At 36.2% G+C, this 63,765-nt stretch overlaps 4 protein-coding genes and 1 non-coding gene across 5 annotated transcripts; all 5 read right to left on the bottom strand.

Moving 5' to 3' along the window:
• Positions 1-6,708: 6,708 nt before the first annotated feature.
• On the bottom strand, positions 6,709-7,647 carry TAS2R7 (taste 2 receptor member 7). Its single transcript, XM_025455651.1, has one exon. It carries the CDS (start codon positions 7,645-7,647, stop codon positions 6,709-6,711), a length of 939 nt encoding a protein of 312 aa, XP_025311436.1.
• A 4,275-nt stretch (positions 7,648-11,922) lies between these two features.
• Positions 11,923-12,841, bottom strand: TAS2R8 (taste 2 receptor member 8). The gene is given in 2 exon segments (XM_025455361.1): positions 11,923-12,495; positions 12,497-12,841. Coding segments are annotated over 2 exon segments (918 nt in total).
• Positions 12,842-15,028: 2,187 nt separating this feature from the next.
• TAS2R9 (taste 2 receptor member 9) lies at positions 15,029-15,871 on the bottom strand. The gene has a single exon (XM_025455652.3). It carries the CDS (start codon positions 15,869-15,871, stop codon positions 15,029-15,031), a length of 843 nt encoding a protein of 280 aa, XP_025311437.3.
• Positions 15,872-29,571: 13,700 nt separating this feature from the next.
• TAS2R10 (taste 2 receptor member 10) lies at positions 29,572-30,540 on the bottom strand. Its single transcript, XM_025455653.3, has one exon. The coding sequence runs from the start codon at positions 30,538-30,540 to the stop codon at positions 29,572-29,574; it is 969 nt and encodes a 322-aa protein (XP_025311438.3).
• Positions 30,541-49,103: 18,563 nt separating this feature from the next.
• Positions 49,104-49,208, bottom strand: LOC112665696 (U6 spliceosomal RNA). Its single transcript, XR_003140527.1, has one exon. It is a non-coding gene; the product is annotated as a U6 spliceosomal RNA (small nuclear RNA).
• Between the last annotated feature and the right edge of the window lie 14,557 nt (positions 49,209-63,765).

The raw sequence follows: 63,765 nt of genomic DNA, 5'->3' as shown, positions 1-63,765 counted from the left end.
AGACCTGTTTCCCAGCCCACTGGAAGGAATTTCCTGTTTGCTCACATTAAAATCAAGTACTCCTTGGGAGTACTTCTGAAGGTACTCCTCCTCCTAAAATACAGCTTTATATTAAAAGTTATATCCCAGTCTGAAGTATTTGCAAAGAAATGATCGGGCTACTCCTACTCTCCAAAAATGTCTTTGTTGCCGATAGAATCGATCACAAATTCAGTTTGACATTCACAACATTCTTCACAATCTGGAACTAACCCACATCTGAGCTTTATCTTCTTATATTCTCTTCAATCTTACTGGATCATTCAGTGTTCCTAGACCATTGAAAATACTATACTACATACATAGGGTTAGCCATGCTTTTCACTTTGCCTTCTTCCACACTGCTCTCCAAAGGTACAGCTGCCACGGCATCTCCTTCCTGTATGAAACTTTCCTTTCTCCCCTGCTCTGAACTTTGAAAATTGCTTCTTTTGCCACTTTTCCAATAGTGATCATCATTATGTCAAAGCTAAATCTCCCATGAGATCTTGCATCCTCTAAGGACAGGAACAATGAATGTTTCATATACCTTCATGTCACCAGTACTATTTAAGGACAATGAAAAAGACAATGCAGAAGCTGTTGTTTTGCAGACTTTTGACCTTGGGGTCAAAATTATACGGTTTTGACCTTGGGGTCTTAATTATACGGTTCTAACTGAACAGAGAAATGCTCCCTAAAGACTAATTTCTACTGCCAGACTTAGAGTTCTAGGGAAAAAATTTCTAGCAATTTGAGGATAGTTTTTTTCTTTTTAGGCACACTTAAATGCCAGTCACAAAAAGGATTCTGCTAAGCAGTCATATTTTAAGGATAGGAGTGGGTATTTGCATGTAAATTTTAATTACATGTTTTAAATTTTACCATACCAACATTAAACGTCAAATTATCTTGTTTTTTTCTGGATACTTAGAAACTTAGAAATCCTGATTCAATTTGAGGAAGAATTTTCCCCACACTCAGTGATGATGGGCCTGAATGAGACTCACAGTTGGTTGTCTGCACGTGTTTTGTATTTTGAGAGGAAGTTATATGGTTGGTTCTAAAGCAGGCAGAGATTGCAGTCTTCGTTAGTGTCTGCCCTGGGAGTGATGAATAAGACTGACCCCAAACTTGACCATGCACACCTCACTATCCAGGAACTGCTTTTCGAAAAAGCCAAGTCTATGTGTAGTTCTACCTCTTTGGCACCCGATTAGTACTTGTCTTTGAAGGGCTGAAGACAAAAGCTTGCAGCTCTGTCTTCTCTGTATTTGGATCAGCTCTCCTACCCTTCATCCCCTGAAAATGTTGACCTGTGCAAAGTTCACCTGTACCTCCTTCTTGGTGAGGAGCGCCTCTCAGCTGTTGAGCGATCACTGCTGCCATGGTGCTAAAACCACCAGAGACACTGAGAGATGAGAGCCTCAGCAGCTTGGCAGATGCAGCTTCTGACCTCACTTATTCCCAGATGCAGCTTCTGAACCAGTGCCATTTCAAAGGATCTTGAGATAGCAGCCAAGTTCAGTAGCGCTAGGGCTGCCACTGTGGGGGTGGCTGGTTCTGGGGCTACAATAAGGGCTGTGTTAGGGAGCTTCATGACTGGTTATGCCAAGAACTTGTCTCTGAAGCAACAGCTCTTCTCCTACACTATTCTGGACTTTGCCATTTCAGAGGTAGGTGGTTCTCTTGCCTAATGGTGGCCTCTCACATCCTCTCCACCATGCAAAGGAGCCATCTCCACCTCCTATAATTCTTTCTCTCATGTCTCGTTCCTTTTCCTCTATCTCCCCAGTAAGCCTGGGGCAAGTGGTTGGCTTGGGATTTGACAGAGAGAAGACAAATAAACAGTGTATTAATAAGAAAAAAAGCTTGCTGATATTCACTAGATGAGACATTCTATCTACCCAAACCCTAGAAAGGTCAGTACTTCATTCGGACAGATGCTAAGCACATTTATCTGAATTTTATTCTTGAAAACAAGGTAGATAACCACAGGGTTGGGTATGTGGATCCACTGGAGCCGCTGAAGGATTTGTTCTGCCTAGACTTACATTCTACCTGGAAGATCATGATGCCATTTTGGTTGTTCTGGTATTACTGTCCAGTCATATCTGATATTTTAAAACTTTCAGAATATCTAATTACTTTCTTTCCCCAGTTCACAATTATTCTATCAAATGAGTGCAATTCCCTTTGGGGAGGATTGAAACTGTGAAAACTGTACCATGAAAACTTGGTAATGTCTTTCCTCAGTGGGACTCAGCCTCCTCTTTAGTCATTGAAATGAGTTGGAAGCTTGAGAAGAAATAGTGTTTTTCTATTACATTATTTCTTAGCATTCATTTTTTATTACATAATTCAAAAAGCACCTTACTTAACTATCTATCAGAATCCTAGGAATATCATTTTTCTTAGTACTGATCACAGATTCCAGCACTCTGACTGGCCTTGCTGATCAATATGCTAATGACAGTTTAGTGCTACAACAGACAATTCCAATGTACTCATAGATACGTGGAGCCCAGGTTTCTGGCAGCTTCTCCATCAGCCAATTCTAACCCACAGAGAACATCCCATCATGGAGTTCTCAGCAACGCGAATGTTCCCTCACCAGAGCATTCATTGTTGCCTCTGTGAAGAAAATATTTTTAAGGATCTCCTGGGGGAATATAGGTGATGGTTTCTTGGGTCTTTTGTAGTTAATCCTTTCTGACATTACCATCTCCCTGAACTTTCCAATTCTTTTGAATACTATGTCAAGGGAATTGCAGCAAGTCTACCTTATATATGAGGCCAGTATTGTGTCCAAATTTCATGGAGCTGTCCCAATGGGACATTAGGGCTGGATTTATTTGCCCTTGCCAGAATAAGAGCCCTAAGTCATTATTGAGGGGCCCCAGGTCGATAAATTCTCCATACTCAGACTGAATAAAGAGAACATTTTGATCCATCACCCTCAAAACCCATTTCCAGCATGTTCTATTATTTCTGCTATGTTAGCAATACGTGCTAGTATTAGCTTGAAGCCTTTTTTTTTTTTTTCTTTTAATGGAAATTGTACTTAGCTTATTGGGCTGTGTGGAAACTTTGTCCTGAAGTAATGAAGAATGGTAGGGGATATCTTGAAGAGAATAAATGTTACCTTCCCTCAAAATGAGTTAATTGAGCAATTTTCAGGAGTGGGGAGGCTCTCCTGACCTTGTAAGTGGTAAGGGTTTGCTCCTGGTGGCCCAGAAGGTTTCAGGGAATCTAGGGGTTTCATATTTTCAGATCCATCCACTTAAGTACCTCTATCTCAAGTATGAGGGTTCCACTTTCTAATGTCAGAAATAATGATTATCACATAGTTGTTTCAGCAATTACTACCCTTCTCCTACGTTATTATCCTCCTTTCTTTTATATTGTTTCAGTTTGCAGGTACTCACTGTATTATCCAACTTAAAAACAAAACCAATGAAAATGCTAAAATTTCGTCTTGCTTTCATGCTCCATTCTCTACTCTTAATAACAAAACTGACTAAAAAGATATACATTCACCATCTCTCTGTCTTATTTCATTCCCTCCTTAACCTTTTCCACTGAAACTGGTGTCTGCCCCTATACCTCACTAACATTGCTCTTATTGGCTCATCAATTACATCCATGTTGCTAGATCTATTGGTTATGTTGTTATATCAATTTTACTGTTTTTCTCAGCACCATTTGAAAGCTGATCTCTCCCTCTGCCTAACAGAATGACATCTCTCTTATTTCCATTTCACCAGGCAGTTCCTTGCTTTTTTCTTATCTTCCTAAGAGCTCTTGCTTGTTTTCTTTTGCTGGGCCTTTTGCTGTGATTTAACCCCTAAAGATTTGAATATCTTAGAGTACCCATCTGGTGTCACTTTTTTATAACTTTTTTAGGAAATCCTACTTATATGTTGATGACTTCCAAATGTTTATCTGTTTTTTCTATCCTTAAAGATTCACATAATCAGTTATCTATTTGAAATTTTCACTTGGTTATTTCATAGATCTCTCAACATACATGTTAAGAAAAGAATTTTTGAGTTTTGTTCTCTTGTCCCTCATAAATATTTGCCACTCAAACTTAGGGAAGAGTGTAGTTTCAATGGCTAAAGTAAAAACAATCTAAAAGTTTTAAAATCTTCTTTTTCTTCAATTCCTGTTCTTTAATCAAAGAATAAGACTATCAGCTTTATCTATATAATATATAGAATTCATCCGTTTAAAAATGTCCTAACTCTATGACCATGATCCAAACCTGAGCCACTATGATTTCTCATAAGGACCACTTACTACATTATAACTTATTGGCTGGTCCCCTTAATTGTACTCCTCCTCATTCCAACACATACTACATTCATTCTTATAACCAAAGTAAACTTAAATCTACATATAAATCAAATTATGTTACTTGTGGTTTCAATCCCTTCAATGTCTTCCCATTGCACTTAAATCTAAATTCCCTCTCATGGTCTATAACGCTTTCTCATGATCTTGCCAGTCACCCCTTGCTCACCATGCTCTTGTCACTCAGATCTTATTGCTCTTCTTCAAACACTTATTCCTCAGGGTACTGGCGTTTACAGTGTCATCTTTTTGGGATATTATTTTGTCCAGGATGGCACATGGCTGGATTATATTTGTGATTCAAGTTTTAATTTGAAATATCAGTTTCTCAGGTAGGTCTATCCTGACTACACTCTATAAAGCTATTTCTATTCCCCCATTATTCTCAACTGTATCAATCATGACCTTGTAATTCTGAGTTTGTTTACTTGATTACAATCTGTCTTCCATAATGTTTTCCACAACTGTGCATTACATGACAGCATGAACTTTGTCACATTTCATCTGTATTTATAGCATCCAGGATCGTGTATTAACAGTCAGATATTCAAAATGTGAGTGTATATGTACTTATTAAACAAGGAATAAAAACAAGAAGGAACTTGCCTGCATTCTCTGTAAACTATTTGCTACATTCTCTTAGAGTAAGCCTGAAAAACTATTCCACAAACTGGGAGTAAAAGAAATAGTACAAATCTTTCACCCTGAGTTATTATCATTTTTGCCTGATTTGTCAGAATTAATATGATCTCAGAAGATAAACCACTTGCCTTGGTTATATCACTTTCATCCTACATATGCCAGTAAGTAGAATTATGTACAGTAAGAGATTTCTAATATGGCTTCTGTTTCCACATTAGTATCCTTTGCCTGGCTACTGTTCACAGAGAAATTGAATGTAAGTGTTAATGTTTCTAATGTAAGTAGATGATCAAATTTCTTGGGTCCACAATATGAAGACATCACACAAGGAGTTTCCAAGGATTCCCTTAGCCCTCAGCTGTTTTTTTGTCCTATGCCCAATAAATCCAAATAAACTGGTTTCTGCATAGGTGGGTGGTGGGGACAGGTATTCCTTAAGACCATATTTTTTAAAATGTAAGTTTCAGGGTATGCATCTAATTTTCTGCTGTTTCTTTAACTTACAAAGTACTCAATATAAATCTTTTTAAATTTATCAATTTAATCAATGTGTATCTTGCACTGTTAGATTCAGAGAAGAAAAATTAAGATATGAAACTAACGAAGAATTAATTTTTATTTTTGCCAAATTTATTGATGAGAATGTTTACATTTTCTTTTCTACACACAAAGTTTATGGCTAATCTAGGCTGATTAATAACAGAGTCAGTCATTCCAAAATATCTTTTCTGCAACATAAATGATGTGCTTTTGTTGGAATTTCCCAAGGAGATATTTCATAGATAACATTTGTATAGTCCAAATAGTGATAATCTATATTGAATCAATGTTTCCTTTGACAGTTTTGACACTTTAACATCTCAACACATAAGTTTTTGATTGAATGTCTCATTTTATAAGGATATCTTGACAATCAGTGCCTGCTACACCCTAGTCTGCTAAAGGCAAACTTACATGTGTCTTTCGTAGAAAAATGTACTTCAATAAGCAATCAATAGTTCCTGTTTAAGCCAATTTTGTTTTACTTTCTTAATATAAACTCTCCTCTCACACTTACAGAGTATCTTTCTTTCATTGATCTATAGTCCTAAAATGATTTTTGAACTTGTGACAAGATTTATTTTAATCACCATTTATATATCTTAACTGTGATAATAAACAGTATTAATTTCTGCCACATTCACAGAATTGCATAACATTTTATTAAGAACTGTCACCATATTGAACTTTTTCCAAAGGTGGAGTCCATTGGATAATCTGAGAAAAGAATCTAAAACCATGGGATGAGTTAGCTGCTTTTCATATGGATGCAAATAACAACTAGATTATATTACAGTTGTTCTGAACCAGTTATACAATTTTGCATCTAGAGAAATGATTTAGAACTAACTATGAAAATATTCTCTCCTCTGACAGTTAATATTAAGATATTAACTTTTATAAGCTCCAAAACATTTTTTTTTAATTCTGAAGGGAGGGAGAGAGAGACAGAGAGAAAAAGACAAAATCAGCTTCACATGAGATCTTTCTAAGTTACAATTATAGATATACTAAATACATTTAAGAGTAATTAACCATATGAAACTAACAATGTAAGAACTGAAGACAACTAAGAAACATCTTGTCTTCCTTCATCCTAGTAGATGATAGGTTAACTATCTAACAGATCTACCTCCAGATCTGTTTATGGTGTTAGAAGTTTCTTCTTTTTAAGACATATTTTACTTTCCATAGTACCCTTAGAGATGCCTGTCTTAATTTATTGCTCCCCAGAATTAGGATAAACGAATGGCTCGAGGGATAGATTAGAGCTATCAACTCACCAATGATCACAGCTAATTCAGTCTCTGGCATAAAGTAGCTAGAGGTGGCTACAAGAAAGGCCAAATAGTAGGCGATGAAAAGGAGGAGAAAGGAGATGACAGCTTTCATGGCTCCCATGTGGGCTTCTATGCTGAAGTCTCTACACCCTGTGGCATTGAACTTCATCTGCCTGGTATGTCTCCAGAGGGAGAGGATCAAGAGGAGAAATGAGATCAGGGACACAGAAAAGGGGAATAGCGTTAACAGGTTGAGGCAAATCTTGATGGAAGAATATTTAGCTTTCTTTACTCTGCATCTCACAGTTAAGTTTGTTTTCTTCTTTGTCCTAACACAACATCTGAAATCATCATTCAAATTCTCAGTGACAACAAGGCTAATAAACACAGAAAGGGCCAAGCATCCCAGCAGGATCCTAGGAATCGCACTGTCAATTCTCCACTTCATCCAGAGGAAAAGGGGATGGAAGAAATTCGCAATCTTGAGGAAATAGAAAATGCTGAGACAGGTGGCAAACCAGACACTTAAATGGTTGGTTAGTGTCCAGAAGAAGTCAATTATTCTCATTTGTTTACCGGTAGCATAGACATCTGGATACAGCACCAATATAAAACAATCTAATAGTATTATACATAATAGACAAATTCTGGATATGGCCAGACTTGTGAGGATTAAATCAATGGAGGCAATCTTCCTCTTCTTGATCCAGCCTATGCAGTTTACCAATCCAATGAATGTATTCCCTAAAATCCCCATTGAAAATTCTCCAGCTGCTACGAGCATTAAGATGCTCTCCACTTTATCCGGCATGGTAAAATACAAAAATATCCAATTTGTTTCTAGTTGAACTGATGTAGTTTGATAGGCACACCTACTTTTTAGATTTTGCTATAATTTTCTTTGCCTTTTTTATTGTACTCTGTCTTGTGATGGAGACTGGAATGATAAATGAAGACTGTAGCTATCATCATTAAATCCTAATTAGTCTTGAGAAACAAATGTGGTTGGCAATCCCTGGCCTGGCCATTGCATGTATCACCTGTATGTAAAACCTGTATCAGCAGGTTTTACTTTTCCACATATGGTTAATTTAGTCTGAGCTACATTTTAGGATGCAAATTAGACCTGTTGCCTCTCATGGTCCTGCACTGTCAATGTTTTTGCAACGCTATGTTTTGCAAGTTTTGGATTCATTAATCTGCAACACATACAGTAACTTAAATAGGGCTGTTAGATTTTAAAAAACAAAACAAAACAGGACACCCAGTTAAACTTGAATTTCAAATAAACAATGAATGATCTGGGTTTTTTGTTGGTGGTGGTGGTGGTGGTGTTTTTTTTTTGTTTGTTTTTGTTTGTTTGTTTGTTTGTTTGTTTGTTTTTTGGTGTATATCCCAAATTGCACGAGATTAGTACTTCCAAGAAGTACTAAAATTCAATATTAATTGGGTGTCCCATATTTTATCTGGCAAATCTGCACTCCAAGGATTTTCTAGCAATTAGAAAACAGGTCAAAATTGAACTTTGTAGAGGAATCTTCATTTTGCTGATTGCCATCTTCATTTTGATGATAACACTGATTACCACTAATAATCCAAAGTTTGGGTTAACATTGAGAACTGTACATTTTCAGAGAATTTAAAAGGTTAACACTAAATATAGATTATTTGGGTCTAAAAAATATCTTAGCCCATTTATCTCCATGGTTCAGATGAACAGTTACATGCACAAGGTCTCTTAAAATAATACATTGTCTTATTATTCAAGTGACATTTAATGGTCATTCAGTTTGTGATGCTATATATAATAAGATGAAGGAGCAATAATGGAGTATTGATTACCTTTATATTTTCTTTTATGACTTATGACAGAAGAGATTAAAATCCTGTGTTTTGATCTACTCCCCACTCTCCACTGTGCCAAATTGCATCTGAGAATCTAGATCCTTAGCCCTTCTAGACTATCAGGTAAAAGACTGATAATTAAGTTTACCTCATTCTTACAGGTTACTCTTATTTTTAAGTAGCTTCTCTAATTTAGAGTTATTGAGAAACACTTTGCTACATAGTATTTCCATGGAATAATTCTGAGGTGCTGATACTTTCTTGGGGAACACATATCTTCCCATCATTCATTAAAGAACAAACCTTCATTCCTGAGATACAGCTCTGAATTTTTGGATAAACTATCTCATTCTATAACTATCACAAATGACTGTTTTCCTCTGATCTTAGAAATGATCCCTGACCCAAGAACATCATTTTCTTCTCCACAATGTCCTGGGAAGTAAAGGACCCTAGTAACTATGATAGTACCTTTACTCAAATAAATTTTAGAATATGTTTTTGGGGGGTTTGTGTGTTTTTTGGGTTTTTTTTTGTTTGTTTTTTGTTTTTTTGCAGGTCAGTATAGTTCTTATGCATATCTGTATTGTACAACATAGAGATAATGGTGCAGCTACTATGGAAATAGGATAGGTCCTCAAAAGTTTAAAAATACAACTACCAGATGATCCAGCATCCCCAAAATCTGGGTATTTATCTGAAGAATTGAAATCAGGATCTCAAAATGATATTGGCACTCATGTTTATAGTAGTGTTAATCACAATAGCTAAATGCAGAAGCACCCTAATTGCCCATTGACATATGAATGAATAAAGAAAATGTGTTACATACAGACAATGGATAGCATTCAGTCTTAAAAAGAAGAAAATTAGGCTCCTGGGTAGTTCAGTGGTTGTGTCTGCCTTTGGCTCAGGTTGTGATCCCTGGGTTCTGGGATTAAATCCCACATCGGGCTCCCCGTCTGCCTGTGCCTCTGCCTCTCTCTCACTCTCTGTCTCATGAATAAATAAAATCTTTAAAAAAAAAGAAAATTTTGCAAAATGCAAAGACATAGGTGGACCTAGAAGACATTATGCAAAGTGAAATAAGCTAGTTACAGAAGGACAAATATTGCCCGATTACACTTCTGTAGGTATCTAGAATAGTCAAATCATAAAAACAAAGAGTAAAACAGTGGTTGCCAGGGCCTGAGGGGAGATAAGAATGCAGAGTTGTTATTCAGTAAGTATCAAGTTTCAGTTATGCAAGATGATTAATTCCAGAGATATGCTAAATAATGTAGTGCTTATAGTTAATAACATTATACTGTACACTTAAAAATTTGTTAAAAGTATAGATCTCATATTAAATGCCTTACCACAATAAAAAAAATAGAAAACAAAACAAAAAATTTTGCAGAGAGTACTTTGTCCCCAGCTTACTACTCCAAACCCTTACTATTTTGAACTACTTTGAACTTTCATGGTCTGTGGAGGTATTTCAAATACGGGAGACACAGAAAACTAAATATGGAAGGAAGGACTTCACACTCGTGGAGGAAAATCTTCCTAGAAGTACTAATCTTTTTTTTTTTTTTTTAATTTATTCATGAGAGACACAGGCACAGGCAGAAGGAGAAGCAGACACCCTGCAGGGACCCTGACACGGGACTCGATCCTGGGACTCCAGGATCAGGCCCTGGGCTGAAGGCGGCGCTGAACCGCTGAGCCACCTGGGCTGCCTTAGAAGTACTAATCTTAACAAAACATTTATTTCATCTGAACCTGCAGAAGAATGTAAAGTTCAGTCTAGTGTAGGTTTAACGGGTATTTTGTAGATTATACTAATATACTCCATCAAAAGAATACCAATTCTCTGGTCTTGTACAAATAAATAACAACCTAATAGTTGGATATTGTAAATATATTTGATGAAGTTTATGTATGACTATAAAGATTGGGACTTTCCAGAGTGAATTTTACATCATCATATGCAGAAAAATCAATAATCTTCAGGTAATTAATATTTTAGTTAAAACAAATGAGTAGATTGAAATAAACCAGATTTTAACAAAACAAATGGTGGGACATAAAATGCACAACCATATCAGAACAGACATGAACTTAGACATGCCAGACCAAGTGTTTCAATGTTACTCTAGTGAGGAAGAATTTGATGTTCATAGTAGAACAACATTTTAGTAGTTATTTTTTATTATTTTTTTTGTAATTTACTCTGTATATAAGCATACATTGTGTTTTTTAGTGATAGCACGTAGTTATTCCATTATGTATGTTTATTACTTCCCAATTAATTGCTTTTCTAGTCCTGAGTGAAAAGAACCCCTGCAGGTCTTATTAAGAAAGGAACCTGAGTAAAGCAGTCTGATCAATATTAGTTGTGCCCTCCTTTTATCCAAATTGTGAGGAGCACTTAGGAATGTCCTTAGAGAGAAATACTTGAATGGGATCTATTCCCATCCTATTGCTGTCTAAACAGCAAGTTGTTTGTAAGGAAATTTAATTTCAAGGAAAATGAATAGGAGGTAACAAAATAAGGTCAACCATAAAATATTATCTAGGAGACCACCTAAAAGTATCACTACTTGGGAGGAGACAGATACATCACTGGGAAACTGAACCAGAGATGGGACAGGGAAGATCTGAATTCCTAGTTAATAAGCTAAATGGGAAAGGATGCCTGGGTGGCTCAGCAGTTGAGCCGCTGCCTTCAGCCCAGGGCGTGATCCTGGAGTTCCAGGATCAAGTCCCACATCAGGCTCCCTGCATGGAGCCTGCTTCTCCTTCTGCCTCTCTCTCTCTGTCTCTTATGAATAAATAAGTAAAATCTTAAAAAAAAAAAAAAAAAGCCAAGTGGGAGTGACCCAACAGAGCCATGAAGGAAACAAAATTAAGGCCAGCAATGAAAATGTATGATAGGGAAAAAAATGGAAAAAAAAAGTTACTGCAGTTCAGTACTCTTTACTATGGGCCAAAGTAGAATCTTAAAGGAACTTAACTAGGCAGCACATGCTGAGCATCTGCAGCAAGAAGGCAAAAAGAAACATGAGCTCTGAAATTCTTGGAGGAAAGGGCATGTGAAGATGAGAATCTGGGGTGTAAACAGACAAAAGGGATGTATACACTCATGTGCTAATAGGTCTCAAGACCACTTAAAGATGTGTATCCAAAATAAATAGGATAACTGGAAAAATGAGAATGTATTTTTTTATTAGCAAAGTCCACTTACAAAGCTAAAATTTTACATCATGCAGACTGTTCTTCCGTATCTCAGCATCCTGATAAATGCCTGCCTCAGCTTGTTATTTCCAATAACCAAAATAAGTGAATGACCAGAAGGATAGAGTGTTGCTATAATTTCTTCAAACATCACAGCTAACTTGCTTTCTTTCATAAGGTAGCTAAAAGTTACCAAAAGAGAAGCCCCATAGTACACAAAAAGGAGGAAAAGAAATGAAGTCACAGTTTTCATGGCTCCCGCCTCTGTGCTGAGGTCTCCACAGCCTATAACGTTGAGTTTCATTTGCTTGATATGTCTCCATAGGGACATAATTAAAAGGAAAAATGAGACCAATGACACAGTACATGGGACAATTGCCAACAAGTTAAAGAGAGTCAATGGCTTGAAGTATTGACTTTTACTTACAGAGAGCATTTCAGTTCAGTTTCCTTTATGTTTTGCAATGTTACAAAACTCACAATCATAATTTGGTGTCATTGCTAGTATAAGGCTGATTAAGGAAGAAAGAGCCAAACAACCCAGCAGAATCCAGTGAATCACTCTGTCAGTTCTCCTCTTTAGCCAGAGAAAAAGGTGGGTGGGAGAAATTGGCTATCTTGAGTAAATAGAAGACATTAAGGCAGGTGGTGAACCACATACTTAAGTAGTTGGTGAGTATCCAGAAGATATTAATGACTGCTTGTAGCTTATCCTTTTTATAAAAATCTGGGCAGAATACGATTTTGGTGCCATTTAGTATCATTATACAGAGCAAACCAATTTTGGCTAGACTGGTGAGGATATAGTCAATTGAGGAGATCTTTTTCTTCTTAATCCAGTCAATAGAGTTTACTAGTCCAATGCATGCATTCCCCAACATTCCTATTATGAATTCTCCAGTTATTACGATCATGAAGATGATGTCTTCCATACTGAGCATGTTGGTAGAGAGAACACCCCTGATCTCCAATATCACTGCAGATAGACTAATAGACTCTCAGTTGAAGCATGTTAAGTAAGTTCTTCAAATCACAGAATAATGTTTTTATTTCATCCACTATTTTAACTCTGATATAATTCCAGAAGTACCCAGCTCTCTTTTGAGATAAAATTGAGGACTAAACCAACTGGTTAATAGTTTGACTAGCTTTGAGCCTGGGCAAATTATAATCATCACTGTTTAGCTAGTGATAAGTGAAATCACTTGGTTGAAACTGCTCTCATACAAATTAAAAGAGATCGTATTTCATGAATTTGCAACCAGGCTTCTTACTGTTAAGTTCTATGCATTTTTACCTGTCAAGTTGAGTTTTGAACACAGAACTACAGAAAGCAAACAAAAACAATGTATTCCATAAAAATCACAATGTATAAATGAAAGTCCATTTTCTTCACTATAAATTATAAATTAATCCAAAGTCAGATTTCCTAGTGGAAATGAATTTTCATTTTGGAAATGATCAGAACAACCAGATTGCACAAAATTAAGAGGATGATAATTTTCATTTTCATATAAATGCTTAACTAGAGAAGGATATGATACAAATCTAATTATAAATAACATAGTATTATTAGGCAGGCACATGGCAATATTTACTAAAAATTTTTTCTCCATGAAACTTTTTAATAGAAGTGAAAGATGCTAGATGAGGATTTGCTATGCTTAGTTTTATTTAATATGGGAAATGCTATCCATGACAATTCACTTCCTGAAATGTTGTCTCTTGGTATTTTCATATATAATTAAGGAAATACACTTGAAATTGGAATAAGCTCCTTTTGTAAGATTTATAATCTCACATTCTACATTGTAATGTAGATGGGGCAATCATATTTTTAAAAAAGATTTACTAAATAATATTTCCAAGGAATAGGACTAATTCTACCATTAAATTGGTTTATTCTTTCTTGGAAAACCCAACCCATAATAAATTTAAGTCCAGGTAATACAAATCACATAAATTAGGGTTCTTCTTCTTATGTTTAAGTACTTTTATAATGTGAACAACATATATAGTATTTTTTCTATTTCTTATGTGTACCTAGTATGTAATAGGAAAGCATGAAATTAACAATTTAAGAAAACCTAGTTATCTGTAAGATGTTATCAGAAACAGAATAGAAAAGAGAATGATGCTAAGAGGGAAAAAAAAAGTGTCAAAGTTTGAGAACTGACTCCTAAAACTGGCATTACCAGCTAGGGTGGTTTGGGTATACATATTTCTAACTGTACATCCCCCAGCCCCTTTCCTGGTCAAACCTTTTCTTAAGATCATACTTCTTTTCTTACATTATATTTCACCCTAGTGAGGAACTCACCAGAGTGTTTTTTCTCCCTCTTATGAGGACAAACCATTCTAGAAATGGAGGGGACAGGGCAGAAAAGATAAGGACTGACCTCCAGCTTAGACAAAGTAGACAGTTTTTTACATGATTGATTTTATAGGAAAGGCTGATAGATTTTAAAATCTCTTCCCCACAGCCTGTTTACCTGAAATTTTTCTATGTTTTGAGTTCAAGGCCTCTACCAGAATATTATTTAAAGGCGTAGAACCTTTCTGCATTAGGAAAATATATAAAATGTTAGCATGGGATCTGGAGTCATTTTTCCTGCAAAGACAAAGAAATACATGAGGTTCAATGATAACATTTGATTTATTTTTCTTTTTTTAAGGTTTTTTATTTATTTACGACAGACACAGAGAGAGAGAGAGAGAGAGAGAGAGAGAGGTAGAGACACAGACAGAGAGAGAAGCAGGCTCCAATGCAGGGAGCCCAACATAGGACTCGATCCCTAGTCTCCAGGATTACAGCCCCAGGGCCGAAAGCGGCACTAAACCGCTGGGACAGAAGGGCTGCCCAATAAGATTTGATTTAAAGTTAAACAGAACAGAAAGGTGAAAGAAAAAAGGAAAATTTAGAATAATGCTAGATACTAATAATTGCTATTAGCATGGAGTAAAAACAATGAATGTAATCAATTGAGAGAAGGGAGAGTCTTTTGTTGATTTCTTTCTCCTTGTATTCAGGATTCTCTATGGAACAAAAGGTTTCCTTCTTTTGTGGAAACCCTTCACAATCCTAAGCACTTTTAGGAAAGCCCCCCTCAGCTTGCTGTTGCCCATTATCAGTATGAACGATGGCTCGATGGGAAAATGCCAACTACCACGCCACCAAACATAACCACTAATTTTCCGTGAGGAATCAGGAAGCTAGAGGTTACTACAAGAGAGACTGCATAGTAAATAATGAAGAGGAGCAGAAAGATCATCACTGCCTTTATGGCCCTCATGTGGGCCTCTGTGCTGGGGTCTCTGGACCCTGTGGCATAAAGTTTCATCTGCCTAGTGTGTCTAAATAGGGAGAAAAGTAACAAGAGAACTGAGATTAGGCAAAGAACAAAGGGAACTATAGCTCCCAGATTCAGGATAAACAGTTTGAAAGCACTTGGGATTTTACTCACTTTGGATTCCCAAGTTATGTTTTCCTTATGATTGACTTTGAAGGGATCCCAGAAGTCCTCATTCAATGAAACACTAATAATTATACAGGTAAGAAAAGACATCAGAAACATCCCCAGAATGACTCTGTTAATCTTTAGCTTCAGCCAGAGAAAAAACGGATGGGATATATTGGCTATCTTCAGTAAATAGAAAATACTGAGGCAAGAAGTAAAACAGATACTTGAATGATTGCTAAGTGTCCAGACAACATCCACAATATTCATTAGCTCGCTATTGGCATATATATCTGGAGAGAGCAGCAAAATAAAGCCATCTAAAGATACCACACACAGCAAACAGATTCTGGAGATGGCCAAGATCACCAGGATGATGTCAATCACGGAGATGTCTCTCCTTCTGAGCCACCTAGTGCAGTTAACCAGTGCAATAAATCCATTTCCCCAAATTCCTATAGTCATTTCTCCGGCAATCAAGAAGATGTATATTACCTCCATTGTACTTAGCATGGCAGCAGAGAGTTCTGATTTGGGATATCACTGATGATGAACTGGCTTTCAGCTGACCAGTGAAGAATGGTTTACATATCTGTCACTTAGGTTATGATGCATTTGTCTTTTTCTGTCCTCTTTGTCAGCTCTAATTCAGCTGAGCGGGATACTAACTCAGTTGAGTTCTGCTCTGCATGAGAACTGCCTAAAAGACCTCACTGTTGGACCAGTAATATCTTTCATGTACAGTGATGATTGAATGCCTCCAAGATGCAAATAGGAATGGATCTGATTTCTTGGATTTGCACAATCTTTCTCATCTTAAACTCTGTATATTTTGGAGTCATTGAATTTAAGCCATTGACCAAGGACTTCAAGAAAAAATTAATTACTTGGAAAATATGGATCCAAATTAAATTGGAGATGCGGCAGCATTACCATTGCTAATGACTTGCTAAGTACCCCCATATCGTGTTCCATTTTGTGCAAATGCATATTTTGGAGCTTAAAATTAATTTTGAATTTAAAATGTAGACAGTTAAGGGATGCCTGGGTGGTTCAGCAGTTGAGCCTCTGCCTTTGGCTCAGTCCTGATCCCGGGTGTGGGGATAGAGTCCTGCATCGGGCTTCCTGCGAGGAGCCCGCTTCTCCCTCAGCCTATGTCTCTGCTTCTTTCTCTGTCTCTCATGAATAAATAAATAAAATATTTTTAAATAAATAAATAAATAAAGTGTAGACAGTTAACATGAACAATTTTTGTCTTATAGCAATGTATTCATTTCATTAATTAGGATAACTCAAGTAGGGTTGCAGCAGTTTTCACTTTTCTTGTAAAGACAGTTATTTGACTTTCTAGCTTCCCTGCCCTGTAATGAGGAAGACTGAGTACTGAAGATGTTCCAGTTGTGCCTGTTATTACTCAGAATTTGACCTCAGAATCTGTATTTGTATGCAGCCTATGTTAAAATCTGAGTGTAATCTTCTTTACAATATTTTTATAGTAATGGACACCAATTTCAAAGACAAAACATATTGGGTCACATTTTTACTATTTGTATACTTTATTGATTGTTTCATGATTTAAAACACATAGCATCTAAATCCATAAAACAATAAATAAAGCTATATTAATGTTTTCCTGCACTGATTTTAATATTTCACCAACTTAACATGTAAGCTGGTGGCTTTAGGCTTTGCTGTAACTGCAGGAATTGCTCTGTCAGGGCAGCCCTGGTGGTGCAGCGGTTTGGTGCTGCCTGCGGCCTGAGGTGTGATCCTGGAGACCTGGGATCAAGTCCCGCATCGGGCTCCCTGCATGGAGCCTGCTTCTCCCTCTGCCTGTGTCTCTGCCTCTCTCTCTGTCTCTCATGAATAAATAAATAAAATCTTAAAAAAAAAAAAAAAAAGGAGTTGCTCTGTCAGAGGGAAAGGACTTGAGGTGATGATCTCAAATGCCCAACATCATTTGCACATGTGTTTTTAGGATATTGGTGACAACGGACACTGAGGATAAGGACTAGACACAAAGAATCCCATATATATATAAATAAAAGCCATTTGAATTTTTTGTGGACTGTTTGTTCATTTTTTATTTTTTTATGAATTTCTATGATGTTTATATATTAGAAAAATTAGCATTTTTTTCTATGTTATGTTTAAGTTCTTGTTAGAAAATTTCCTCATTGAAATTTTCCTCTATTACTTTTATGGTTTTTGTTTTCTTTTCTGCACAATAGAAAATTTTATTTTTATTTTTTAAAGATTTTATCTATTTATTCATGAGAGACACAGAGAGAGAGAGAGAGAGGCAGAGACACAGGCAGAGGGAGAAGCAGGCTCCACTCAGGGAGCCGGACGTGGGACTCCATCTCAGGACTCCAGGAACACCCTGGGCTGAAGGCAGGCACTAATCCACTGAGCCACCCGGGCTGCCCGCAAATAGAAAATTTTAAAAGTACTTTGGCCATATATATATATATATATATATATATATATATATATATATATTCTTTAGAATCTTACATTTTCTCTTGACATTTTCTCTTTAGTTATGCTACAGATTATTTATGGTCAACTCAGGCAAGTAACTATTCTTTCCACATGTATCAAGAATGGAATGTTGCCATACTGGTCCTATCTTCAGACATCTCATATTTTGAATTATTTGCTGATTTCATCTCCCTCCCACCCCAAATCCTTCACCATGTCCACTGCAATTCACAGTAAATCATCATCAAAAACCTTATGTTCTCATCCATTTTTCCGACAGTCTGCTTTATTTTCTTTGTTTGAACTCAGGGGGTCTTAAATTTTTTGTACCATAGACTACTGTGGCAGACTGGTGAAGACTAGGACATCCTCAGAAGAATGTTTTTTTAAAGTGAATATAATTAAAATACATGGAATCTTAGAGGAATCCAGATAAAGTATACATACATGGATATATATGTATATATTTAATATCTATAAAAACTTATGTAAGTAATCTGTACACTCAACATGGGGCTTGAATCCACAATCCTGAGATCAAGTCACATGCTCTTCCAACTGAGCCAGCTAGGTAGGCCCCATAATTAAAGCATATTTTAGATGAGATTTGGCAATCCCTGTGCTTCTCTTTTCACACAATAATAATATCTGGCAGAAAGAGCAGTGAGAAAGGTAAATGATAATTTGAGGTATCTGTAACAATAGTGATTTGTGATTTCCAGAAATGAAAAGTTACAGGCACTGCTGATGTTTCCTTGACTGTTACCTACCTTTATACCTACCTAGAAGGAATGCTAGGGTTGAGTTAAAGGTTAATAGGAAGAAAGACATAATTTGGTGGCCCTACAAGTTCATAAAGCCCTCAATTCTATCCATAGACCCCTTATTTTATGAACTCAAAACTAAATCCTGCCTCTTCTCTATGGACATTACTTCCCCTACAGCCTTTCAAGATGTAATCGTTTTCTCTCTCATATTCCATCATCTGGATTGAAGTGAAACTGGCAGAGTGGTTTCCCTTCTTTGTTATTTTCAGCTCATTCTCCCTACTTCCTCTCAAGACACCCAAACGGTAAAATCTCCTGTCACCTGTCTATATATTGTTGAAATGTAATGTTGCAGTCAATCAATCACCAGCCTTTCTTCTTTTATTTCAAGCTTCTATGTATGGTAAAATATATTAAATTTCACCACCATTCTTTTTGTTGAAGTTCCCTCAACCATCTCTTAACTAGATGAAGTCAACCTCTAATCTATTTTTCATGAATGGCTAGTAGATACAGCATTTCCTGAGTCCTCGTATATTAAAAACATCTTCCCTTCCCCAACAACCTTTGTACTTGAAATACAGTGTGGCTAGATAAAAAATTACTGGGTCACACTTTTTTCCTTGAGCTTAGTGTTAATTTTGCTCTTTTTCATGTTGTTGAGAAGTCTAACATCAGCTTTTTACTTTCTCTTCAAGTGACTTGTCTATTTGCCTTTTAATTCAGAGACATTTATCTTCACATTTAAAGTCTAATGTAATTAGTAGGATATGTCTTTGAGCTGACCTTTCTGGATCAGTTTTCCCATGTATGCTGTCATTCCAGCATACGACTTCAAGTAATGGATATTTTTTTTCAAGTAATTTATTTTGAAAAAACTTTCTTGAGTCCTCTTTTTAAGTATTAGTTCACTTCCTTACTTTGCTTTTTCTCATCAGAGACCAATTATTTATCACGGCCTGCTTTTTTATATTCATCTTTTTCTCTTTAATATTATTGTCTTCTGTGATTTCTGTGTTACTTTCTTCTTTCTCATTTCTTTCATCTCCTTTACTAGTAACTTTGTTTGATCTAAGTGCTTTTATGCACATTAAAATTTCTCTTCATTTCTTTTTCTTTAAGATTTTTTTTTATTATTATTATTCATGAGAGACACACAGAGAGAAAGAGAGAGGCAGAGACATAGACAGAGGGAAAAGCAGGCTCCATGCAGGGAGCCTGACATGGGACTCAATCCTGAGACTCCAGGATCATGCCCTGAGCCAAAGGCAGATGTTTAACCGCTGAGCCACCCACAGGTCCTTTTCTCTTCATTTCTAAGGAGATTTTTATCTCTTTAAATTTTTTTCTTGATTTCTATCAGCTTTTGTGTCATGTCTTTCCGTTTTTTGAACATATCTTGTTTGAGTGTTTCGTTTATGTTTCATTTTTTTCACTCGTTTAATTCTCTTTAATTCATCTTACCATGTTGTGTCGATTTTTCTCTGCTTCATGGTTGTTACTTTTCTAGTGTATATTTATATCCTGAGAATATGAAAAAGTTGGTTTTCCCTTTGTGTTGTGTGTGATGATTTTTTTGACAGTCAAGAGGCTAAGGTTGAAGCTCAGTGATTTTATTTCTCAGCTCTGGGATCTTCTTGAATTATACAGTTTGGACATTTTCTTTATGATATGTTATTTTCCAGTTTTATCTGTCTGTCTTTCTTGGTCTTGGCTTGTCTCTCAAGGAGTTACTGCTTCAGCCTTCTGTGTTTTCTCCTCTCTCCCTGCGAGTCACTGCCTTCCTAACTATAACCTCTTGCCCCAAGCATTTCTCAGGCTACTTCATTGCTACTCTTCTGTAGCTAAGTGCAGTTCACACACGGTGTAATTCATCTTTTTCTTATGTGTGGACCTTATGGTTGGCATCTGGCCACTACCACTTCTAGAGTCCTTCTAAATCCTCTACTTCTCTGAAACAAATCAGCTGGAATTCTGACATCAGTATGAGCTCTGTTGCTCACTCTATTCACTTCAGGTGCTCTCCATCCATTTACATTGAAATTGTAATGAGTAGGTCTTCTATGTATCATGGTTATGCTAAAGATTTAGGTTATGATTATTTTTATTTTCCTGGTCTTCTTCACGTTTTTAAAAAAGGAGCAGTGGTTTTTGTTTTGTTTTGTTTTGTTTTTTAAGATTTATTTACTTATTTGAGAGAGAGAGAGAGAGAAAGAGCAAGTAGGAGGAGGGGCAGATGGAGAGAGTGTGTCTTAAGCGGACTCTGCACTGAGCAGGAGCCCAGTGTAGGACTCTATCCCAGAACCCTGAGATCATGACCTATGCTGAAACCAAGAGTCAGATCTTAATTGACTGAGCCACCCAGTTTCCCTTAAAAAGAGGCTCTTAAAAGGAAGTATGAAGAGATTACATCTAAGCAGCCATCATTGTCTTAGAACTAGAACACTCACATCTCTCTTATAAACAGGTACCAAAATACAATAACAATTTAATATACACAATTGCCCAGTTAAAATATGTGAAGCTGCCATTTATGTCAGAAATTTTTCATAATTACTGTTTGTTTAAATGTTTATTTTCATTTTACTTCTCCCACAGAATTTATCCTATTGTTATTCTCGAAAGCCTTTTATTAATTATTCTATATTTCTATAATAAAAAAATATATAAATTGATTTTATTTTCAATTTCCTGTAACTAAGAGGCCCTAGTGTTTTTGTTCTGGATTGGTTATTGTTGCAATTTCTGTTAGTACAAAGTTTATCAAGACAGCTTTTTATAGTTATTTGCAACAAAAAGTAATATTTATATGTGGAGAATATTTGAAAATGTTGACTAATATGCAAGCACAAAATAAATACAAACATTGCTACAAAAGAATAAATTTGATTATAAAACACTACTTAAAATTACACAATTAATAGCTAAAGTGAAAAATGCCACATATAATTTTAGAAACATTCATTAAAAAAAAAAAAAAGAAAGAAACATTCATTTTATGAGTGTGCATGGAAGTTGTCATTACTATGTTTAGGATGACAGAAGCAAAGGAAATTCAAATTTCAAATAATATTATTAATAGAAACATTGATGACCTATGAGAAGACAGAAGGCTATTAAATAATATTTTTATTTCAGATCAGTACATACACAGATACTGAAAAAAGGGAGCTTTGTTGATAGCATTAATTGGAATCTGGAGGAGAAAAGCTTAGACAAATATATTTTTTTAATTCTCAAAAAACGTTATCAAATACAGGTAAAACAGTCAAAGTCTTTCAGAAGTATTTTAGGAAATATAAGATGTTATGAAAACACTGTAAATTTGTATACAGTGGCTGAACAGAGAGTAGATTTTACCAAAGATTTTACCCCAAGAATTTGGGGAAAGCTAAAATTAAATACTATAGCTTTTTATTTATTGAGAAACTCTTCTATAGAGAAGTTGAATGTATGTTCTAAGAATAGACCATAAACAGAACAGAATGGGAAAAAATCAAAAGGGACTCATTTGTTTCACTTTTATTCAAAATAGTTGTATCAGAAAATCATCTATGGTTGTTTCACAGTAAAAGGCATTGACTCTGGGGTGATTGGGTGATGGGCACTTAGGGGGGCACTTGGCGGGATGAGCACTGGGTGTTATGCTATATGTTGGCAAATTGAACTCCAATAAAAATTTTTTTTAAAAAGGGAAAAAAAATAAAAGGCATTGACTAGTCAAAGTTTTCCAAGAGTTTATGAACTAAAATAAAAGTTAAAATTAAAAAAATTGTGAATTATTGTCCTTTGCATACTTGTTAAAGGATAGTTATTAGTGCCAATAAATGGTTTCTATGACTAACTTTTTGAGCATAGTAGCTCAACTAGTACCAATTAGTTGATATCAAAATTTTGATGACATTTGTGTTTAACTTTTTTCATATGCAAAACATTGCTAAAAATACTACCTATTACATGGAATTGTTGTGATTAATGAAGTCTCACATTTGATACTATTATTGAATTTCCTGGCATCTAGCTCAAAAAAAAATCATGACACTTTTATCAAATTGTTTTGCTATAGAGCCTTTCTTGATGCATCTTAATTACAATTGCCTATGTTTGTATAAATTCCAAGGTTCATGATAGTTACATGAAATCATAAATTATGGTAATATAATAGTGATGGTTCAACAATGTATTTTTTATTATTTACTGAATATGTATAAACTAACAATGGAGTTAGTAGGTTTTATTCATATGTAGTTTTTTGTTTGTAATCATTCAATATTAATGCTAATTATATCTTCTGATATTGATACAACAGATAGCTCTTTTGTTTCTCTTCACAACAGCATAAATAAAATGATTCTTATAGTACATTGACTTAAATACAATGGAATGTTTATTTCTATTTGATGACATGTTTTTAAGATTTTATTTATTTATTTGAGAGAGAGAGAGAGTACAAGCAGGGGGAGAAGCAGACTTTCCACAGAGCAGGGAACATAATGTGGGGCTCAATCCCAGGGCTCTGAGAAGATGGCCTGAGCCAAAGGCAGACACCCAACCAGTTGAGTTACCTAGGCACCCCTTGATGACACATTTAAATATGCAAGTTAAACAAAAATATCCTAAAGGTATGTAGGTTTCAGAATGTTTACAACACATAGACCTTTATTCAAAGAAGTTTTTTGGAGGATCCATTAGCGAAAACTGAACAGAATAAGAAGAAACCTATATGACTTATATGGAATTAAGTTTAGTAAGGAACTTTATAAAGTTTATGATGTCAAGTTATATAAAGTTGTAGTGAGCATCAACATACTATGAAAATAAAACTTTAAAACTCCAATTGGAGGATATAAGATCAACACAAAAAATGTCTGTTTCTGCATACCACCAATAAACAATCTTAAAAGTAAATAAAGAAAGCAGTTCCATTTACAGTAGCATCCAAAAGAATAAAATGCCTAGAAATAAATTTAACCAAGGAGGCAAAAGACTTAAACACTAAAAACTATAAAGCATTGCTGAAAGAAATTAAAGAAGACACAAATAGGGGCATCTGGGTAGTCAGATAAGCATCTGCCTTCGATGCAGTCATGATCCCAAGGTCCTGGGATGGGCCCCATGATGGGCTCCCAGCTCAGTGAGAAATCTGCTTCTCCCCCTCTATCTGCCTTTCCTTCCCTTCATGTTTGCACTCACTCACTCTCTCTCTCCCTCTCAAATAAGTAAGATCTTAAAAAATTTTAAAAAGGAGAAGTCACAAATAGATATTCCATGTTCATGGATAAGAAGACTTAATATTGGTAAGATGACAGTCACTATGTCCCAAAGTTATATATAGATTCAATGAAATCCCTATCAGATATTCCCAGAGGCTTTTTTTTTTCTTTTTCAGAAACAGAAAAACTGATTCTCAAGTTCATATGGAATTACAAAGATAGTGAACATCAAAACAATCTTAAAAAAGAAGAACAAAGTTGGAGGACTCACACTTACTGATCTTAAGACTTACTACAAAGCTACGGTAGTTAAGATTCTATGGTACTGTCATAAGGATAGATACAAGGACCATTAGAACAGAATTGAGGGTCTTGAAGTAAACCTATATGCATATGGTGAAATGATTTTCAACAAAGATGTTAAAACAACTCATTAGGAGAAGGGTCTTTTTAAGACTGTACAGCACTGTGAATGTAGGTAAATACACAGAATATAGACTTAAAACCACTAAAATGATATATTTTTTGTCGTAATTTACCATAATAAAAAGACATTTTAAATGAAAACATAAATTTTAAAACTTGAAACTGCAAGCCATAAAAATAATCAGCATAAGAAAGACTAGAAATAGATAAGACAAACTAAACTTCTATTTTACTTGGGATGAAGATTTAAAAAAAAATTTTTTTTTGAGACAGAGTGCATGAATGGATGGGAGGAGCAGAGGGAGACAGAGAGAGAAATTATTAAGTGGGATCCAAGCTCAGCATGGATCCTCACTCAGGGTTTGATCTCACAACTGTGAGAACATGACTTGAACTGAAATCAGGAGTTGGACGCTTAACAGACTGAGCCACCCCAGTGACCGAAAGATAAAGATATTTTAAAATCAGCACATGAAACTGTATTATCAATAGAATATAGGAAAGGAAGGAAAGAAAACTAGAAGAAACCATGAAAATTTTAAAAAAAAGAAATGAGAACATAAAAAATTAATATAACTGCAATTATAGTAAGTGTAAAAATGTTCACTTAATGATCATAATTTTGAGATTCTTATATTAAAAGCATCAAAAATCAGATACTCGTTTCCCACAAGAGATAATAAAATAAAAATGTAGAAATGCTAAAAATATACAAATAGAAAACACATAAAATATACAGATAGAAAGCATAATAATCAGACATGAAGCAAAATAACAAAATTAGTGATTTTTTTACATGGACAAAAGAAAAATTAGAGTAAAAGACTACATGAGGGCCAGAGTTGTGTGTGTGTGTGTGTGTGTGTGTGTTTAAGATTTTACTTATTTACTCACAAGAGACACAGAGAGAGGCAAAATCATGGGCAGAGGGAGGAAAAGTAGGCTCCATGCAGGGAGCCTGACATGGGACTCGATCCCAGAACTCCGGGATCCTGCCCTGAGCCAAAGGCAGACGCTTAACCACTGAGCCGCCCAGCATCCCCAGAGTTTTTAATATAAGTCAAAACAATAATAAAAGTAATGATCATGAATACAAATGCAATTATTAAGATATTACTTTAAGTGAAATCTAGCTACAAATAAAATAATTATCAATCAATCAGTAATTGTGAATGAATATATTTTATCTATCTCAAATTAACACATAATAAACACAGGTATAAAGAAGCAATATCATTAATATGGTTCACCTAATGTATGTAATTTGACTTTAGCACCATGAAACTCCTTTCATGAAAACATGGTCCATTCACCAAAACAGATGATATATTAAGCCAAATCAATCTTATCCTAGGCCAAGCATCATACAAATATATTGCCTGACCCAACTTCAATAAAATAAAATATCAATATGAAAGCAACCTTTACAAATATTTTATAGCTAGAAAGTTATTCTGTTAACACTTGAATTAAAAGGAAATTACAAGGAATATTTTGAAACTCTTTGAGTTGATTGAAAATATAAGAACTATGTGTTGACATTGCAGAATGTATTTAAATCAATATTTAGGGGGAAATATATAGCTTTGAATGCACTTACTAAAAAAAATTGAAAAGAAGCTAAAAAAGAACAACCAAAAACACACAATTAAAATTAAAATTTTCTTAACTAAAAAAAAAGAAAAAAAAAGAACAACCAACTGTTGCTTTCAAGACTGTGGCAAACCAGATGTCTAGAGAAATCCCTCCAGTCTAAACACATAAAAATAGAGAAAAACAAGTCTTCAGAATTACATTAAGTGCATGGCTTAGCTGCCAGGAAAAAATTTAGGAATACCCTCAGACGCCCAGAATGGTGGGAAATTGAAATTTTGAGAGCAAAAAGAAGCAGAAAGTAGAGTTGGGAGGGGGAGGCACATTTTCAACCTTCTTTAAACTAGAGCATACATTTTAAAGGACCATGTGCATGTAGGATAAAGTGTCTAGCTTGGGCCTCTTCAAGGTTAGAAATGAGATCGAATACCATCAAAAAGCCAGGACCCCGGAAAGCAATTCCTTAAGAATGAATGAAAAAATACTATATGCCCAGCAAAAAGTTAAAATTAGAGGTATTTACCTCTCAACTATACTGAATTGAAGGAAGAATGTAAAAGATACATTATTCTGAAAATTTCCAAAAGTAGACTTGCACACATGTATATTGGTGACCAGAATCTGTACTATCTATGCAGCATAAAAAATTATGAACTGAAAATTTAATTTAAAGAAGTACGAAGCAGGTGGTATTGCCAGTCAGCCTTGCAAGCAAAGTAAAACCTTTCTGGCAGAGTGCACGATAAGGACACTTATCTATGTTCTTCAGAGAATTCCCACACATAAAGTTCTAATAAAACTAAGTTCAAAATAGAATCCCAAAATACACAGCGACCAAGAGTCATAATCACAACAAAGAAAGAGTCTCATAAATATAGAGAACCAGCTGGTGGTTGCCAAAAGGGAGAGTGATGTGGGTGAAGGGAATTGAAATGTACAAACTCCCAGTTATAAAATAAATAAATCACTGGGATGTAAAGTATACCATAGGGAATACAGTCCATAATACTGTAACACACTTTTGGTGGTAAGCATTTTATGTTGTATATAATTGTTGAATCACTATGTTGTATACCCAAAACTAATTTTATATATAAACTATACTTTAATTTTAAAATTTTACAACTTTTGAATTAATGAAAGTAAAAAAAAAAAGGAGAAGAAGATAAACTATCAGAACTGCCAAGGCAGCAGACATTTAGAGTTAGTACTTATTTAGCTAATGAAAACTCTGGGGAAAGCTCTTTTCATCATTTCTCAAGGAAAGTTAACCAAACAGATTTTATTCATGTATCTTGTTTTTTATTTAATTATATTTCCATGATTACAGTAATTATTGCATAAATTATAGGAAATTTAGAAATTTATAGAGGGCTAAAAGAAGAAAACAAAAATCATCTATACTTTCACTATTTATGGATAAAGGATTGTATCCATCTAGTCCCTATATAAATATAGTCAAAACATTTTTATTTTTTTAAAGATTTTATTTATTTATTCTTGAGAGACAGAGAGAGAGAGAAAGAGAGAGGCAGAGACACAGGTAGAGAGGGAGAAGCCGGCTCCATGCAGGGAGCCTGACGTGGGACTCGATCCTGGGTCTCCAGTATCACACCTGGGCTGAAGGCGGCGCTAAACCACTGAGCCACACGGGCTGCCCTAGTCAAAACATTTTTAAGCAACATATCTATGAATCTATATGTATTTTGAAATTTATCTTGAAATCTACATAGAAACATGCTAAGCAGCAGTTAGTTGAGTGTCACAAATATGCACGATCTTAATTTCTCCTCATCTCTCTCTGTGTTTTTAATTTTAGGTGCAGTGAAACTTTTATTTTATAATCAAAAAAAAATGGATTCATTGATCAAAGGAACATGTACCAATAAAACGAAACCAAACCAAATTTTTGTAAAAATGACAGTAGAAGAAATCATAAAGGGAAACAAATAGATTTGAGTTCATATAAATTACAAACTTATTTCCCCAAATAACAAACTAAGTTATTTACTAAATAGCAAATATATATATATACATATATGCCATAATACATATATAGCATAATGTTAATATATAAAGTGTCAAAATTGGTAAGAAACATGATAAGGCATGAGAAAAGAAATAGAAAACAAATGAACAATTCCCAAAAATTGTATCCCACTGGTTAATAATTCTGTACAAATGCTTAACCTCATTAGTAATCAAATATATGCAAATATAAAAGATGCTTTGTGATCAAAATAACAACTGTAGAAGTAATAATCTTGAATGATTTTGAGATTGAAATAGGATGGGTTACTTTTTTCACTATCAAAATAGTAGTTTGCTCTTTCTGCAGGGCAACATCAATTCTGCAAGGAATATATCAAGTTCTTCCATATTAGAATGTTTCTGAAAAAATAATCTCAAATACTACACTATCTGCTAGTCATACTGGACTTTCAGTTCCTATAATTCCCTCTACTTCTTCTGGCTTCAACACCTATGTATATGCTCATATCCCCCACCCCAAATCTCTCCTGCTCTGCCCACCTTACTCTTAGGTATTGTTTAGATCTCAAAAAAAGATTTTTTTTCAACCTCAGTGGCACCTTCTCTACTCTCAGGACTATGTCAGGTCATTTGCTTAGCACCCTTTAGTTTTTCTCTCTCAACTCCATACATATAATCATTTATTATTTTCTATTCATTTGTTTTTCTACTAGAATATCTTATTCATTATATTCGTCTCTTCTTCACTACTATATCCAGAGTTGGTGTTCAAAAACTATTTGAATAAATTAAGCCCTTATATTTAGAAATCTTCTAGGCCTCAGGCCATAGTATCAATCAATACACTATTGCAAGTTGCCAAAATAAGTTACTTGGTTCACATTCTGGGTTGGACATAAATATTCACTTCAAAAATCAGCATCTAATATGTCTGTGAGTTTGTGTGTATGAACATAAGTATGTGTAAGAGCCTAGAGCAGAACATTCCATGCTTATACTAATTCTACCCTGGGTTCAGACTTACCTCCCTTGGCATAACTCAGTGACCATGTTGAATCTTTTGGATCTGTACTTCTAGCAGAAGCTTTGCTCAAATCTAGTTAGTTCATGATTCTACTTCATCTCAAATCAGTTGGTTTAAAGAATATAAAGACTCATTTCATCAGTGCTCTGATCTCCTGTCCCCAGTCTAGACTCTGCTCCCTGAGCTATTTCCTGTAGAAAATCTACTACTATCACTACTGCTACTCCATCAAACCCATGCCAATAAAAAAAAAATTAATTTAAACAGTGAAAATACAATTTTAAAGAATTAGAATTACATACTCCAAAGACACACCTCTGTCTCTGTCTCTTACATCCATGTTCTAAATGTCAAAACTGATTACAATTCCCTCTGTCTTGCTTTCTTTTTCTGAGTCTTCTTGGTGAAAGGCTGACAGTGCTTCAGGGAAGTCAGATGAAGCATGGTGAAAACTCTGTTTTAGGTACTTATTGTCACCATCATAACCTTTACAGTGAATATTCTCCAAGCTGTTTTCCTGTGGGTGGTGTGTGGGAAAAAGAAATTGCAGGATAGATAAGCTGATTGAGCCACCGAGTTGTCTTGTTGAAAAGAGAAATTTCCTAAAATGTAGTCAAGATAATTATGGAAGATTTTAGTGATGTTCAATACCAAAGCTACAACCAATGTAAGTGTATGTGGTGAAGGTGAAACAGGTCTTCAGGGACTTCTTCACTAGATTATTCTCCTGGAACATCCATTTCCCCCCACATGGATCTGTGCAGCTGTGAGCAGTCTCCTTGCCTCGCACTTGAGTTGCTGCAGGGTCTTCAAAGAAGCTTGCTTTAGCTTGCTGTTTCCTAGAATTAGGATAAATGAATGACCCCAGGGATAGATGGCTGTGGTCATCATACCAAAAATAAACAGCAGTTTGTTTTCTGGCAGAATGAAACATGATATTTCTATGGCAATGCCTATAAAATACAAGATAAAGAGGATGATAAAAGATACCAAAATTTTCATTGCTTTCACATGTGCTTCTGTACTGGGGTCTCGGAGTCCAGTGACATTCAATTGCATGTGCCTGTTGTGTCTCCAAAGGGAAACGATTAGCAAGAAACATGTAATCAGGCATAGAGTAAAGAGAAGAATGACTCCTAGGTTGAGTAAAATCTGCTTAGTAAAGAATTCACTTTTCTGCATGTTGAGCTGCCAGGTTGTATTTCTACTCTTCATTCTATTATCATTAATAATCTTCACAATTTGTGGAAAAGTAAATAACCATGAAATAAACAAGGATCCCATCAGAAGGGGAAGAACGCTATTGATTCTACCCTTCAGCCAGAGAAAAATGTGGTGGGAAAAATTTGCTATCTTCAGGAAATAGAAGATGCTGAGGCTGGTGGCAAACCAGATACTTGATTGATTGATAATTACCCATAGGTAACTAATATAATCAATTAAGTTACCAGAGGAATACATATCTGGAGAGAATATCTTTATAAATCCATCTGTAATTATTATCAATATCAGACAAATTCTGGAAGTAGCTAAGCCAGTGAGAATAAAGCCAACCATAGAAAACTTTTTGTTCTTCACACAGTCAATACAATTGACAAGTCCAATAAATCCATTCCCTAAAACTCCCAGTATTGATTCACTAACAGCTATAAAAATGAGGAGGCCTTCCAGTATGCTTAGCATATCTGCCAATTCCTAATACTGGTTCTGTTACATCTATTTTAGATTACCTGCTGCAGAATGAGACAAAGGTTGGCTGCTTGGTAGAAGAATTATTTTCTTCTCTTTCATACATAAAAACTTAAAAGTGCCCTAATAATGCCTTGTGATGGGATCTGAAATGTCTTCATGGAGACCACCTCAGTTACATCTATCAAACTTAGCTAGTCTGGAGAACGTGTGTCCAGACTGAATGCCTACATGCAATTTGTTAAGATGCAAATGAAGGTTTCTGTTTCATGGATTTCACTTGTCCTCCTGAGACTATTTTGCATTTGTTAACCTGACTTGTGGAGTAGGAGTGCAAAGGAAACAAAACATAACAGAAACAAAAATTGGACTTCATCTTTTTAAATGTCAACTATAACATCATCATTTATGTTGTATTTATGACAGTTTAAATATACATAAAGGAAAAATAGTTTAAGAGGTGACAAATGAATTTAGCCATTGTAGACATTTACTGTAAATAATTAAAGGCATAAAAATACATATTCACCATTTTCCTGATAATTTGGGCAAAGTACATTTCAAGTCTCAATATAAAGAGGACAATAGATTATGACTCAATTATATAGAAACAGAGAAAAATTGCCACTTTGTGTTAGAGATGTACTGATCTAGTAGGCATAAAATCAGTAAGGACATAGTTGGAACTCAACAACACCAATCAACAGGATATAATTGACATATATGAACTGCTTCATCCAATAACAGCAGATTATACATTTTTCTCAAGCCCACCTGGAAAGTTTATAAACATAGACCACCTTCTGGGCCACAGAGGACACCTTAACAAATGTAAAGAATAGAAATCCTACAATATCTTCTTTCAGATCAGAATGAAATTAATAATCAATAACAAAGAAACTGGAAAATCCCCAAATACAGGGAGATTAAACAACACATTTCTAGCGGTGTCTGGGTGGCTCAGTTGGTTAAGCGTCTGCCTCTGGCTCAGGTCAGGATCCCAGATCCTGGGACTGAGCTCTTTGTAGGGCTCCCTGCTCCACGGAGAGTCTGCTTCTCCCTCTCCTTCCGCCCCTTTCGCTCATGTGTGCGCTTCCTCTCTCTCTCAGATAAATAAGTAAAATCTTTAACAAAATAAAAAACAAATAGCACATTTCTAAATAACATGCAGGTCAAAGAAACTATCTCAAGAGAAATTTAAAACTTTGAACTACAGAAAAATGAAAACACAACTTATCAAAATCTGGGGGGTGCAGGGAAAGCAGTGCTTAGAGGGAAATATATAGCATTGAATGCATGTACTAGAAAAGAAAAAAGATCTAAAATCAATTATCTAAGGCTCCACCTTAGAAAACTAGAAATAAGAAGAGCAAATTCAATCCAATAAGCAGAAGAAAGGAAACAATAAGAATTTGAGCAGAAAACAATGAAATTGAAAATAGGAAATCAATGGACAAAATCAAGATGAAATGCTACTTCTTTGAAAGGTCAATAAAACTAATAAGCTTCTTAGGTTAACAAAGAAGAAAAAGAGGATACAAATTACTAAAATCAGAAATGAAAGGGAACATCACTACTAATCCCATATATTTTTTTAAGATTTTATTCACTTATTCATAAGAGACACAGAGAGGGATAGAGGCAGAGACACGGGCAGAGGGAGAAGCAGGCTCCCTGCAGGGAGCTCCATGCAGGACTGGATCCCAGGACCCTGGGATCACGCCCTGAGCGGAAGGCAGACGCTCAACTGCTGAGGCACCTAGGCGTCCCTAGTCCCATATTTTTGATAAAAATCAAATCTGAAGAGTAGAGAATTTGTTTTTAGTTAGTGTTGCTACAAGTTCTGATTTGATTTTCATATGAATGAGTACCCGCAGTTAAGACATATAGATTCAAACTCATACACACATTCTGTTATATATATTAATATATTAATATATAATAATTAATAATATAATAAAATAATATAATTAATAAATAATATATATTAAAGATTTATTTATTTACTCATGAGAGACACAGAGAGAGGCAGAGACACAGGCAGAGGGAGAAGCAGGCTCCATGCAGGGAGCCCAAGGTGGGACTCAATCCTGGGACTCCAGGATCATCCCCTGACCTAAAGGCAGATGCCCAACCGCTGAGCCACCCAGGCATTCCCTAGATATATTTTTTTAATTAAATATGAGCTACCAGGAAAAATCTCCAAGGCAGCTTATCTTCATTTGACACATTTGATATGAGAACAATTATTCTATCGACAAATATTTATAACTGCTCTGACATTATCAGCTGCTATATGGGGATGCTTTTAGTGCCAGGGCAAACTCATTCTGAGAGCAGTTTTAACGTGTGGAGAGGGTTTGTTTTCCATATCACCACCAAGAAACTCTCCAGACATCAAGAGTTCTACAATTCAACTCAGTCTCACACTATTTACTGGGAGATGTCAGATTCCACAGAGTAAGGGCTTAATCTTATATGACTGCCCTCCTCCACCCCCACTTCAGATGCCAGTCACTAGTCCCGGCTGTTACCTGTGCCTCTGAGCTAACTATAAGTCAGAAAGATTTCCACAACCTCCTCCTTGGGTATGATTAATTTACTAGAGAAGCCCACAGAACTCAAAGAAACATTTTATTTACTATACTACCAATTTATTATAAAATGCTTTGACTCAGAAACAGCTAGATGGAAGGTAGGCATCAGGCAAGTATGTGGAAAGGATGCAGAGCTTCTGGGACCTCTCCAAGAGTGCCACTGTCCCCACACCTTTAGGTGTGCACCAAATACTGAATCCTGTCTTTTTCAGATACAGAATAGTGATTAACACATGGGAGTGCTTCTTACATTATTTGAAAAGGTAAAATTTATTAGGTAATACATTAAACTGGTTTTTTTTTCAATTGCTAATTGAGAACATTACTACATTCAAGTGAATTCAGACATACTTGCTTTGGTTAGATGCTCAAATTCTTTGATAAAATATGAAATGTAGTATACTACTATGACTATATATTTTTTCTATTAAGTGCATGTCAGAAGAGGAGCATATAAGACAATTATTTCATTCAGTTTTATTATAAAAAGGTTGGAAAATAAAAATATAGTTGCTAAGTCTGTATAAGGAAACACTAGATATGCAAAACAAAAGTAATTATTTCTGGAGTTGGATTGATTTCAATTTGGGTTTATTTGAATTTATACTGAAGATGCACTTCCAAAAAAATAAAAATACTGTAATATTGTAATTTAAAATAAATATGTATTTTTATCTTCTATCCATGTTTCCAGGCTCTCAGTTCCCCAAACCCTCAGAATTTCCCAAGTGATAGAACAGTGAAAGCATATTTCATTATAATACATAGTCTCTTGTCCTCAGTTCCTAAAATTTTTTAGAGCCATAAAGATGAAATGAATGTCCTATTATTCATAACAAGCCCCTTTCAACCACAACTGAGTTTATGTTAAGGAGGCAACATTTAGAAAGCCTGTAAGGAAGGATAGGGGCTGATTTCAGGAGAATCAACCAGAATTAGAGAGTTCAGACTTTCAGTCCCATTTTCTGATTTCCAGGGAAGGGGGACTGGAGATGGAGGTGGAGTCAATCACCAATGATCAATCATTTAATCAATCATGTCTATGTAGTGAAGCATCCATAAAACACCAAAGGGATGGAGTTTGGAGAGCTTCCATCTAGTGAACCAGAATGCTTCCCTGTGCCACAGTACCAAGTCCCAAATTCCACAAGGAGGGAAGCTCCTGTGTTCAGGAACTCATTCTGTATATCTCTCGATCTGACTTTTTATTTTTATCCTTTAATATCCTTTGTAATAAACTGGTAACCTAGTGAGTAAACTGGTTTCCTGAGTTCTGGTGAGCCATTCTAGCAGATTAATAGACCCTAAAAAGGGGATTGTGGGAACCCCTGATTTATAACCTATTCAGTCAAAGAATAAGTAACAACCTGGGCCTGAGATTGGCATCTGATTGGCAGTCTTATGGTACTGAGCCCTTAATCCATGGTACCTGATGCTGTCTCTGAGTAGAGAGTGTCAGAACCGAATGAATTAGTTGGCGGTATAGGAAACCTCTCCCCACACCATACAAACAGGAATTGGGTGTTAGAATCAGCAATACATATGCACAAGATTATTCATAGCAGCAGTGTTTATAATTGTAAAATATTGGAACCAAACAAATATAAACATAACTTTGTTCAATCCATTCTGACACATTCATACAATGGAGTACTATGAAGCTATGAAAAATTATAAGAAATAATTTTATAAATAGATGAAACAATTTCTTATATATAATTAAATAAAAAAAGAAAGTTTAAATTATCACTTGTATAAGAATTATGAAAAATGTAATATGTACATTATTTTTTTTTCTTTTCCTTTTTTTAAAAAAATTTCATTTTAGGTAAGCTCCATGCCACATGTAGGGCTTAAACTCACAGCCCTGAGATCAAGAGTCACATGCTCTACTAACTGGGATAGCCAGGTGCCCCATATTTGTTTATTTTTTCAAAAATGCAAATAATGAGGAAGAAACCAGAAATAAGTGAAATTGATTACCGATAGGGAGCAATTCAAAATGAGATGGAAATTATGGGAAGGAGATGACACTATTATCATATGCTTTTTGTATAGTTTTGAGTCTTGATGTTAATGAATAAAAGAAGGGCTGAAGAAAAAATCTAAAGCAAAATGCAATTAAAACATAGTCCTTATTTTTTCAAATTAATAATATAACCAATGCTGAAGGGAAAAAAGGAGAACCAGCCAAAATAACTTTTGAACAGTATTTTGATTATTATATGTCCTCATATAGGCGCATATGAACTATAAGAAGTATTGAAGTGTAGTTAGTACTTTCTTTTTTTTTCTTTCCTCCTCTATTTTTCTATATATAAGTGGTATGTGTTACTAATCTGAAACTATTTTCAGTGTATTTTAGGATTGAACAAATGAATATATATATATATATTTTTTTTTTTTTTTTAATGGGAGCCATGTTTTTCACTGTGAAAGATAAGATTTATAACATGGAAAGAAGATAGGATTTATAAAATGGAAAGACTAGTCTGTAGTTTTTATTTTTTTTATTTATTTATTTATTTTTTTAATTTTATTTATTTATGATAGTCACATAGAGAGAGAGAGAGAGGCAGAGACACAGGCAGAGGGAGAAGCAGGCTCCATGCACCGGGAGCCCGACGTGGGATTCGATCCCGGGTCTCCAGGATCGCGCCCTGGGCCAAAGGCAGGCGCCAAACCGCTGCGCCACCCAGGGATCCCTAGTCTGTAGTTTTTAATTGGAATTACAGATACCAGGGTAGATTTATCGTATGTATATACATCTACATAGAAAGATAGACACAGAGAATAATAGTTAAGTGTGTATGTGTATATAAGCAACTCTTGGTTTTTAAATACACTTCCCCAATAAAAAAATCAGGGCTCCTTGGAGAAATAGTGGATCCAGGGCAGGATTAGAAAAAAATACAAAACAAGCCTAAAATATTTTGTTATGCAACAACGTAGGAAATGCTAAAAGCATTGTGGGGACATGTCAAAAGGACACAGGAATCAACTTGAAGTGATTCTTACTTGACAAATCTAGACCCTTGTAGGCATTAAAATAAATCATGATAGTAATAGATAATAATCCATTGAATAGAATATGAATCTGCATGTCGATGCTGACATAAATTTAAAAATGAGTAAATAAATGAGTAACTTCAAGTAAGTATTCTTTGTCAGGCAAAATAAGTGTTTACTTCTACTTGTTTATTAAGAGTGTATGTCAGAGTACCTGGCCAGCTCAGTGTGGAGAGCATGCAACCCTTGATCTCAGAGTCATGAGTTCAAGCCCCATGTTGGGTGTAGACCTTAGTTTAAAAAATTAAAATGTAAGTTGAAAATTTTTTAAAGAGTATGTGTCTGAAGACCATCAAATATAATGTTTCCCTTATGTATATTAACAGTATATTTAGAAGACTACTTGTTAAACAACTTGATCCTGGTATATTTTAAGAAATAGAATCTCTTCTTCCTCCCCTCTCTCTCTTTTTCGCTCTCAAAATCTATAATAAAGACTATTAAAAACTCTATAATAAAAAGCCAGTGCTTTGTTTCCTTTTGTATGAGAAGCTCTTAGTTCTCAAGAGACATGCAGGTGCTTCCTGGAGAATAAAATCTTCAACAAAAAATGAAGATTTCTATCAACTGCCATCTTCTTGACTCTTGAGATTTATAGCATATCTGAAATTAATCAGAAATCTTATCATTTTTCTATAATGTATTTCTCTTGGGAGGATGACATAAGAAAATGGCAAAGTCTGCATTTTTGTGTACAGTATACTGGTTTATCTATAGTAGTAACATTGTTCTGATTTTTACTGGAGGACTCCTCTTTCTGGGTCAGCTATTCTGGATTGTGAATATATAAATATGGTAAAAACAATCTGAACACTTTTTCAGACTTTAAGCTTCCCAGGCATAACTTGTAAAACAAATATTTTCAAGAAATTAATTGCTTTATTGGCTTCTTATCATATTTTCCCTCTTTCATATCTACATTTTATGCCAGCAAAAGACTAAGATCTAAACAAAGAATTTTTTTCATTTTCTATTTAACTTTTTATCATGAAATTTCAAACATATACAAGGGCAGAGAGCACAAGTCTGATGTACACATCACCTACTTTCAGCAGTTACCAAAGTGCGACCAATGTACCTTTACCCGTCCCTCTCCCTGTGGATTACTTTGATACACATTCCAGATATGATAGCTCCACATCCCTCAGGTTGTACACTATGCTATTATAATAATATTCCCAGCAGTAGTAACTCTTGATATGAAAGGATTTTAACAACTTCAGTGAATTCTAGACAATTTGATTTCTGCAGTTATGTCAGTAGCAAAAATATTCTCAAATACAGTCTATTCCAAAAGATTATCGAAACATGAATTAAATGGCTAAATCTGTAATTATTCCAGAAACTAGGTGGTTATCTAGAGGAATTAAATAGTGTTAAGTAAAAGCACATTAATGTGATATTAATATCCCTGGGAGACAGTTTATATCCAGATTCATACTGGCCTCTTCTGACCTTTGTGAATGACTTAGTGTTAATGATAGTGATTTGCAGTTGGTCTTTGAATTTTTTTTCCCTATTTAACTTTTTTCTCTGCCATATCTTATACCCACCTGTTCAATTTTTGATTACTCCTGTTTAATTTTTACCAGCATCTCTCTTCTATAGGTCTGTGTGAGTGGAATGTAATTTATACATACATAGGCAGAAATTCTAACAGCTCAGACAGGTGATAGTTCCTCTCTCTATATATATTTTTTGTCTGATTACTGGATTAGAGGTCTATCTAAGTCTAGGAAGAATTTAAATGATACTCAGAGAGATGGTACATATACTAAAGGAAGAATCCAATGAAGCAAGGAAGATTACATAGACTTTTTAAAAAAGATTTTATTTACTTAAGAGAGAGAGAGACAGAGAGAGAGACAGAAATAGCAACAGAGATGGCATGAGAGGGAGGAGCAACAGAAGAAATCTGCCCCCTGAGCAGGAAGCCTAATGTGGGGCTCGATCCCAGGACCCTGGGATCTTGACCTGAGTCAAAGGCAGACGTTTAACTGACTGAGACACCCAGGCATAGACTTTTTGTTGACTTCTCTCATAGGCCTACCTATGTAGCTGAAAGTTTCCTTTCAGAGCACGCTTCAAATGTCAAAGAATCCCCAAGAAGATTCTCCTCATTTGGCTATTTCCAAAAAATCACAACATATGTGTGACCTGAAGGATATAGAATTCCTATGCAACCAAACATCCAAACCAAGCCAGCTTGTTCTGTAGCAAAAAATGCTCCCCCTCCCCCAAAATGTCATGAAAAAGACCTTTTAATGCAGCACAAATAACACAAGAAAGAAAGAATTAGTTTTTATCGCTCTGAAATGGGTCTCCATATTTGGGGTCTCTGGAATCCCTGATGCTCATCAGGGAACCATGGGCTTCATGTGTTTCCACAAAGAAAGGAGCAACAGAAAAAAAGAAAATCAAAGAAGGAGAGACAGGAGGGAGGAACCTGTAGAAGTCAAAACCAGGACTCCCCCTGAAGCACCACTTTGACATTCTGACTATTTTAAATAAAAGTCACTTTAGCAACAACCAGTGCAAAAACACTGATTCCTCCATTCACCTGAGAGCAGAAAACTATTTTCTCAAATAAAAAATATCCCCTCTGCACTAAAGTAAAAAAACATCCTCTATCACCAGAGATGAGGACTTTAAAACTGAGAAAGCTGTAGAAACAACCATTTTTACTCACTATTTCAGCCCAAATTCTTTTTTTTTTTTTTTTTTTATTATTTATGATAGGCACACAGTGAGAGAGAGAGAGAGGCAGAGACACAGGCAGAGGGAGAAGCAGGCTCCATGCACCGGGAGCCCGACATGGGATTCGATCCCAGGTCTCCAGGATCCCGCCCTGGGCCAAAGGTAGGCGCTAAACCGCTGCGCCACCCAGGGATCCCTCAGCCCAAATTCTGCTTAGAATTACTTGCTAATTAAAACTCCCACCTGTTTTTCCTGTCCTGTAAATTCTTCACAAATTTATTGTCTCTTTGTCTAAAATATTTTTTAAAACTGCCTGCCTTGGTCATTTGTTTCGGTTTCAAGTTCATTATTGGGTTTCCATGAGCATGTAAAGAAAGTTTGGGTTTTTTCTCCTATTAATCTGTCCCACATAAATCTAATTCTCAGTCCAACTAGAAGACTTTGAGGATAGAAGATTTCTCCCTCCCAGCAGACCCACTAGTAAAGATAATTGTATAATTTAAGTTTTTATTTTTATTCACCTTGAATATCCCAGTTATATTTCTCTCCCTCCTCCCTCCCTCTCTCTCACACTCTTTCTCTCTTTGTTGTTGTTTTTGGAGATGATATAGTAGGCATCAAAACTATATGACAAAGGAAAGATTATCAACAGAGAAGTCACAGATACCAGCAGAAGCATGAAAACTACCTCATTAATTCTCTATTTTATCCAAAGGGCAAGTGAATAGGAGAAATCGGCAGTCTTCGGGGGAATAAAAAGGCAGTGAGACAAGTACCTAATCAAGCTCTCAAGTGGTTGGCCAGTATCTAGATACTAGAATATGGTTCCTTTCCATAGTAACAGGGATTTTCTGATACAACAGCATTGAAAACAAATTGACAATTGTTAGCCACAGTTGACTAATTCTGGCAAAGGCCAGACTAATAAGGATAAAGTCAACCAAACATAATTTCTGATATTTAATCCAGCCAATGCAATTTGTGCATCCAATGAATCCATCCCTTAAAATATCTATTATAAATCTCCCACTTAATACAACCACGAGAACTTTCTCCAGTGTATTCAACATGGCTGCAAAGAGAAAACTCTGATCTGCAGTTTGTTAACTAATCTCTAGATGATTCCTAGATTAGGATATAGATTTTGTTTAGTTATGCAATAGTATTCTACTTTTTTTATTATTATGTCTCTTCTTTTTAGCTATGAGGCCCAGTAATCTGCAATATAATTGTGGAATCACTCTCTTTAACAGCCATTGGACATTTCCATCTAGCTCTGCTAAAGATTTCCAGTCTTGCTCCAGGTGTTAGCTAGAAACTGTAATATCCTATGTAAAGAGGTCGTTGAAAGACCAGATTCTTATTTGCTAATATGTAAATAAAGGCACAGATTACTTCTCACTCTTTTGAATAAAAACTCCTCTCTTCTCTCAAGGAACTGCTTCATTTCATTTGCAAATCTAAATTCTGAAATTAGTACCTTTGTTAAATGACAAAAATTCAACTGAGTAAATTTTAAGATCTCTTTGGCTTTATTAATCTATTCATGAATCAAGCAATATTTCATCTACCAAGTAGAAAGGAGTTCCAAAGGGCTACAGAAAAGGAACAAATTTTAAAGGTAGAGAGGGAGTTAAAAAAGGAAATTATTCACAAAGTACCCATTGTTTTAGGTAAGGTCACCCTCCTAAAGGGAATGGAAGGGGCCTATCAATAAATTTCCTAATGCTGACCAGAAAATTTCCATGTTAATTGATTTAAGGTTACATTTCTGGGGGTTAAAACTTCAATTAGGTTACAGATTAAGTCTTGGTTTATTGACTGGGGCCTTTACCTAAGCGACACCACTTTGAACTTGTGATTTTCTTTTTAACACTTCATGCACTGATTTTTACAACATTAAAATATTTCCACATGTAAGTAAAACTAGCAATCTCTGCATCACTGATTACTACATACTCATAGTACAGGTCACTGTACTACAGAGTAACATACAGAGTTTGAAATTTTCAGAAAACTTGGTAAGCAATACGTGAATCTAACCTCAGTATCATAATTTCCAAGGAAATGGTTTTTTGTATTTTGTTTTTCTGTAGTGACATAGGCTTTTCAGGTCACCTGTCAGTAGCATTTTAAACTCTTTTTTAAAATACTAAGTGAAACATAATACCCCAAACTATATATGCCAAAACTGAAATTCTCTTGTTTCTTTAAAATCCTTCTTGGGAGTATCTAGGAATCTTTAATTTTTTAATTCTTGATAGAGTAGAAGGGCAAGGAAAAAAGAAATGTTAGCTAAAGTATGGAAATTTTCCACAGAATATTAAGATTACTGTAACTTGGCAAACACTGCTTAAAAAGGTATAACTAGGGGGTGCCTGGGTGGTACAGTCTGTTAAACTTCCAACTCTTGGTTTCGGCTCAGGTCATGATCTCAAGGTTGTGAGATGGAGCCCCTGATTTGGCTCCATGCTGAGTGCAGTCTGCTTAAGACTCTTTCTCTTTCTTGTTCTGCCCCTCCTCTCTCTCTCTCTCTCTCAAATAAATAAACAAAATATTTTTTTTAGTGTAACTATATTTAGGATTAGCTATTGTTCATGTTTCTGTGTAAAATACAAAATACCTGAAAGATATCTGTTCTGATCATTTGAAATTAACCAGAAAAATAGTTTGATTTCTAAATGTTTTAAATGCGGTTGAATCAATAGTAATTAGATGACATTCCAACCCTACTTTTCTGACTTGGTCTTCAAGAAAATTAATAGTAGAAAGATTCAAGTAATGACATAACCAACCTAAGGGAGGAGATCCTGTAAGATCCCATTCTGGGGGTAGGAACATGTAAAGGTAGTCCTGCAAAGAAGATGCTAGTTAGTTAGCTAGTTTGCTAGTTAGATGATGCTTGGGGATAATTGAACATTGACACTTCAGCCTCTCAGAACAAACGAATCTACCATAAATGAGGGCCCACCAACAACCTAGACGTGATCCAAGGAGAGTCTTATCATTGTGTTTGTTGCTAGCAAAATGCATTCAGAGGAGAGATACACAGAGCTTACCCAGATTCACGCCCTAAGGACCAGAGATAAAATAAGAGAATAGGGAATTGATTACACTTCTTTCATTCCCTCTACTTCCTGGTGTACCCAAAATAAATATCTTTCATTTATATTGTCGAGTGTTGAATTAGTCATTCCATGGACCAGGGAGAATTCACAAAGGCTAGTCCTTAATTTCTCAAACAAATCCAGTTTGAGCAACTATAGTTCTGCAACTATAGCCCTAAATCCTTTGCAGGTCATCTATTCATAGAAACCAGAAATCTGTGTCAGCCTGATTTTACTTTTACTCCCTACTAAGCCCAGTTAATTTTATGATCTTAATAGCTTTCAAATCTATCCCCTCATCATCAAATTTAGACCCTCATCATCTGTGAGGGAACTAAGAGAATTGTCTCCTTATATTGTTAATTCTACGTACAATCTTATCCTCTTGTAGCAATTCTTTCCATTAAGTATGTAGAGGTTCTTCTTTAGTGAAAATCCAGTCATTATTTTAAGGATAAATGCATCAATGTTTTCATGCTTTATTCCTGGCACTTATCCCTTTTCTGACTCTTGCAGACATTATTTTAGGTATAATTCCTTCTGGAAAAATGTCCCTCATCATTTAAACTTGGGTTTGATGCCCTTTTTTTCTTGTCATCCTGTGTCTCTCTGATTACAGCATTTTTAAATCCTTTATTATGACTGCATTCTGGGATGTAATTTTTTGGAAGGAAAAAAAAATTCTAATGTTTCCCTGTAAAAATCCTGTTAGTAAATGCAAAACCTGACAAATAGTAAACACTTAATAAATATTTGCTGAATTGGAAAAAGCACAATCACAGAAAGTTTTAGAAATATATAAAAATAAAGATTAAAATGCCAATAATGTGTTAATATTTATCCTGATTTTCTTCCAGTATTTTAATATTTAGCTATTCGTTATTTATTATTACACATAGTTATAATCATATCATTTTTGTAATACTGAGGTCTAATTTTTAATTACTACCTTTAGAAGCTAAGGCCTTTTGTAAATTTTGTAAACTCACCACAACAATGAATCTAAGAGCTTCACAAAATTACATCAAAGGCATATAATATTTTTACATCAAGTAATCCCTTATTATGGGGGTACTTTTATCTCTTTCTTTTTCTACTTTATTTTTTCTATTATATACAATATGACAAAAATTATCTAAGTACATGAAAATATTTCTCCATTTAGATGTATCTTCAGTATATGGGATTATGAATTTAAATGTTTATACATTTTTAGGCTTTCTGATGCATATTTTTCAATCCAAATTGTTATCAGCCTATACAAAGTATTACCATTAGTTAATAAAAAAATGTTTAATTTGAAAAGTAGAACATGGCATTTTCCATCATGAAATATCTGTTCATATTCATAACTTGTTTATTTGAGGAACTTTAGTGGTTTCCTTATGTACTTTCACCAATTCTTCTTGTATTGGAGCGATAAGCACATTCCCTGTTTTCTGTTTGAATCAATCAACTTCAGTTGTTATTTGGTTTTTAACTTTAGAAGTTAAAGTAGAAGTTATTCATTTATATTTTAAAATTTGTACCAAATGAAATATTAATCAACAACTATACTCTTCTCCATCCAGACAAAAAAATCTTTAATATCTCTTTACTTACAAACTTTTATCCCATAATTTCTGCTGTTGCAATAAGTGGTATTAGTACCAGGAATTTAGTACCAGGTAAAGACTATTTTAATTTTCTGTACAAGTTCATCAAGCCGCACAGGCCTTTTAACAACACCTCTCTAAACCAAACTTTTGTTTTTCTCATCTCAGGTATAAGACCAAAAATAATATTTAAAATTAGCCAGGAAACTAAAACAGACATAGGAACAGAATCAGTAGAAAAAAGCAAATACCTGAAAGGAAAAAATAACTATGAAATGTTATGAACAACCTAGAGAAGTCTTATGTAAACTAATTTGTAGGTTATATTCTTAGAAAGAAATACATTATATTTTAGAGAACTCTGTAAGTTCACTGCGAGTCCAGTCAAAATCCCAACAATGTATTTTATGAGATTTGAGAAGTTGATTCTGAAAATCCCCTAGAAGAGTAAAAGATGCAGAAAAGCTAAGAAATTGAAAAAGAAGAACAAGACGCCACAAACTGGCAGACTGATCTGACAGTGACTATTTAAAAAATAGAGTTGAACATAATTATGAGGAACATATACACAAGTTCATCACAATTAGCTCTACTACCAATGTCTTCACACATTCATAGTCGTTCCTGGTCCCTGTTAACATTGGACTTTGCTACCTCTGCATAAAAGTACATTACTTAAAACAGTTTGTTGGTCATCCATTCCATTTAAATTCCCTACCTCACAAAATATGAAATTAAAATATGAATTTGATTAAAGATACAAGTGTACAAAAACATGTATACAAACAAAAAAACTAATAAAAACAAAAAATGGGGAAATGTTTTTTAAAAATTGAATATGAAAGTCTTTTTTTTTTAAAGACTTTATTTATTCATGAGAGACATAGAGAGAGAGGCAGAGGCATAGACAGAGAGAGAAGTAGGCTCCTTGCAGTAAGCCATATGTGGGACTTGATCCCCAGACCCGGGATCATAATCTGAGCCGAAGGCAGAAGCTCAACCACTTGAGCCACCCAGGTGCCCCAATGAAAGTCTTTCTAAGACTTCAGTTCAAAATCCCAGAACTGGGGAGATGAGTGGGGGATGAGTGAAATAGATTAAAGGGACTAAAAGTACACTTATGATTTGAACACTGAATAAGGTACAGAAATAATGAATCATTATATTGTATGCCTGAAACTAATATAACATTGTATGTTAATTATACTTAATTAAAAAGCAGAGAAAAAAAGAACAAAATCTCAGAGCTGTAAAAGAAGCAAAAAATTTAGCACATATAATAGTAAAATAATTCTATGAAAAATAATACCATATGTAAAACTTTTAAAAAGAAATAATTTATTGGAAAATATTGCAAAATTTGTAAACACACAAAGAGATAATATTCATAATTCATAAAGAGATCTAATGAGTTAACAAGAAAAAGTCAAATAGTACTATAAAAAAAGGGATAAAGTTCATGACAAGACAAATGACTAAATTTTTTGTTTTGTTTTGTTTTTTGTTTTGTTTTGTTGTCTTTTTTGTAAATATTTTTTTACTGGTGTTCAACTTGCCAACATATAGAATAGCACCCAGTGCTCATCCCATCAAGTGCCCCCCTCAGTGCCCATCACCCAGTCACCCACTCACCCCACCCCCCACCCACCTCCCCTTCCCCCACCCCTAGTTCGTTTCCCAGAGTTAGGAGTCTCTCATGTTCTGTCTCCCTTTCTGATATTTCCCACTCATATTTTCTCCTTTCCCCTTTATTCCCTGTCACTATTTTTTATATTCCCCAAATGAATGAGACCATATAATGTTTGTCCTTCTCTGATTGACTTATTTCACTCAGCATAATAACCTCCAGTTCCATCCACATTGAAGCAAATGGTGGGTATTTGTCATTTCTAATGGCTGAGTAATATTCACAAATGACTAAATTAAGAAAAAGTAGTACGGTACATCAGGTTCTTTCAAGGTGTAAAGGATGCTGTGTTTCCAAAAACAAACAGCCTATTTACCATAAGGAAATTCTGCATAGACATTTCTCCACTACTTTGTCCAACCTAATTACCAGATTCAGTGTTTCCTAACCATGATGCTCTAGTTTTTGGGCAACTGGTGACTTTCACTTGAACTGAGAAAATTGACTTTAGTTCCCTAAAGTCAATATGCCTCTACCTACTAAGGCATATTCTAGATTCAGATCATAAAATCAAATACCTACAAGTGTTGGATGGGAGAACAAAGGTGTAGTGTATTTGCTGAACAGTAGACCACTGAAGGTTGTAAATGAAAAATTAGAGATACAATAGTTAAAATTATAAAACAGTATGTAGGTCAAGACAGAAAACAAAACCAAAAAAAGAAACAAACAAACAATGACAATAAAAACCACATACATGGGCTAAATCTTGCCCTACTGACTTCACCTGCACATATAGATATTAAAAATTAATATCGAAGAAAATCAAAACAACAAAAGAGAAACACTAAATTGAACAAACAAAAGAACTAATATTTAAGAAAATGGAGGTAATGCAGAGAACATAAAATACTAAGTCAATGAAGTACAATTGGTGGATCCAGAGGAATTTGATAGGCTTTCATAAGTATACATCAATAATATCCTATGGTAAAATGGCAAACAGAATGCTTGGGAATTAAAATCACATCTGTTTCTTTAACCATCAGTTTAGTTGTGCTGGATTAGAGAATAGAATCTTCAGAATATCAAATTAATGAACTGGAATTTCCAGCCTAATAATCTATGTAAAATGTTTCAGAAGAAATAAGAAATAAAAATTCAGACAGAATAATGAAGAGATCCATAAATAATAATATAAATATAAATGTCAGCATATTGTTATTTAAAAATAGAAAAGATAAAGAAGAAATAATTTAATAATGGGAAAAAATGTTCTGCCAAATAAAACTCTGGATTGAAAGGGTATTCCAAGTGCTAAACTGAGGACATGCTTGAGGTTTTAATAGAATGGTTTAATACTACTCATCATTATAGTAATAACAAAAATTTTGAAAGTAAACTCCTAAACACCTAGATATATCTTGGAGAAATTTATAAATTGCAACAATAAAGATCAGTGCTTCAAACTTCCAGAAAGAAGTGGGTCTGCCCACTAAAATATTGCTTAATCCACATAACACAGGCAAAATGTCAATTCTTGTGATCAAATCCTAACTTAGAATGCTACAGAAGAGAGCCATAGTCTCCTACCCAGTTTCCACCTACTGTATCAGACATCATTTTCTATTCTGGAGTAAATTAACCCAGCACGTGCAATTGTTGATCTGTCAATGCTTTTTTTTTTTTTTTTTTTGATATAACACTGTAATAAATTATAACTGTGACTATAATAGCTTATCTGAGTTCCCTGAGTATATCTTTGAGTCATCAAACATGAGACTGGCCTTGGGGACCCTTGACATAGATGCCTATGGAAGAATGAGTTTGCACTAAAATATCTGGTATATTGACAGCTTCCTTAGCCAAAAGAGAACTATAGAGAACACTAGCTACCCAACTCTTTTGCAATCATAAGGAAACCAAAAGCAGCATGAATACTGGGGAGAAGAGCAAGAATCAGCAATGAAACAATCTTTCCTAAGTCAGGTTTTCAAGCTTGAATAGGATCTGAAAAAAGTGAGTGAGAGGAGTTTGCTATATTAAATGACAGATTTAAGCTTTGATTTTAGTCTGGATTGGACTTAATGTAATGAGTGACTATAGCAGCTGTAGGCTCTGCCTAAGGTTTTATCCTGGAAAAAGAAAACAACAAAATAGGGTTGTAGGAGCTAAGGTGGGAAGGAATAAATTTGCTTTCTGCTTTCATGCTACTAAGTCTAGTTTTTTGAAAATAAGTTGCATTTATATCTCACCTGGACAAAGCCTTTTTTCATATTCTACCATCTTAAAATGTAGGCGTCCCGTATCTAAATTCAATTGCCCAAGGAAGGAATCAAAAGCAAGTGATCACTCATTCCGCTAAGTGAGATAAGTCAGACAGAGAAAGACAAATACTGTATATCACTTATATGTGGAATCTGAAGGAACTGAACTTGTAAAATGAGAGTAGAATGGTGGTTACCAGAAGCTAGGGTTGAAGATACTGGGGAGATGTTGTTTAAGAGTATAAACTGGTAAGTAGTTGATAAATAACTTCTAGAGGTCTAATACACAACATAGTGATTATAGTCATCATCATAATTGATAAACTTCAAAGTTGCTAAGAGATCAGATCTTAATTGTTCTCAAAACAAAAAAGAAATGATAATTATGCGACATGGTACAGGTATTAGCTAATGCTATGTACTAATCATATTGCAATATATAAGTGTATCCAATCAACACATTGTGTACCTCAAACTTACACAATGTTATATGTCAGTTACATCTCAATAAAAAAAATTCATTTCCACTCTATTTTTCTATGATATATTCTATAGGCCTTTAAAACAACATTTAAAAAAAAATACATTTTTTTCCCATACACCAGTGGAAATTCAACAGTAAGCTTAGGGATACGTGAGTGGGTCAGTGGTTGAGTGTCTGCCTTTGACTCAAGGCATGATCCCGGAGTTCCAGGATCCAGCCCGAAGTCCCACATCCAGGATCCAGCCCGAAGTCCCACTTCGGGCTTCCCGTGAGAAGCCTGCTTCTCCCTCTGCCCGTGTCTCTGCCTCTCTCTCTCTGTCTTTCATGAATAAAGAAAATCATAAAAAAAAACAAACAGTAAACTTAAGTCCTCTTGCTTAAAATCTAAAACACCTATGAGAGAGAAAGGTGAAATAAAGTTTTATTTAGTGGAGGTGAGGGGGAAAGCAAGTGACCTCTGTCAAAACACAAGATTCTTGATGACCCAGTATTAATGAGTAATACTTAGTACCAAAACAGGCACTATTCCTGAGGAATAAGAAAAATGTAAAACTATTCTGTATTGTAAGTATTTTCTGTATTTTTTACCTAGAAAATAACCTCTACTGTTCCCAACACTTAGCGCCTTTTTCTTTTTCTTTTTTCTTTTTTCTTTTTTTTTTTTTTTTTGAGAGAGAGGGACCAAAGTATTTTATTTGAAGGAATGGTGTGGTGAACCAGCTGCAGAGCCTGAGAACTGAGTCTCGTAGTCCTGGCCACACTGGGGATATGGGAGGTCATGAGTGGGCACACTGACTCTTGACCACCTTGTTCTACAGCTCCTCTGCTCCCCCCTCCTTGAGTCAATAGACTATTCTTTTGCATTTTGAAGCAAACATGTTTTTTTCTGCTTCCCAAAGTTAATCATTCCTATAGCCAACCTGTTAGGTCTTTTAATAAAAACTGGAGAGGACAGAGCCTTGGGGTCCAAGTCCAAGTCTGGTTTGTATCCAAGTCTGAGTCTTGGTCCCCTGTCCCCCAGATTCAAATTCAATGAGACTCTGAGTCTTTCTTCATATCGCCACCTCTGACTATCCTGGATCCATGGCAGAATGGTACAAATGAAAGAAGTAAAAAACATACAGAATGCTTCACGAATTTGCAGGTCAACCTTGCACAGGGGCCACACTAATGTCTCTATCATCCCAATTTTTTGTATATGGGCTGCTAAAGTGAGCACACCTTGTATTTTCTAAGTCATGTGTTTTTCTCTCTTATTCATTTACTTATTTGAGACTGGCTTTGGCATATGTTTAAGAAATAGTAATGTTCTCACGGGCTCTGCAAATGAACTTTTAGGCACACATTATAGATAGTAGCCAAAAATTTGTCATACCAGTTTATTGTCATACCAGCTCATTCTTTCCCAAATACAGTTTTAAATCATGGCTAGCTATCAGCCATAGGTAATAAGGTTTTAGAATTTTTGAATATTCATTTCATGAATTCTGGGGGTTTTCTGTCTCTGAGACTTGCTACACTTAATTTTTTACAGTTGTAATCTAGCCACATGTAAATTTCCGACTTCCCAAGTCTATGTTCGTGTCTCATCAAATTCCCATTATCTTGGTGATACATTCTAATTTTACTATTAATTACATCATCATTATTCTGATGGGAAATACAGCAAAATCTTTTAACTTATTCTAAGCAGATATTTTCAAAAAAGTTCAATACCTATCACAGAACAGAGTAAAAGAAGTTGAAAGAAATGAAAGAAGTATATGCGGAGTTCTAGTCACGATCTTCATTCTTGAGAAAAATCACAATAATTTCAGGTATGCTTTATGTATGCGGGTTTCCTTAGATTCATGCACCACTTCAGCTTCCTCAGGACATAGAGAGAAGCCTGTTTCAATTTGCAGTTCCATAAAATCAGAAGAAATGGATGGCCAGAAGGATAGGAAAATACTAATATATTAGCAAAAATTTTTGCCACCAGACTATCCAGAACAACATAGGCAAAATATATTATAATATTGCTCAAATAGTATATAAAGAAGAAGAGCAGGAATGAAATCATAAACTTCATGGCTCTTACATGGGCCTCTGTGATAAGATCCCCAGAATCAATGCCCTTCATCCGCCTGGTATGGTTCCATAAGGAATGGATCAAAAGGACAAAGGAAGCCAGAGACACTGCAAAGGGGATGACGAATAGCATGTTCAGGAATATATTAGAAGTTAGTAAATCATATTTTCTCGCTGTGAAATTTAATGTCACATTGCTTTCAGTGTTTACCTTGGTTTTGATCATGTTCTTAAATACTATATCCTTCAAAAGCAGGGACAAGCAGAAATAGAAGACTGCTCCCAGGACAATAATGAGAAGCAGTCTGTGAATTCTCCGTTTTAGCCAGAAGAAAATGGGATTGGAAGAGTTGGCTATCTTGAGGAAGTAGAAGACACTGAGGCACACAGTACAGATTGTGCAGAAATAATTGCATCCTGTCCAGAGGACTTCAAAGGTTATCAGTTGATTATCATTGTACCATATTTCCTTACAAATTATATCTAGACCTATGCCTAACATTATTATGCACAGCAGAAATATCCTGGAAATGGCTAAGCAGGTAAGAATAAAGTCAATCAGGAAGAACTTCCAGCTCCTGATCCAATCGATACAGTTAACCAATATAATGAATCCATTTCCCAAAATCCCTATTATGAATTCTCCGGCAAAAATCATCATAAATACATTCTTCATTGTGCCTGCCATGACTGCTGGTAGGCAATCTCTGTCTTCAGTACTCCACTGATTTGGAAATGAAGTGTTACAGATTTGTGAATACAAAGCTTTAATGTTCAATAAGTTTCTTTTTCCTGTACTTTGACATCTGCTGGCAAAGGAAAGAATGCCTCCAGTATACTTCCAAAGTCTTAGTTATCTTTGGAAAAACCTCTCAGGATCCAGACTAGTGATTTTCAAGGAAGATAGCATATTACCCGCTGCTGACACAGCTTATAATTTGTATGTAAAGCTATTCATTAGGATTTGAATCCTGGTTTGTTAAAACACAAACTAGAGATCAATTTTTACAGATTTTTTTACAATGTTTTTCTTTTCCTTTAATATTTAGACATTTTTGACTCATTCACCTTAGTTATAAGCTAGAAACATTAAATGCCAATCTAGAAAATATGAATTTGGTCTGGCTGCTCTGAGAAGCAAGCAAATCAGCAGGGGGAATGCCTGAATAGAAAATCAAGCAGGGAGCAGGAGAGGGCTATGAGAGATGTTCTACTACAGGCAGGTTTGAGTCCTGCGGAGGGAGAAGGAAGGCAAGAAGGTAGGTCTTTGGTAGCAGTGCAGTCCTAAGAGAGTTTCAAGAAGTCCTGTGGGAGTTTGTGAGCCCATGGTACCCATCAGAGGTGTCCTCAGCCTTCCAGGAATGATCCTGCCATTGAATCTTGGCCCAACTCAGTCACTGGCTGGGAGCTGCTCATAGAAGGGTTTCAGAACAAAGGAACGTTGGCTTGCCAGCTGTTAAAAGTAAAATCTCCTACCAACCCAGAAAACCTCTCTACAAAGGTCATAGAGAAAGAAAACAGCTTTATTATCAAATAAGAATTAAGCCAGAATCAGATGTACCTCATGGCAACTTACAAAAGCAAAAAGAAATCTCACCCTTATTTACGGTGCCACAGATACGACCCATATGCTCCCAAGGTAAACAATCACTAGTCCTCAAGTGAGAAGACTTTGCAGCACTATTTGATACAAGTAGTTTATCCCAAATTTACCCCGTAACTGGGTTGACCATCTATGTCAGTTAATTGGCTTTCTACAAAGGAAAAATAAAGTTTTATATTTACAACAGGAGGTAGTTTTGCCACTTAGAGTCAGGCTAATGTTAGGCTCCTGTCCTCCCATAGAAACTGGGAGCCAGGCGTAACTTATTTTTGATAGGGAGAATTCAACCTCTCATTTTCTTTTGTATTTGCCTTTACATAGCTAATCAGGCTCCCTTAAGTCAGAGATTTTATTTTATTTTATTTTATTTTATTTTATTTTATTTTATTTTATTTTATTTTATTTTTAAGTCAGAGATTTTAGAGACACATTTTTCTAAATACCACATGCAGCAAGCACCTTATAGTCAGAGTTTATCTTTACTACTCACCTTACTGATACATATTATGTGTAAGACTCCAAGTTTTTGTAAATACAGAAAATCCACTAGTCTGGATCCTGAGGGAGGTTTTTCCAAAGATAACTAAGACTTTGGAAGTACACTGGAGGCATTCTTTTCTTTGCCAGCAAATATCAAAGTACAGGAAAAAGAAACTTATTGGACATTAAAACTTTGTATTTACAAATCTGTAACACTTAATTTCCACATCAGTGGAGTACTGAAGACAGAGATTGCCTACCAGCAGTCATGGCAGGTACACTGAAGGATGTATTTATGATGATTTTTGCCGGAGAATTCATAATGGGGATTTTGGGAAATGGATTCATTATATTGGTTAACTGTATCGATTGGATCTCTTGAAGTCTAGGGCAGTTTTGAAACATGGCTGCAAACTCTTTAACCTTCTTCTTATTGAGATCTGGGGTCTGCAACCCCTCCTCTTGAAGCTGATTGGGCTTGTGACTGCTTCAGCTAATATGTTATAGTGGAAATGACATTATAGGACTTGTAAGGCTGTCCTAAAAAGCCATACAGTTTTTGCCTTAATCACTAGAACACTTTCTCTTAGAGTCCTGAGTGCTTTATAAGAAGTGTGACAAATTTGGAACTGATATGCCATGAGGAAATCCAAGCCACATGAAGAGGCCACATGTATGCAATCTGGTCAACCATTCAAACTGAGCCCAGACTTTTAATTATCCTACCCCAGTGACAGATTTATGAGCAAAGAATCTGTTTGGTGATTCCGGCCTCTTCCATCTGAGTCATATTCAGCCATCTGGGTATTCTGATGTTGAAGCTCCAGACATTTTGGAGTAGAGACAAGCCATCCTGCTGTGCCTTATCTGAATTCCTGACTCACAGAATCTGGGAGCCTTATAAAATAATTGTTGCTCTGTGCCACTGAATTTTGGATATTTTAAAGAGCAATAGATATCCAGGACAGAATTATTCAGTATATGGATAGAAAGTCTTTTATGATTCCAATTGTCCATATTTTCCCCCAATATAAATAGCATAATTTTTATGTTATGCAAAATTATGTACGATTTTTTTAAAAATAGGCAAAGGATCTATATAGACATTTCTACAAGGAAGATATGCAAATGACTGATAAACACATGAATAGATACTCAACATTATTCGTTATCAGGGAAATGCAAATTCAAACCATAATGAGCTACTCACTTCACATCTACTAGGATGACTCGAATTCAAAAGTCAAATAACAAGCTATTGGAGAGAATATGGAAAAATGAGAACCTCATATATTACTTTTGAGAATATAAAGTGATGCTGCTGCTTTGGAAAATAGTGCGGCAATTCCTCAAGAGATTAAACATAGAGTCACCATGACCCAGCAATTGCATACGTAGGTATAAATTTAAAGAGAAATAAAATACATGTTCACACAAACACTAGTGTGTGAATTTTTAGAACAGCATTATCTGTGATAGTCAAATGATGGAAACAACTCAAAATGGTCATCAAAGGATGAATGCATAAACAAAATGCACTATATCCGTACAACAGAATATTGTTTTGCCATAAAAAGGGATGAAATACTGAGATGTGCTACAACGTGGATGAACCTCAACAACATGACGCTATGTGAAGGAAGTCAGTTATAACAGACTGCATGCTAGATGATTCTAACATGAACATTTAGAATAGGGAAATCTATAGATACATGGAATAAATGAGTGGTTGCTTAGAGCTGGGGAAGATATGGGATGATGAGGAAATAGGGAGGTGATAGCTAAATGCTACAGGTTTCTTTGTGAGGTGATATAAAAATGTTCTAAAATTGACTGGTGAGGGTTGTACATATCCATGGGTATACTAAAAACCACCAAATGTACACTTAAGGGGCAACTAGGTAGCTCAGTTGGTTAAGCGTCCTACTTTGGCTCAGGTCATGATCTCAGGGTCCTGGGATGGAGCCCCACATCAGAGAGTGGGGCTCCCTCTGCCCCTCCCCAGCTCATGCTCTCTCTGTGTCACTCTCAAAAAACAAAATCTTTTTAAAAGATTTTATGGGTGAGTTGTATGGCAATGTAAAAGATTAGGTGGGTGAGTTGTTTGGCAATGTAAATTATATTTCAATAAAACTATTTAAGAAAAAAAGATATATAAAATGTTTACCTCACAAACCATGAGTATAACATCTGTGTACATGTTTCATAACTTTCTTATACATTGGAGTGATTCTATTTACTTTGTGATCTTTAATTCTGACATATAAATAAAAATTGTTTCTGAGTTATAAATAAAAATATCAACAACAATATTCATTTCACTTTTGTTAGCTTTTATTATGAGGGAGCTTTTTACTGCTCCTGTGAAACATGATAGGACAGGCTATGCTACAGCAGCCAAAACATCAGTTTTGTACAAGTTTCATTTCCAGGTTCACTTACATAACCAATTTAGTTGAAAACTGCAGGATGGAGTAGGGACAGTAGGGACAGATGCAGGCTAATGGAATATGTAACACCCAAAAAGTGAACTTTGATGTTCCTCACTGGGAAAGAAAGGGACAAGGAAACTTCTGCTCAATCTCTTGAATTAATAAATTAGTACCAAAACGGTCTGTCATCTTGCTTCAGGTAAAATTTGTTCATTGGCCTGGACCAACCCCAGTCTAATTGCAAGAGCCTGGGAAAATGAGATAACACATAAACAAGTGAAGAGCACATGTCTCTTCCACAGTCCACACTTGCAGCCCTAAAGTATAATCTTATTCCGTCTTCATTGGTATAGAACACTTTTGACTCATCTCCCCAAGAAAGATAATCCAAAGACCAAAACTGAAATATGTACGGCTCACATTCTAGGATCTCTGGTCTGGACTTGGCATCTCTTGATATAGAATTTTATAACGTAAAATGACAGATTTCCTGTTTTACCCACTCTTCCTCCACACACATTCCATGTGCAGTGATGATATTGGGACAGACTAACTACAAATAAACACACATCTTCATTCACAGTGACTTCATAATTCTCAGATATGTTCATTTCTTTATTTTTGTTTTCCTTATACATTCCTCCAATAGAAACTATTTTAATGGTGCTATGGGATTCTGACCTTTGCAATGAATTATTTTTAAACAATTTAGAGATTTCCCTAGAAGACACACTTCTAGTTTTATTTTTACCCTGAGGCACTTTAATCAATGAAGAAAATTTTTTAAGATTTTATTTATTTATTTATTTATTTATTTATTTATTTATTCATTCATTCATTCATTCATTCCTTTGAGAGAGAGAGAGAGCACAGAGCAGAGCAGGGGCAGAGGGGCAAGCATACTCCCCACCAGGCAAAGAGCACAATGCTGGGCTCAATCAGAAGACCCTGGGATCATGACCTGAGGCAAAGGCAGACGCCCAAACTTGAGCCACCCAGGTGCCCCCCAATGAAGAAATTTATTTTTTAAAGATTTATTTACTCATTTATTCATGATAGAGAGAGAGAGAGATAGAGAGAGGCAGAGACCTGGAGAAGGGAGAAGCAGGCTCCATGCGGGAGCCAGATGCGGGACTCGATCCCAGGACTCCAGGACTGCGCCCTGGGCCAAAGGCAGGCACCAAACCACTGAGCCATCCAGGGATCCCCAGAAATTTAAACAATAATTATAGAGTCCACATACTTTAACTGATTTCTACCAATTGAAAAATTTTACCTGGTCTCAGAACTATTAGTTTTATCTTTGTCCTGAACTACTTTAATAAACTGAGAGATTGAAGAATATAGAGTCTACATGCTTTATTTGAGATTTTCTTAATGAGATATTTTTAAAAGCTTTATTGATTTAGGATTAACATATAATAAGTTGTATACTTTAACTGCACAATTTGCTAGGTTTTTTTTTTTAATTTTATTTATTTATGATAGTCATCACAGAGAGAGAGAGGCAGAGACATAGGCAGAGCGAGAAGCAGGCTCCATGCAGGGAGCCTGACGTGGAATTCGATCCTGGGTCTCCAGGATCACGCCCTGGGCCAAAGGCAGGCGCTAAACCGCTGCGCCACCCAGGGATCCCAATTTGCTAGGTTTTGACATGTATACTCACCTATGAAAACATCACCAAAATCAAGATAAGAAACGTATTCATCATTTTCCAAAGTTTCTTTATGTCCTTTAGTAATTTTTTTTTTCAAACATACGAGGGTTGATTTACAAGCTCGAGCTTGGGTCCAAGTGTACCTGACACAGCGGAGCAGGGACTTGGACCCCAGGTGGGTTGCAGCTTAGTTTTAAGGGCTGGTCTAGGGGACCTCCAGAAGGAGTGGAGCAATTTCTCAAGTTCCGTTTACATGCTGATATGGGGCTTCCGAGCCCATTGAGCTCTGTTCTTATTCTAATAGGGGCTTCCTGCCCTTGGCTTGGACTCTGTTCTTATTCTAATATGGGGCTTTCTAGGACATTAAGCTGTAAGCTGTTTTCTTCCTGTAACTGAAGTAAGGTAAAGTTCAGCTCTTATTCACAGGAGCCTGGGATGGCTGTACTTGTGCGAACACTGAACTTAAAGTGGAATGGCCTTAATTTTCTCGGCCTCCACATTTCCCCCTTTCAGAGGAACCTAAGGAAGGACCCAATCATGGGTCCAGGTTGCTCTCAGAGTGAGCCAGGGGGAATGATTAAACCAGGATTCTAACCAACCTTGTTGCTGTTCTCGCTCCCATTTACCTTCCAGCAAAGAAGCAACATCCTTCCTACGTTTTAAGGCAGCACATACCCCACCCCACCCTTTGTTGTAAGAAGACTAAGTCTAATCCCCTTCTATTTTGAAAGACAACCTCAGACTTGGGAGTCTTGGAGGTGGGAAATAAGTGAGAACGACGCAGTCTTAGCTTTAGGGGATTGCCCTTGTCCAGTTGGCTTTTCCATTCTGGAGCAAAGTCCTTGAGAACGGCATGTGGGTCAGCTGGCGGGACGTGGGTGTAGTGGACCCAGGGAGTAATCCCGTCGACCTTGAGAGCGGTGGGAGTGGTCAGGATCACGATGTAGGGTCACTTCCAGCGAGGTTGAAGTGTCTGGTGTTGGTATCTCCGCACGTACACCCAGTCACCTGGCCGATATCGATGGGGATCCGGGGGTGGCCCAGTCTCGTAGAGGGCCCTCACTTAGGCCACACCTGCTCATGGGTTTGTTGTAACATTTGGAGGGAGAAAAGAAGTTGGTGATCAGCAAATTCAGCAAGCACCTCAGGTTTTAAATTGGGGATAATGGGTGGAGGAAGACCGAACATGATCTTGTAGGGAGTCAGTCCCGTTTTATATGGGGAGTTCTTCACCCCATATAGGGCGAAGGGGAGGAGAGTCACCCAGTCCCCGCCAGTCTCCAGGGCTAATTTAGTTAAGGTCTCCTTTAATGTTCTGTTCATCCTCTCTACCTGTCCTGAGCTCTGGGGCCTATATGCACAATGTCATTTCCAATCTGCCCCAAGTACTAGTGCCACTCCCCGTGTTACCTTAGAGACGAATCCTGGGCCGTTGTCTGATCCGATCCTAACAGGATCAGATTTTTTTTTTAATTTTTATTTATTTATGATAGTCACACAGAGAGAGAGAGAGAGAGAGGCAGAGACACAAGCAGAGGGAGAAGCAGGCTCCATGCACCGGGAGCCCGACATGGGATTCGATCCCGGGTCTCCAGGATCGCGCCCTGGGCCAAAGGCAGGCGCCAAACCGCTGCGCCACCCAGGGATCCCTTGTCTGATCAATCTTAACAGGAAAACCATACCTCGGTGCGATGTCTTCCAGCAGTGTCTTGGTCACGGTCTGTGCCGTTTCATGTTTGGTGGGAAATGCCTCTGTCCATCCTGAAAAAGTATCTACAAACACTAGCAAATACCTGTATCCGTATTTTCCAGGTTTTACCTCAGTGAAGTCCACGTCCCAGTAGGCTCCTGGGCGGTCCCCTCAGAGCCGGGTTAGATCCATGGGCGGAGGCATTAGTCAACTGGCATGTGTGGCAGCTCGCAGTCTGCTCCATCTTTGCTCGAGAGTCTTTAATAGTGATCTTTGCATGTCTATGAGGTCCTCGTCCCGTGTGAGTGCTCCGATGCGTTCTGGACAGGCCTCGCCGTCCCGGTTCCTCTGGCAGGGTGATGCTGGAGTCTGCGGCCCTCCCCCAGCCACGTAAGCTCTGGGTCATGGGCAAGCGTTTGATCCAGTGTAAATCAGCATCAGTATAGTTGGGGGTGTCCGGCAGGGTCGGTGCCCCCGGATTGGGTCTCCGTTTCCATGGTTACAGCTGCCCCCGCGCATCCGATTCCTTCTCAGACGATGCTGCCGTCCCTGTACCAGGTGGCGTCCGCATTCTGCAGTGGCTGGTCCTGGAGATCTCTGATTCCCTGCACCTGTGCCAAAATTTCTTGACAGTCATGCAGAGGGGGGTCCCAGTCTGGGTTAGGGAGATGAAAGGCATGGGGTATTGGCGGACCCTGACACGGTCTGCCCCCGGCTTTAGTTCTATGTATATGGCCGGTCGGTGCGGGGCCAGCCTAATTCCCCCGGGTTCTGCCCACGCTCGGGGAAATTCCCGCAGCCAACGGTCAATGTCAGTCATTGGGGCTGAGGGCGTTTGGTGGAGACGATATTCGTCTTCTAAACTCAGGACAAGCACCTGAATCCAGTGCCCCTCCTTGTTTAGGACTCTTGCCCCTTCGGGGTGGAAGCGAATTTGTGCCCCCATCTTGGTGAGCAAATCCCGACCTAACAACAGGTAGGGGCACTCAGGGATGACCATGAAGGGGTGGGATACCCGGCCTGTGCCGAGATCCCCAGTTCTCCGGGTAGTCCATGAGTACTGTTGGTTCCCGTGGCCCCTTGCACCCAGGAAGTCTTGTTTGCCAATTTCCCTTGGGGTTGTAATAAAACCGAATGTTGTGCCCCAGTGTCCACTAGGAATTCAACGGGTTGCCTCTCCACTCTGACAGTTATCCTGGGCTCAGAGAGGGGTGCCAAACCCCGACTCCCCTAATTGTCCAGGTCCTCCATTTCCAAGATCTTGACAGGGGCCTTAGATCTTTTGTTAGGGCAGCTTTTTACCCAGTGGCCCTCTTCTTTGCAATAAGCACATTGGTTTTTGTTCAGTTTAGGGCACTCCCAACGGGACCAGGGCCATCCTCCTTACTTGTCCCTGAAGCCAGCTTCTTGAGGTGACTCTGTCTTTCCTGTGGGTCATCCATGGATATGGCCAGCAGGATCTTGGCCAGGTTTCAGGTCTGCCGGTCACTTAGTTTGGTTTGTTGTTCTCCCGGACTTTCTCTATTATTATAGACTCGTTCTGCCACTATCACTAAGTCCTGCAAGCTCTTCTCTCTCAGTCTCTCTACTCTTTGCAATTTTTTTAATGTCCAGAGCGGCCTGGTTAACAAAAGCCATGATAATTGCGGCCTTTGTTTCCGGGGCTTCTGGGTTCATAGGGGTGTACTGCCTAAAAGCCTCTATGACTCTCTCTAAGAAGGCTGCTGGACTCTCATCCTTGCCCTGTCTCACATCATACACCTTGGCCAGATTGGGAGGCTTGCACGTGGCAGCCTGGAGACCTGCCCCTAGAGTCTGGTGGTAGACCCAGAGTCTCTCCTTACCTTCAGCCGAGTTGTGCACTTTGGGGCGTAAAAAGGGTTTTAGCCAAGGAGGGGAATTCTCGATCATGTCCTGCCAGGCCAGGATGTTGGGCACCTGGTCAGGGTGGCCATCCGGTTTGTCCCTGAAGATCACGGCCTTAACCTGTAAGATAATAGGTAGGTGGAAAGTTCCTTCTTGGGGCCATCCCACGTCAAAGGTTGGCCATTCTGACATGCAATAAATTTGAAATCTCCCTCTCCTTATGTAAACAATTATGACAGTTAACAAAGACACAGTGACACAGACAAATGCACAGTTGACAAGGATATAGTAACACAGACAAATGTTCCAGTGCGGCTGCAGAGACAAAACAAAGTAACCCGAAGGGCTGGCAGCCAGCCCTCCTTATAGATGAGGACCCCGTCCTCCAGGCGGGGGCAAGGGACTGTCTCCTCAAGACCCCCGTCAACAGCCCGCCAGCTCGTCCGCCTAAGCCAATGTCGACCCAATACAGATTGGAATTTCTACAGGTAAAAGTACAGTTTAGAACTCTCAGAAAATATGCGCACAAAAGGTGAAAAAAGTTGAGTGCACTCACTACGTGTGAAACCCTCCGGATGGGGTCCTGGGGGTTTCTTAGATCCCGGACGAGCCCCCAAATGTTGTGCTCAAGATCGCGAATCTGAGAAATCACCAAGGAGCCGACACCGATGCAAACACACGAGGGTTTATTTACAAGCTCGAGCTTGGGTCCAAGTGTACCCGACACAGCGGAGCAGGGACTTGGACCCCTTTAGTAATTATTCTTTGCTGCTTCTTGCCATTTCCACCAACTCCAGGCAAAAACTGATTTGTTCTCTATCATCATACATTAATTTGCATTCCCTAGACTTACAATGTGTACCCTTTTTGTCTGGTTTCTTTCACTCAGAATAATTATTTTGATATCCATCCAGGTTTTGTCTTGCACCAATAGTTCACTCTTTTGTATTGCTGGGTAGTATCCACTGTATGTATAGCAGAGTTGATCTATTCACCTATTGAATGGACATTTGGTTTTTTTCCAGGTTTTGATTTTTATAAATAAAGTTTCTATGAACACTCATTTCTAAATCTTTGTATGTACACACACTTTTATTTATTGTGGATAAATACCTGGAAGCAGAATAACTAGGTTGTATGATAGATGTATGCTGAACATTTTAAAAACTGCCAAATGTCTTTTCAAAGTGGTTGTACCATTTTACATTCCCCCTAGAAATGTATGAGAGTACCATTTGCTTCATATCCATGCCAACACGATCAGTATTTCTAAACATCATTTCATATACTAATTTGTCATTCTGGTAGGTTTTTTTTTTTTTTAAGATTATTTATTTATTTATTTATTTATCTATTTATTTATTTAGAGAGTGAGCACAGAGAGGGTCAGAGGGAAAGAGAATCTGAAGGCCTCTGAACTAAGCAGATAGCCCAACACCCCTGAGATCATGACCTGAGCTGAAACCAAGAGTCAGAAGCCCAACTGACCGAGCCACATAGGCACATTTTGCCACTCTCTTTTTCTATGATTTTTGACTTTTCTTCCTTTCTTTCTTTTTTTTAGATTCCACATATAAGTGATAACATCAGCAACTGTCTTTCTCTATCTGACTTATTTCACTTAGTAAATGCCCTGAAGGTCCGTCCAAACTGTTGCAAATGACAAGATTGCCTTCTTTCTCATGGTTAAGTAATATTCCATTATATGTATACACCGCATCTTTTTTATCCATTTGTCCACTGACAAACATTTAAGTTGTTTCCATATCTTGGCTATTGTGAATAATGCTGCAATGAGCAAAAGAGTACAGGCATCTTATTGATATCCTTAACAGTGTCTTTTAAAGATAAGAAGTTAAATTATTATTTAGTGTATCTAGAAAATCATTGCCTAATCCAAGGTCACAAAGATTTTCTCTTATATTTTCTTCTAGAAGTTTTACAATTTTAGATTTTATATGTGATTCTATAACCCAGTTAGAGTACAGTTTTGTATGTGATGCAAGATATAAAGTGAAGTTGCTTTTCTTTTGCATATGGGACTTTAATTGTTTTGACTTCATTATTTGAAAAGATTATTTTTCTCCACTGAATTGCCTTTTCATGCTTGTTGAAAATGAATTAATACATCTAAGTTTCTTTCTTAATTCTCTATTCTATTCTATTGTTCTGTTCGTGTATTTTTATACCAATACCACATTGTTTCATTCTGTGCAGCTTTATAAGTCTTGATATCAGGTAAAGTAAATCCTCCAGATTTGTCTTTCTTTTTCAAAGGCTTTGTTTGTGTTGATTTGTTATTCTGTTTCTTTGCATTCTCAAATTTTTAGAATTAGCATGATAATTTCTATTGGAAAAGTCTGCTGGAATTTGATTGGGATTGCACTGGATCAGTATGAGGAGAAATGACATCTTAAAAAACAGTGAGTTTGACAATGATAGATAACATAATTTATATTATATTTCAATTATTTTAAATGGTTTTTAAGCCTTGATTTATGATCCGGAATTTATCTATCATGGTGAAGTTCCCATGTGCATTCTGTTGTTGTTAGGTGAAATATTCTATTAGTACCCTTAGGTCAAGTTAATAGTCTTCTATGTCTTCACTGATTTTTTGTTTACTCACTCTATTGATTACTGAATGATGACAATTGTAGTTCCCAAGTGGGTTGTGGATTTGTTTTTGCCTCCTTTCAGTTCTATCGATTCATATATTTCATGTACTAGGGAATTCTCTAGCTAGATGCGTATGTCCTTAAGACTTTCATGTCTTCTTAGGAATTGACCTTTTTGTCATTTTTAAATGTTCTGTTTCTAGTAATTTTTCTTCTTCTGAAGTCTGCATTATGTATATATTTTTTCAGTTCACCTTTATCTGTGTTTTCATGGTATAACTTTTTCCTTGCTTTTATTTTCAACCTATTATGTCATTATATTAAAGTGAGTTTTTTTGACTGCATATAGTTGGGTCTTGTTTTCATCTAATCAACCTGAAAATCTCTGTTTTCTTCCTTGGTTTGTTTAGGCCATTTATGTAAAATATGTTATTAATATATTTGGATTTAAATCTATCAATTTATTTTTTTAAGTTCATTCCCCCTGATTTCATTACACCTTTCCTCATTTCTCATACTTTAAAAATATTTAATTGTTTTTAATATTCTATTTTCTCTATTAACTTTTTGGTTTGAGTCTTTGTATAATTACTTCAGTGGTTGACCTAGAGAGAATATTCTTAACCTGTCACGGTGTACTGAGAGTTAATATTTTATGACTTCAAGTAAAATGTAGAACTCTTACCACTATATGGGGCCCTGTACTCTCCCCTTTTAAATTATAGTTGCCATATGTACTATATTTACATTAATTGAAAGCTCTCAGGCTATATAATTCTTTTATTGCTCTCTACAGAATAGATATTTAAAGAATTTAAGAAAACTGAAATAGTCTATTCTCTATGACTATTATGTACCAATCTTATAGCTTTTTTTTCATTGCTGAAGTTACAAGTTCCTGGTATCATTTCTTTTCAGCTTTAGGATATTCCTTTAGCATTTCTTTCAGAGCAATTCTACTGGATGTTATTCTCTTAATATCTCTCCATTTGAAAATATAACTACATCACCTTCATTCTTGAAGAATATTTTGGTGGACAAGGAATTCTGGGTTAACTGTTCTTTATTTTCAGCACTTTAAAGACATCACATTGTCTTTTGATGTCTATAGTTTCTGATAAGAAAATTGTCATTTGAATTATTGTCTTTTGTACATAATGTTTCATTTTCTCTGAATTCATTTTTTTCTTTAGAATTGATTTTCAGTAGTATAATTATGATTTGTCCAGGCATAGTGTTCTCTGAGTTTATTCCTTTTGTAATTTAACAAGCCTCTTGGATCTGTAAACTTATGGCTATTACCACATTTTGAAAGTTTCAGGCTTTTTTTTCCCAAATACCTTTGTTACAATACACCTTT

Source organism: Canis lupus, chromosome 27, assembly GCF_003254725.2.
Source record: "Canis lupus dingo isolate Sandy chromosome 27, ASM325472v2, whole genome shotgun sequence".
Taxonomy (NCBI): Eukaryota; Metazoa; Chordata; class Mammalia; order Carnivora; family Canidae; genus Canis; species Canis lupus.
The sequence above is the reverse complement of the archived record's forward strand: the minus strand, read 5'-3'. Positions and strand labels throughout refer to the sequence as shown.

Excerpts from the sequence above, each read along its gene's own strand:
- TAS2R9 (XM_025455652.3), bottom strand. The coding sequence starts at position 15,871 with ATGCTAAGTACAATGGAGGTAATATACATCTTCTTGATTGCCGGAGAA.
- TAS2R10 (XM_025455653.3), bottom strand. The coding sequence starts at position 30,540 with ATGCTAAGCATACTGGAAGGCCTCCTCATTTTTATAGCTGTTAGTGAA.
- TAS2R7 (XM_025455651.1), bottom strand. The coding sequence starts at position 7,647 with ATGCCGGATAAAGTGGAGAGCATCTTAATGCTCGTAGCAGCTGGAGAA.